This window comes from Podarcis raffonei, chromosome 3 (genome assembly GCF_027172205.1).
Source record: "Podarcis raffonei isolate rPodRaf1 chromosome 3, rPodRaf1.pri, whole genome shotgun sequence".
Classification (NCBI taxonomy): Eukaryota; Metazoa; Chordata; class Lepidosauria; order Squamata; family Lacertidae; genus Podarcis; species Podarcis raffonei.
In genome coordinates, this window is record NC_070604.1 from 55396982 (window position 1) to 55457929 (window position 60948).

At 40.9% G+C, this 60948-nt stretch overlaps 1 protein-coding gene across 1 annotated transcript; it reads right to left on the reverse strand.

Annotated features, from left to right (window-relative positions):
• Positions 1-16735: 16735 nt before the first annotated feature.
• Positions 16736-54182, reverse strand: FRK (fyn related Src family tyrosine kinase). The gene is made up of 8 exons (XM_053381719.1): positions 53308-54182; positions 37617-37738; positions 34734-34897; positions 32694-32862; positions 28367-28525; positions 22690-22871; positions 19052-19217; positions 16736-18630 (listed from the first exon to the last, which is right to left on the reverse strand). Exons 1-8 carry the CDS (start codon positions 53703-53705, stop codon positions 18416-18418), a joined length of 1575 nt encoding a protein of 524 aa, XP_053237694.1. The 5' UTR covers positions 53706-54182; the 3' UTR covers positions 16736-18415.
• Positions 54183-60948: the final 6766 nt, after the last annotated feature.

Below are 60948 nucleotides of genomic sequence, written 5' to 3' on the forward strand. Positions count from 1 at the left end.
ATTTCATTTGTTTTATTTAAAGATAGACATAGCACCCATCTCCATAGGTTCTTAAGAAAAGTTATTTTCTCTCTCTCTCCTAAAGTCAGCAAGTGAATACAAATACAAATAACAGATGGAGTGCTAATTCAACCTATTTGATTTGCAAAGTGAGGACCACCCTCAAGGTGTCAGATGTTGATATAAAGTTTTTTTAAAAGAACCCATCCTTGACAGCATCTTGAATTTCTATGTATTGCTGAGCAAAAAAGCATTCCACATTTGTTGTCTTCCAGCCCCATATAGCGCTTCTTGCAGACTTTCCAACTGTTCTAGTTTAACAGAGACAGTCCTTATTTTCTGGTATCTGTCTTTGATACGTTACTCTTCATTTTTTTGATCCATATGAAGAGATGCCCAGAGTGACTTTGAAAATTTGTATCAGTGTTGCCTGTGCACACTAGACTTGACATTCCCTGAAGGCCAAACTATATGCGATGGGCACTTCCATGAGTCTTCCTCACAAAATTGATCCCCCTGCTATTGATAAGAGGTGAGGAGGAAGAGGACGCAATATCTTTGTCTCCCAGCAGTATGTTTAATTAGGGCTTCTTGAAATCCCTCATGAAACATTAGCTCCACCCATGAACTACCATATTGGCCCCAATATAAGCTGCACTCGAATATAAGCCACACCTTTATAATTGGAGGGGGGGAGAGAGAAAAATACCTGGATATAAGCAGCTCCATTCCTCACTGCTCCTGGCTGCATACTGCGGGGAGCCATGTTGTGTTGCCAGTGGCCTTTCCCCTTCCTCACTGTCTCCCTTCCCAGCCTTGGGGGAGAGGACGGGGGGGCTATGCATGGGGCAGCCGCCATTTTGCTGTGCTCCTGGCACTGTTTGCCCCACGCTCCTGGCTGCATACCGTAAGGTCGTGAATATAAGCCGCATTTTAACTTTTCACAGTTGGAATTTGGGGGGAAAGTGAGGCTTATATTCAGGACAATATGGTAATTCAGGACCAGATCCAGGTTGGGTTGGGTGATTCCCATGCTGGCCTATGGTGGGTCAACCTGACTGAGGATCCCTGGATTGGGACCATGAGATGGATACGAGGGAGGGGGCTGTCCATAGCCCTATTGGAAATCCAGAGAAAAAAGGCATTTCCACTCATATAGAAAGCCTATGCATAATGATAGGTTCAGATGGCTGCCTTGCTAGATGCTGGAGGCTATCACAGGTGGGGTTTTCCACAAGTATGTTATACCCAGATGACTAGGTGAGGAGGGTTTGTAGTGACGCCCATCAATAACCAAAAGGCTGCTCTGAAAACAGCCCTGTACAGGGAAGTTTTTAATGTTTGATGTTTTATTGCATTTTTATATCAATTGGAGGGACTGGGGCAACCCAGTCAGATGGGCAGGGTACAAATAATAACATTAGTAGTAGTAGTAGTAGTAGTAGTAGTAGTAGTAGCAGTAGTCTGTTTTGCTTTGTAGCCCTGGCAGCTGTGGTACAGAAGCAGACAAATATTTGGGAACTAGCTGGCACCATCAAGTGCCTGTCAAAGAGCACTACAAGGCAAAGGCATTTTAACAATTTACTTTCAGGAAAGCCAGCTTTATGCATGAAACCATGTCTGTATTGTTAGAGGACAATGGCAAGCTTCATATTAAGGGTGCAATTATACCCACTTACCTGACATAAATCCCTATTGAATTCAATGCGGATTAATGATGAGTAGACATGCATAGGATTGGGCATGCATAAGAAGCTACGTATATAGCTTCTAATGCATGCACAATCCTATGCATGTCCTATATTTTGTCACGGATCTAAACCTATTCTCCATGTATTGTTCTGTGTGCAAAGAATACATGCACATTCGTCTGCTGGGGTGACTGGAGAAATGAAAGGATTTGTGGATGCATGTTTTTAGATTCTTTGTAACTAGAGGGCCAGGTTGCCTCAAGGGGTCATAGTGCCTTGTAACAGCTTTGGCTAGTAAGACATCTATGGCCATTTCTGGACCAGGACAGCCTCGTGGCTGTCATCTATGTGCTGGTAACCCCAGGCTGGGTTACTGCAATTCACTCCATGTGGGACTGACCCTGAGGTTGCTGCAGAAGCTCCAGCTGCAGCAAAACAAAGCAACTTGACTGCTCACTGTGGCAGGAGATCACAACCAAGTTAGAAGACTGCTGAAAGAATTGCACTGGCTGACAAGTAACTACCGAGCTAAGTTCAAGGTGCTACTTCTGGTATATAAAGTGCTATACAGCTTGGAACCAGGACAGCTAAAAGATTGTCTCATCCTTTATATACTCAATCTATCACTGCACTTTGCAGGATAGGACCTCCTGTAGATACCTACCCCCCCCCCCGAATATCTTTTCGCACAATGTAGGAAGTGGGCCTTTAGTGTGGTGGCACCTACCATGTGGAATTCCTTCCTGATAAATATTAAACAGGCACCACTACTGTTGTCTTTTCGGCACCTGCTGAAGATCTTCCCAGTCTGAATCTGCAATGAAATATTTTAAGACATTTGAAGATGTATTGATGGTTTTCTACATGCGTGTTTGCCACCCTTGGCTACTTTGTGAGGAAGGGAGAATATAAAATTTAATAATAATAGCAATACATATATAGTCAAATTTAGGGACTGTGAACAGGATGTGGTTGTATTGTGAATATATCAATAGAAAAATCACAGCATCTAAATCTATATGCCCTCTATATATTCTAATACAGAGTACCCTTTTATTTCGTTACTGTTTCTTCCTGATGAGGGCTCTGCCTATTCACACTTAAGCATCTAACAATGTGCCATTTCCCAGTCAGGACGGAGACGGGATCAGAAGGCAATCTATAAACGTCATGTCACTGTTGCATTGTCTTTACCCTTTTCCAACTTAAACATCCGAAATATTCATCCATCAAGACATGCAGGAAGCACAGAGAGAATTAATGGTGAGAAGAAAGTTTGTCATTGGCTTTGAGTCAAACATTGTTCCTATGGGGATCTTGTGATCCGGCCCCATAAATCAAAGCCACACACTTTGGAGTATGCAGTAATTGGAACACTAAGTGATTTGAAATGTTGGTAATTGGCATGTCATTGCTTAATGCGAGTCGAAGGGAATGCATAAATAGGAATAATCTGATATTATGCTATATAAATTTTACATTTGTGAGGCAACGAGGCTGCAATTACCTGAAATGCAATCCCCACCTGCCCCAATTACATACATTCCCATTGCTGGTGTTCCAGTTTCAAGGTTTCAGTCCAAATAAACTTTACTGCATGTAAATGTGCTAGGCCACCAACATTAGTACTGCTTCACCTTTCATACAGAGATGTGAGTTTTGATGGCTATTTAATTTTTATGTTCCTACAATGCAATCCTATACATGTCTACTCAGAGGCAGACCGGGGTTTGCTCTATGAATCCATCTTTGTTCCTGCTGGCTCAAGTATATTCAGTGGTTAGAAGTGTTCCTCCACCAACTAAGGATGATGAAGAAGAAGAGTTTGGATTTGATATCCCGCCTTTCACTCCCCTTCAGGAGTCTCAAAGCGGCTAACATTCTCCTTTCCCTTCCTCCCCCACAACAAACACTCTGTGAGGTGAGTGGGGCTGAGAGACTTCAAAGAAGTGTGACTGGCCCAAGGTCACCCAGCAGCTGCATGTGGAGGAGCGGAGACGCGAACCCGGTTCCCCAGATTATGAGACTACCGCTCTTAACCGCTCACCACACTGGTATAAAAGCTGTGGCTATTTCCGAACTGTGGTGGTGCAGCCAATGGCAGCCTCAAAATTGGATTGGCACAATGCACTCTATGTGGGGCTACATAGTTTGGTCCAGTTTGGCATGAGGCATTCACAGTATATAACACCTTTGCTGAAAGATCTGCACTATCTGCCAGTATGCTATGGGCACAAATCTAGAATTTTGTTCTTGGTATGCAAACCCTTAAATGACTTGGCACCAGCTTATGAGGGACCACCTTATGCTGTACAACACTAGCTGACCACCAAGATAATTAGGCAAGGCATTTTTAGTAACACTGTGCAATGTTTGCTGTGCTAGAACCCACAACATGGAATTTTGTGCAGCAGTGCTGACACTTCGGATTGCTATTAAACAGTCCCCATCAGTAAGAAGTTTTGGATGCCTGCTTTAAAAAATAAACATTCTTTCACTTTAATTTTCTTTGATGTGTTTGACTCAGCCATGTGTGATTTTCATATTACAAAGAGTTTATTGTTGGATATTGAATGTATGGTGATAGCCATTGATCGCTTCATCCTCCATAAATTTGTTGGATCCCCCTTTAAAACCATCCACGTAGGTGGCCATCGCTACAGCTCCTAGGAGCAAATCCCATAGTTTAACTATGTGCTGTGTGAAAAAGTACTTTCTTCTGAATCTCCCAACACTGAACTTCACTAGTTGACCCTCGGTTCTAGTATTATGATAAAGAAAGGAAACTTCTTCTTTATCTACTTTCTCCACATCTTGTATAATCTTGCTCTCCATTTTCCTAAACTGCGCTCTAGATAGTTCAGTGAAATATGTTCCAGGTAAATGTGTATGAGTAGTATACTTCTTGCATACCCCTCAACTGTCCCGGAAAACCGAGACATCCCATTTCTTGCATGTGGGAGTACAGCAGCCATTTTGGGTGCCATGATCTCCCACAGTCTTGCCCTGAACAAAGCACTTTTTGGGACCATGATCTTGTGCCGTCCCCCAGAACACACACTCTTGGGCGCTGTGCTCTCATGGGAAAGCATGGCCCTGGAAAAAAAATGCTTTTTCTCACATAGGTTATATAACTAGCCCAGGAATGCATCCCAGAAGACGGGCATCCCAGTTTCTGGCCTGGACATGTTGGAGCATATGCTTCTTGTATGATTGCAACTCTAATGCCCCAAATACTATGGCAGTGCCTCCTCAAAACACCAAATGTTCCTCCTGGCCCCTAAATGCCCCTCTTACAATCTAAGAGCTCTCTGTCTCTTGTCCAATCGTCTTTGAACCCTAAGCATAGCATCATCAGGCCCCCTAGTCTAATTTATCTTCTTCCTGTGCAAGAAAAGCACTTGCTTGTTCCCTCTGTTGTTGAATCTGAAGTGTTACCCTGTAAAGATGTGTCCCTGGCAACTGCTTGGAGTTGACTTGTGGCAATGCCAACCTTCCATGTCACAGAGAACCACGGGCTACACTGACTCATTCTCTTTGAGAGAAATAATATACAAATGTAGCACCGGGGAGAAAACAAGACTCTTAAGATTGGCTATGATTTATGTCATAAACATCCCAGCAATTACTTCTAAAAACAGGGAATGGGAAGACATCAAGAAGAAGGTTTCCTCTCAAGAGCACACCGACCTTGAGGAGGCAAATCAAACTTACCTGAATAAATATATAATCTTAGAAAACTAATATCTGCAGTAGATGAGATGTTATTTATGTGCTGCAAGGATGCAACATTGCTGAGGAAAGGTGACAGGGCCAGGAAGACAAGTAGGGATATACCATTCCCCCCTCATACACACACAGCATGTTTCTGTGTTACACCTTTTGCAGTCCCCTTTGAATAAAATGCATTATTATAGGGCCTGCTACAAAATATTACAGTGCAGCATACTCCTGTTCAAAGATTCAGCCTGCCAGCTGTGCCAACATCCAGGGACATGCCATGCTAGTTATCCCTTTTCTCATTTTTTCTTTTCTTCTCAACAATCTGCATTCCATGTCCAATGAACATGCTCAGTCCCATTTGGACTCTTTGAGGTGGGGAATATTTTTCTTTTCCCTAAAGGGTTTTGTTTGTTTTTGTACTTTTGCAAACCTTAGGGTTCCTCTCAGCTTGCTAATGCTTTCCTAGTTCGCTTGAGTGGTGTTGTTCTGGCTACATAAGGCTCCACATAGAGAATGAGGCTGTGTAAACACTCCTGTTTATTCAGTCATGCAAAATCTCTCTTTGGATTTTCTGTGCATATTATAAGATACAATTTACTGAGTAAGACTGAATTTTTGCAAGGCACAGCTATGGAACAATGAGGGAGGAAATCCCAGATCTGGGGGAATTAATCAGTACACAATTAGAACAATAATATGGGTCAAGCAAAAGCATGGCTGAGACCATAGATGTAGCAAACCATCGATAATAACTGATTTGTTATTAGCTTCTCAGTCTTTCCAAGGAATTCTACTAATACTTGTGGAAATCAGTGCAGGCACAGATCTAACACATGTTCTTACTTTCCCAATTTTTCTAGTCACAGATACACTAGATAGTTAAAAAATAAAATTAAAGTTTTGCAATGTCTGTTATATTATAGTCATATCAAGAAATTAAGAGCGCTGTAGTTTGGTGAAAGAGCATAAGAGTATATGCTGCTTCATACTTATTCAACTTCAATATCTATTTTATTGCTCGATCATTGAACAAAATGTTTTTCAGTATATGGGATCCACAAAATACAATCTACCCACATCTATCGGAATAATTATTTATTCCTGTCTATATCCAGGGGGAAAACAGTAGGAAGACAACTGAAGGTCAACTGACACATACTTTGTCACAACAGTTTTCAGATTCCTTTGTTTCAGGTGGTAGCAGAAATCCACTTTAAAACTTTCAGTTACACACAGTTCATTGGGGAGCAACTGTGGAGAGCATTTGGACCTGGGTTTTGCCATATGGAACAGAAATGCTTGATGGCAATTTAAAGACAGTGGCAGCTGTTGGCTCCGCATATGTTTAATTGATGCCCATAATGACAGTGTATGGTGCAAATCTAAGGTCAGAACTTGGCCCATTAGGAAGCAATGGATATGGCGAGGAAGAAGCTCAGTACATAAAGTTCTCCTTTGGCTTGCCAAGTAACAAATGGGCCTTTGTTTAGATTGCCCTTACCATTTCCAGTCACTTCATTCGTTTTGTTTAATGAAAGAGACTACCATTAGATGCATCAAAACTCCCTTCATTCCAGATCCCTACCTCTTGACAACTTGCTTATTCCCCAGCAAACAAGTCTGGCTTGGCAGGGAAGTGCTGCCAAATCGGCCTGATTGGTCGCCATCTTCATGAGTCTCACAACACAGCAGCTCCAGATGGAAGACACGGCAAACTGCTCCCTCCAGAGTTATTACCAATTCAGTTCTATCAATCAACCAGCAGCTGGGAATGAAGAACCATTCAGTGCTTTCGCCAACTCAGTCATGCCAACAATTCAGCACATTATGGCTTTTCCTATGTCTGTTCTCTTCTGGGAAAGAAAAAAAAGGACAAGCTTACTCATGGTTTCCCCATGAGATGCTACAACCCACTGTTTGCAAGCAGCAAGCCGGTCTCAGGATAGTGTTTCCTCATGCGTGCATGAGAACATGCTTTGATGCATCCAATAATGGCAGAACTCATTATAGACTTGCCTTCTTTTCTCATTACGGCTTGCTATCCCCAATAAGTAAGCTCTACATCAATTCAAGAATGAGGGTTGTGGTGTTTTGTTTTTTAACTGCATTCAGTTCCATTAAAATAAAACCTGTGTGTGTGTGTTTATAGCGGAATGGCAATGAAAATAAATATTAGAGTGTATATGGGAGAAAGCCATGCTGAATAAACGTGATTGCTCAAGTTTATTATGCAGTTGGCCTCAGTGCTGAGCTTGGCTTGCACTTTGCAATCCTGGTGTAAACCAAATTATTACTTCTGGAGGTAGAAGACATGGCAGGAAGGTGGTAAATCCATGAGCCAAGATAAAAATGGACAGTGAACAGGTGGAGCGCTCTGGCAATGTTCGGCTGGCACAGGGCTGTGAAACCAGCACAACATGCTGCCAGAGAAGCCCGCTGAATATTTCTCTCAACTATCACCTGCATATGCAGGCCAGCAGCCGCAGACACCAGTGGCCAGATAGATGAGTGGGAAGAAGAAGTGGCCTATTCTAGGGGTGGAGGGGGAAAAGAAGGAAGCTAGGTCCATTTTAAGAAATTAAAAGGTGTCAAGCCATATGTCAGACAATTCCCTGAGCTGATGGTTTTCATAGTGTCTAGAACTCTGAGAAGATATATGTGATGCTAGTCATGGGGTAAAAACGCAAAAAGGTAAAAAGGTAAAGGACGGTTAAGTCCAGTCAAAGGTGACTATGGGGTGCAACACGCATCTTGCTTACGGCCAAGGGAGCTGGCGTTTGTCCACAGACAGCTTTCTGGGTCATGCCTAAACTGCTTCTGGTGCAACAGAACATCGTGATGGAAGCCAGAGCGCAAGGAAACGCTGTTTAACTTTCTGCTGCAGCAATACCTATTTATCTACTTTCACTGGTGTGCTTTTGAACTGCTAGGTTGGCAGAAGCTGGGACAGAGCAACGGGAGCTCACTCCGTTATGTGATTTCAAACTGCCGACCTTCTGATCGGCAAGCCCAAGAGGCTCAGTGGTTTAGACCACAGAACCACCCGTCATGTAATTTTAGTTAACACCAAGGCTTTTTTCAACCGGAACTCACCAGAATTCAGTTCCAGCACCTCTCAGGTGGGTGCCATTGCCATTCTAAGAGAACAAGGGAGGTGTTCATGGTGAGTTCCGGCACCTCTTTTTCTAGAAAAATAGCACTGGAACACCAAGAGTAAAATATGCTTTTTCTCCTTGTGTTTTTTTTTTTTTTTGCAAATGATTCCTAAACTTGTGTGTTTGTGCATGTGCGTGTGTGTCCGCATGCGTGTGTGTGTGTGTGTACGCACACGTGTTTGCAGGTGGTTCTGTATCAGGGGACATTACATAGCTCAATAGAAGACTACAGATTTTATGCATTTTCATGTTCACCGTTTGATAACTTAGTATCACCAGTTAAAGTTATATTAAGCTCCAGAACAAAATTTCCTCAGTAGTTCGGTCAAATTATCAGTCCTGGGCATTCATTCTGATGGACACAAACAGCTTCAGAAGTACCATTCTCTCCCCCCCCCCCTTCTAATTGCAATGGACTGACATACCAACATGGTACAGTGGTACCTCGGGTTAAGAACTTAATTCGTTCTGGAGGTCCGTTCTGAACCTGAGGTACCACTTTAGCTAATGGGGCCTCCCACTGCCGCTGTGCCGCCACCACACGATTTCTGTCCTCATCCTGAAGCAAAGTTCTTAACCTGAGGTACTATTTCTGGGTTAGCGGAGTCTGTAACCTGAAGTGTCTGTAACCTGAAGCGTCTGTAACCCGAGGTCCCACTGTATTGGTAGTGGAAGTAGCTTTAATGGGCATGCTGCTAGCAATTATCTTGTGCACCCTACAGGTCCAGTGGAGCACACTAGGTAAAGACCACCACCCTTTCTAGCTCTCTGGACAGAAGCACGTATGATATCCCTCCTTTCTTTGTATTTTTGTAGGTCTTCCATCATTGTAGAATGAGCTGAAATTATAAAAAGCATAGTGAATTTTGATGTGGGAAATAGAACCAGTTTGCTATGATGAAGTTGAAGAGATCTATTAAGCCTTCAACTCCACGAGCCTCGACAGATAACAGATTTCATTGATACTGCTTGCCCGGTGAGAGTTTCTGCTCGACAGGAAGTCTGTCTTCAGACTGTCCAATGCAATATTTTAGTTCTAAAAAGCCCAAACATCATTAAATGGAAGGGCATCTGACATTGCCGTGAGGCTGCCCTCTTGAAAAATGTGATTATCCGGTCAGGGAATTGGGCAACCCTGCACTGTCTGTTGAGGTTAAAAAAAATAGTCCTAACTTTCCTTGCATCTGTTCTTTTCAACTGGCACTAGGGAAAACAAGGGCAGTTATAACTGAACCAAGTCTCTATATTTCCAGTCAGAAGTGTTTAATACTCTTCAGGATGTTTCAGTTCTGAACTAGGACAAACAGCTTGCCTTTCCGAAGGTGAGGCATGGATAATGGAATATAAACTCTGTCCCAATTTTGCAGCTCAGAGTTCCACTGAGCAAACCTCCTTTAATTTATGTACAAGATAGTATTTTGTGCATTAATGTTCGTGCATCCTTATTCAAAATTCAATAGGGTGTTTGTGTGGAAATAAGCAACGGGGTATGACTTTGTTTACAGCTGAACACATTTCTCTGCCCACAAAGCCCTGCTCTGTTCATTCATAAGCGTTCTCCCAAACCACCTGTCACTACTTGGAAATGTCATTTTAATGTTTTATGGGCAGACCATCCTGCCTGCTTCTAGAAATGGCAGAATCACTTGAATAATTTACAGCTGTGTGTTTCTGCTCTACTTTTTTCCAAGCCCCTTTAGGCTGCAATGGGGAAAGAGAGAAATTCAGATAGGATCCTGGTGATTTGTTTGCCCGCACACTTCTGTGCCTTTCTTCAAGTCCTCATCTAGAAAATGAACCCAAAAATTTTTTTTCCTTAAAAAAATGTTCCTAAAAAAGAATTGCAGGCTGTTAAAATCAAGCAGCAGTAGGCAAATTACATACTCTGGAAAAATCCTAATCTAGAGCAAGCAGACCGGCACACACTGTAAAAGACTAGATAACAGCTCAATAACATTGCAGAAATGTTTTGGTTAGAAAGTTTTCAAAATCAGAAGGTATAATCTATAACACTTTGAGGGAAGAAGCAATCTGAGGTCAGTTTATTATGGACTTGGTGTTGCAAGCATGTTTTTGCAGTCTCCACATCAAAAGACGGAGATCTGGATTAAATTGGGAAATAATATGGAACATTGTTTAGATGACAATAACACCTGGACTCTGGAAAAAAACAAAAATTTGTGTGCATGAACAGCACTGTGCTATGTTGAAGCTTCTGAGCTGCCACAGAGATTGTTCCTGCTACTCATTTTCAAAAAGCAGAGCAGACTCTGAGACCCCAGGTATATGGCAGGAGTTGGGAGTTGTCAGAATTACTCCTACTATTCCAGTTTTGTTTTCCTTTGATTAATATGCTGAACTAAATGTAGGAATGGTATTTTATTCTTGGTGTGACAAGCTGTCCAGGCAAAATGGATTCCCAGGATTACTGGGCTAGGCAACAGTGAGAAAACAACCTTTGTAATTTATGAACCTGAAAATTAGCCAGCTCCTTTCAGAAATGTCACCAGGTTGCCCTAGGATGTAAAAGGAGACCATAGATCATAGAATTGATAGGGAACATGAGGCTCATCTAGTCCAACACCCTGTGATGCAGGAGATGTTTCGGCTAGCAACCCAAATGTTTCTTAGTCTTCTTTTTCTGAATAGCAAACCTACCCTGAGCTCCTTTGGAAGGGTGGGCATGGTATGCATTTTGGAAATAAATCAACATGTCCCTTTCACTTTTGTGCTCAGACATTGCTTCTGTGCTCCGCCATGTTGTATGAGCATGTAATCTCCGAATATCAGCATGGGAAGCAATTGGTAACCTTTACTGATGAGTTTGAGATCATCATGTGGGAAAGAATCCCTCCCAGAGATTGGGAGTGGGTGAATGTATGGGGCAGAACATTTGAAGGGGTAGAGGGCTCCATCAGTGCTAGCCAGCATGGATAATATCAGGGACACGAGGATTTGTAGTCCAGCAACATCAGGGAGCACATGCATGTTCTATTCCAAGCAGTGGCCCAGAAACATTTTGGGTTTTTGTTTTCAAAGTGCATCTTGGGGGCAGTGGGACTACCAAGAATACTTTACCAAGCTTGGAATAGTCCATACATTGGCTTTTTAAAGCAAGGTAGAAAAGAAAATAACATTGCTTGACTGCCTTCTCCGAAGATCTCCAATATTCAACCCTCCCCATTTCAGAGTGAACAAGACCCAGTGGAGATGGAGAGTGGGGACTTTTGCCCAGTCCTAGCTGACTATTCCAGATGAAATCTCTTTCCTAAAGCTGTAATCCTAAACATACATACCAGGGAATAAACCATACTCAACATAGTGGAATTTAATTCCAAGCTAAATTCCATAGCATTTCACCATACATGAATCAAAATATTTTAGAATGGGAAGTGGATAACTTTTCTTAATTTATTAAAGAAAAAATTCACTAGAGAGTTGAAGAAAAAATTCCGGTACTTTTTCATGTTGGTTGAAATGCATTGATAATCAGGGCATATAACGATGCACCTTCATTCTGGGACAGCAGTTTAATTTTACTCATAAAATATAAAAGACAATAAAGTATGGAGGTCAGCAGTGCTTCGCTTTAGGAAATACTATCATTATGATTTAAATATCAGACATAAGTTAACTCAAAATCAATATTTGAAGCTTGTACTGTATTTAAATTACAGTGCTGAAAAGTACATTAAAAATTTAATGGTAAAAAAAGCCTGACACCTCTTATGAAACCAAAAAGGGATTCAGGAAATAAACAATGTATACCTTCCAAATACGTTGTTTTTTTTAATTTCAGCTGTGCCCTTTGGGTACATTCCATGATGCAACAGATTACTAAAGAATATGATTCTCATTTCCCATTTGTAAGAAAACTGGTATAAAATTCAGCAGCCCTGATTAGCCCAGCAACTTGAATGAGAATGTGCTTTCCCTTCTACATCAATAGATATATCCAGCAATTCCAGTGTGACTCAGCAGGGCTGGCCCTACCATTAGACAGAGTAAGGCAGCTGCCTCAGGTGGCAGATGCTGGTGGGCAGGAAGTGGTGGTGAGATGTTGGATGATAGAGGAATCTGTGCCAGATGGCTGCCCTGCACCTCCTAAGCGAGCCTGCTGGCCTCAGGTGTCATAAAGAATACTGCCCTGTGGTCTAATTGGCTTCTATATATGGAACTGGTGTCTTGTCCTTTGCCTCAGACAGCCCTGGGAATCAGGAGTACAAGGAAGCAGGTGCAGGTGAACATCCAAATGCAAGCTATGATATATTATAATGCTTTCCCATGCCAGCTTTTGTCCGAAATGATATCTCCCCCCCGTGCTTTTTTTTATTAAGGAAAAAAGGTGCTGGTACTCACCAGGAAATTGTTACAGTAAGTGACACACTTTTTTTAATGGGGGGGTTGCCAGTATTGTGTACCTTTAAGTAACCCTGGAAAAAAGTACTGTATCTCCCCCAAAGTGGGTCACAAATGATAAAATAAAATAGATTCATTTTTCTGATATTAATGTTACAAATAATACACAGGTGTGAGAGGTACAACAAAGTTAGCACTGCAAATCAAGCATTCTGTAGGTTTCCTTAGAGCACCCTTTCTCAACCTGTGGGTCCCCAGATGTTGTTGAACTACAACTTCCATCACTCTAGCTAGCAAGGCCAGAGCTCAGGGATGATGGGAGTTGTAGTCCAATAACATCTAGGGACCCACAGGTTGAGAACAGCTGCCTTAGAGTGTCATGATGTGTCACCAGGCTCAGGATTTGAGTGGCTGGCTGAGACAAACAAGGGGTGGGGGGTAGAAGAGACAAACAAGGGGTGGGGGTAGTGTTGGTTCAAGGGGGAAAAGGCATATAGAAAAAAGAATTCCCTGGATGCAGAGTTCCAATTTCCAAGCTTCGGTGAAATAACCCTAGCAGAAATTTTAAATCACGAAACATGCAGCAAAGTAAAGTGTGGAAATATAGGTTGTGCCCTTGTGGGTTCCAAAACTTTCCGCTTCCCTTAGTATAGAAAAATAATAATATGTCTGGTAAGTTAGAATGGTTTACTTACAAATTCTCCACAGGTCAGATTCATGTGCTTTTCCATACAGCATTCAGAAAAAGTTGCACAGGCAGTTAAACTTGGCTTCAAATATCTAAAGGACTGTCTTGTGGAAGATGGAGCAAGCTTGTGTTCTCTTGCTCTGGAGGAAGGGCTCTAAACCAATGGCTGCAAGTTACAAGAAAAGAGATTCCGACGAAACATCAGGAAGAACTATGGCAGGAGAGCTGTTCAACAATAGAATGGAATCTCTCAAAATGTGGTGGACTCTCCTTCCTTGGAGGTTTTTAAACAGAGGTTGGATGGCCATCTGTCATGAATGCTTTAGCTGAGATTCCTGCATTGAAAGGGTTGGACTAGATGACCCTTGAGGTCCCTTCCAACTCTACAATTCTCTGACTCCTTCATGTGTTAATTAGACTTAATCATGTTGGTGATATGAGGTTGGTTTTCCCACAGATTGGGAGTGGCTGAAATCAGGGAACAGTGGGTAATTCCCCTTCCCAGGATATAGCTGCCCCAGCTGGTGAAGCAGGACTCTCATTTCCCCTCTTGCCTTCCAGTGAAAGGAGCAGAGTAATGGAATATGGGGAGGGTATCAGCCGACTGCTAGGGGTGGAGGAACTAGAGTAAGAATGGGACGGAGTGCAATGCCCATCACTGGCAGCAGAGGCACATTCTTGAATGCCACAAGCACCTGCACACTTAACAGTCTCATAAGGCACGAGGAGGAAGAGGAGGAGGAGGAGGAGGAGGAGGAGGAGGAGGAGGAGGAGAAGGAGGAGGAGTTTGGATTTGATATCCTGCTTTATCACTACCGTAAGGAGTCTCAAAGCGGCTAACAAGTTCCTTTTCCCTTCCTCCCCCACAACAAACACTCTGTGAGGTGAGTGAAGCTGAAAGTCTTCAGAGAAGTGTGACTAGCCCAAGGTCACCCAACAGCTGCATGTGGAGGAGCGGGGACATGAACCCGGTTCACCAGATTACGAGTCCACTGCTCTTAACCACTACACCATGCCGGCTCTCTTGCAAGTAAGCTAGCCTTGCCCTGTCTTTAAAAGCTTGATGGGTTGTTGTGACAACTTGTTGGGACAACTCCATTGTTTCCTTGCAGTTCTTTTCTCCTTGCCCCGATCTTGAACTCCTTAAACTTGGGCTGCTGCTTTTAGCCTGGCTAGCATCACTCCTCCTGTCACCTGGTCTCAGCACAGCAGCTATGAGCAATAGCAACTTTCAAGTAAGAAACTCTTTTGGCATGGTCTGGATGGGAGCCAAGACAGAGAGTTTGGGAGCACAAGGAACACATGAAATGGGAGTAACAGCCTTGAATCTTCTAGTAAGCCCTTCTTGTGCTCCCTTGCAGTCGCCTCTGTTCTCTGTGTGCATGCAAGGCTGCTCCTCTTTCTGGATCTGTTATGTTGGTTTTTGTGTGGCAAAATTCCTCGATTTCCTGGATGGTTTTACAATGTGTTTGGTAGCTACTCACTTTCCTGAATGGATAATTTTGGTGGTGCAAACATAAAGTTTTCATGCTGTTCATGAAGTAGTAGTTACACCTTCTGCAGTTGCCAGGTTTGAAATTATAAGTGAGCAAACATATCAGTATGGTGCCTAAATGAACCAGGCCTGCTTGGATTGTTCAGTAATCTTTGAAGATGAACTGAGGCAGCAATCTGTACCTCCACCTGCTGGGGAGTTTCAGAATTGTTAATAGGACTTAAATAACACTTCAGGTTATGTTTACGTTTGTTTAAGGAATATGCCATGGGAAAGGCAAAATAAGTGATCCCTGCCATTGTTCAGGATTTTGAGCTACACTTTGCAGGGTCTGTTAAAATATATCCACATATTTGACTTCAGCCACCCCCATGGATACTGCTCAGTAACTGGGTATAGGCAAAACTATCATTTTCTGTGTCTCTCAGATTCTCCTTTTTCCAATCTTAAATGCTGTTCTCACACGAACAGTGATTTTTTACAGTCCTCGTCACCATTTCTTCAAATATACACATTTTTGTATGTAAATTTGCCCAATATACATACATTTTTGCAAGGCCATTTCCCCTGATTAATGCATTTATGTATGTTAACTTCACCAATATATGCATTTTTAAGCACACTTTACCCTCACTAATGCATTGCCCCAATTGTTTCAATGATCTGGGCACAGTCCCTTGAAATATAGTCATGATTCTCACACCAAAATGAGTGGGACAGAAATTACTTCTGACTAAATCCCATTCCATTGCTTTCAGTGCATTGCTTTTGCTAGATTGCACCTTAATGTTATTTCATATGTTATTTTCGTTCATCAAAACCTATACTATTATGTTTTTGTTGGACTATAAATTCAAAAGTCCCCACTTCTAAACCTCCCCTAGGAAGCAATTTCTAGTGCTGTGTTTTCTTGACCATGTGCTTCAAATATTGACCTTTACTGGCCAGATGACTCATCATCCTTAGATTAGTAGCCTCAATGTTATAAAGGAATGGTGCTCTTTTCTTACTTTTCCTTTTTTTTAACCAAAAGATTCTTTGCTGTTGTAAGGATAAAAACTTTCTAACATAAAGCATCATTTATCAGCTTTTGATATCTCAACAGTAGGTTAGAGAACGACAAGTGCCACGGGGGGGGGGGAGGATACAACATATTAAAAGAACTGTTGGTCATAGACATCTCCATGCCAAGACAAAGGGGTAGTGGGTTCTTATCTGAGAGATGTTGTTTGCAGATTATGCAGCCTTGACAGTACATTCTGAGGAAGCTCTACAGAGATTCATCAACTGTTTTGCCCAAGCCTGCATGGAATCCGGCCTCATCAGCCTGATGCAGACCAACATCCTGGGTCAGAGCATCACCAACACATCAGCACTGGTGACTACACTCTTGAAGTGGTACGCAATTTTGTCTACCTGGGCTCCACCATAACCAGCAACCTTTCCATCAATGCTGAGCTGGACAAGCGTATTGGCAAGGCAGCTACGGCAATGGCTCACCTCTCCAAAAGGGTATGGGAGAATGTGATGCTGAAGTCCAATACCAAGGTAAAGTTCTACCAGGCTTTCATGCTGAGCACACTGCTTTATGGAAGTGAGTCATAGGCAACTGACACCCACTAGGATGTCCTCTCCCAAGTCCACATTCCTAGCATCTTCCCATTCCTGTCTGGGCGACGTCTATGCTGTTTTGGTCGTGTACATACAAGAGAAGATTGCAGGACCCCCAGGGATGTGCTCTACAGGGAGCTGGCTTCAGGCACCAGGCCCATTGGCAGACCACATCTGTGTTATAAAGATGTCTGCAAACGTTGCATGAAGGCTGGCAACATCAACCCTGTTGTGTGAGGATCCCTTGGAGTCAACTGCAGCATATGCATATAGAAAACAATCCAGCCCAAAATAACACCCAAAGATGTAAACAATAAACAATTTTAAATTATTTCCTTTCTTTAAAAAGTAAGCACATCATACATACATACACACACAGAGAGAGACATTTTATAGGCAACCATTCTAAACAAATGGCATCCATGGCAGGACAAAACAGATGTCACTATCAGTATTGCACTCGAGCGCTACCATATTCCCACAAATACAGTCTATTTTATCCATAGCCACTGCATAAAATAGGAGCCTTGGATGAAGGGCCCAACCACTCAACACTGGTGCAAACACCAACAGATCTGTTGTATTGCTGGTGTCCACAGCAAGCCCAAACAGGGATAGCGTTCTATGGAGAAGATAAAAGCAAAATAATCAGTGGGTTCAATTGGACTTCTTCCATAGTATTTCAATGCACTGTTTGGAAGAAATGCAAAAATGAATGAATGAATGGAGCCCTAAAACAAATAAAGGATCTACTGCAGTGGCATATGCTGGGTTCACAAAAGCAATTCACAGGAAAACATTTATGATCTTTGGCTCATCAACGTACCGTAACGCAGACCTTCTTTCAAGAATCACTTTATTTCTGACAAATGTTTGTATTTTCTATGTACTATCAGTTTCCCCCCCTCTCAAGCAAACATACATTTATTCCATGTACAATGAAGACGCTCAAGGCAACATTACCAAAATTGTAGCCACGAGATGTTCAGAGGAGAAAAAGGAAAACATCTTGATGCACAGGTCCTGCTGTGCATAACAGCAATCACATTCCTTCATAATCACTGATTGATGGGATTTAGCAGATAAGCAGTGGAATCTGAAGAGTAACAAATAACCAATTCTATACATAAAAAGTGCAGTGTTTTATTGCCTATTGTGCAGAAGCTATCTGTTGATGATTTGTGTTATTGTTGCTTTTTGCCATCTCCTGTTTAAATAATAAATAGAAGAGAAACTTCATTGTACATCAAAAAGTTATTTTAAGAAATCCTGCCTTTCAGTTTGCTTAATCTATTAAGATAAGCTGATGCCATCAAGATCTTGGCGCATTGTCACAGGTTTTAATAAGAACTCATTCCTTACTATTCATCACCATTTTAACCTCTCCATTCATCTACTTTGAGGTTAGAATGCTCCCAAAGTTACTTTGGAAAAGCTGCAGAGATATAGCAGCTTTATATAGCTTGATGGCTTGGCAGCCTAACAACCGAATTGCTCTCATTGGCAATGGAAGAAACAGACTGTGGTGATGTTAGGCGTATATGTTGCACACACCTTGGTCCATTGTGTGTCTGTGTGTATGAATATATGTTCTACAATTTGACATTATAATGTAGAAGGAACATATTTGCTAAAGGAACACAGTTGGGGGGTGTCATCCTCACTTAAATGACCAGCAGCAAGATTGTGTCATTCATTTTATGAAAGCACTTGCATCTGCATAGGACGTAGAATCCATGTCATAATAATCTTCCAGTTTCCAATGCAACGTTTCAAAGGTGGGTCGTTCTTTGGGCTCAACATTCCAGCATTGCAGCATGATGTTATACAGCTCTTGGGGACAGTTTTCTGGTTGAGGGATTCTGTACCCTTGATCCAGTTTCTGGAGTACTTGAACGCCTGTCAAACCTAAAACAGAATGGTTTTCAATAATAACGAGGATGATGATGGTGATGATGAAACTAAAGCATGTATAAAGTGATAGTTCATACAGAGAATTCCCTGTGGTGATTCTACAAGCATCATCGATCTATAATGAATTCTCTTATAGGAGCCTCCACTTAATTCTTTTTAATCTCTGTGTGAACCTAGAATCAGCATCTTTAACTCCCTTCCTTCCTTCCTTCCTTCCTTCCTTCCTTCCTTCCTTCCTTCCTAGCAGATTAGCCTAGGTGCACAGCCAGTCGGCTAAGAAATCACAGAAAACTGAACTGGTTCCAGCTAAGCAAAATCATGGAAGACTGGATCCTTCAGTTCAGTGGGGCAGGGAGGGGACTAGAAAGACCCACCAAGAGTCTTTGCAATTACTGCTTTTGAACAGAGCACTCACCTGAATAAGGCATCTTTCCGTATGTAGTTATTTCAAACAGGAGTATTCCAAATGACCAGACATCAGATTTGATGCTAAACTTATTGGAGCGGATTGCTTCAGGAGCAGTCCATTTCACAGGCAGTTTTGTTTCATGTTTGGCTTCGTACACATTTTCATTTCCTAGCTATCATATGCAAACAACAACAACAACAATTTCAGAATATAAACAGTGAATTTATAGGATTAGATGGTTTCAACAGCTGCCTGTGTAGCAGGTAGGTACTTTCGGGGGGGGGGGGATGTTCTATATACATTTTATTTTGCATAGAAGACAAGGGAGCTTGAAATTTGAAATGGATTCAAACACATCCTTCAATTTCCTAATGAAAAGACACCCTTCAATTTCCCTATGCCTTTTTGTGATGCCTAAAAACTACAATTGAAGAACTTTCCCTCAAAGAAATCACCACTGCTGGTGTTAAGGTTGCGTAAGTCACAATATATTCCCACCCCCACATAACGAAAGGAGCAAGACTAACTGTACAGTTCCTCAGAAAAGGACACAGGGAAATGGGATGGGGTTGGAAGCAATCAAAATGGCACAAGAATGTGGGAGAAGGAATACTGGGGCAAAAATTGCAGCATTTAGCAGCCATACAGTGGTTTAAGTTCTAGGAACAGCCAAAAAAAATAGAGGGATTAAAAATATGCATGGATGGAGCTGTGCCCATCAAATGGGAGATGGAAAAGATCTTCAAGATAGAAAATAGGAATGAATGGAAGGATGGAGAATCTGGCAAACTGGTATATATGCTATAGGGGGACTAGGCCCACGACTGGCACTACTTGAGGTAAGTGAGGATGGTCAGTAAAAGCTTTTTTGGTCTTGGCTGCAATTTATATTTTTAAAAAACCTGTTGCTTGGATTCTAAGAAAACAGACTTTGAATGGGGGGGGGGAATAGCCAGCTGCAAGCAGGGGGAGGGGATGGATAACATTCTTTTCATGAACTTCAATAATAATAATAATAATAATAATATTTTATTTATACCCCACCCATCTGGCTAGGTTTCCTCAGACACTCTGGGGAAGTTAACCTATCTTAGGATTCAAGCTGAAACAACAGACTTACATGACCATATTGTCAGGCGAGCATTGTTTAATGTTTGGATTAGATATAAGGATCTATTGGAAAATAAAACCCCAAGGTGGTTGTCACCAATGGAGGCTAAGGCTCAGAAAAAACTTAACATGGAGGCCAAATGGCCAAAATATTGGGAAATTTTGGAGCAAGAAGGGGACAGACTGAAATTGCAGAGTTTTGAGAAATTAAAAGATAAAGTGCGAGATTGGCTTCATTATTATCAGATAATGGAGGTTTACAATTTGGATAAGAAAGTTGGTTTCCAGGTGGAAAAATCTAAATTGGAAACAGAATTGTTAGAACCCAAAACTAAGACTTTGTCAAAAATGTATAACTTGCTGCTGAAATGGAATACTCAGGATGAGACGGTTAAATCTGTAATGATTAAATGGGCACAAGACGTTGGACATAATATTATGTTTGCTGACTGAGAACAGTTGTGGACCACCGGGATTAAATTTACGGCATGTAATGCCTTAAGAGAGAATATTATGAAAATGATGTACAGGTGGTACATGACCCCAGTCAAGCTTGCAAAAATCTATCATTTGCCCGATAACAAATGTTGGAAATGTAAGGAAAATGAAGGCACATTCTTTCACCTTTGGTGGACGTGCCCTAGGATTAAGGCTTTCTGGGAAATGATATACAATGAGTTGAAAAAGGTATTTAAGTATACCTTCTTGAAGAAACCAGAGGCCTTTCTCCTGGGCATGGTCGGCCAAGTGGTGCCAAAGAAGGACAGAACGTTTTTTATGTATGCTACAACAGCAGCAAGAATACTCATCGCAAAGTATTGGAAGATGCAAGATTTATCCACTCTGGAAGAATGGCAGATGAAACTGATTGACTGTATGGGATTGGCAGAAATGACTGGCAGAATCCGTGACCAGGGAGAAGAGTCGGCAGAAGAAGATTGGAAAAAATTTAAGGACTATTTACAGAAATATTGTAAAATTAAGGATTGTTGAATGATGCTGGATTGAAATTGAGTGGTTTCTAGCTGTAATGATATAAAGGAATATGAAAAAAAGGGATTGGATAGAAAATAAGGTGTTTATAAGCTGCAATGCTTTAAGTTAAGGATTTGCTGAACAAATAATTTGAAATGGAATACAAGAAGGGGAGGTATGAGGAGGTCAGAGAAATATGTTATGGAAAAGTATGTATTATGAACTATATGGTTTTTTTTAAACTTTTTTGTTTGTTTTTTGTTTGCATAAAAATTGGAAACTTTAATAAATATCTCTTTAAAAAAAACAGACTTACATGGACACCATGATCCCCCCCATCCCTTCCAGCTACCTGCGCACTTTCCAAACCAATTCCAGAAGGTGATGGGGAGTCCCCACTGTGGAACCATGCATGCAGAGTGCTGGATACAACCCAATAAACAGCATTTTCCTTCTTTTAAAAAGCTGTTGTCTCCTTTTTAGGGCTCCATGGAGAGTACAGGTTATAAACCTCATATTAATTATCGCAAAATTGTTCATTCATTGTTAACCACAATGTCAAAAATCAATGGGATTTTAAAGATGTGCCTTGCCAGCCAGAGCTAGGGAGACAGAATTTTTCATCCATTCATTCCTCAGCCTTGTTTTGCCAAGCATACATGCAATATTGAAACGCCCATCATTAATTGGGGCCTACCACTGAGAATCCTGAATTTGGCAATGACAGCAGCACAAGCCTCCCGCTGGCACCAGAGGCACAGGACTCATGTCTGGCCTTCCGTGAGAAGACAAGGCGACAGCGAGAGCTAATGCATTCAGGAACCTTTGTTTTGTGATTAATTGCTGGCACCAAAGGGCCATTGACTTTGATAATCATCACTTAAACAGTTCCAGGACTAAAAATACAGACTGTGAGAGATTTAAATTAATATATTGGTTCAGAGTGGCACCGATTAATTTAGGCAAAGTAAGCTGACAGGCATTGGAGAATAAATGGAGAATTGTTTACTTGTAATTGAGGTTTTCAGAGGTTAGTCTGTTTCCTTCCTGAGACCCATTTTCTAAGACTTTTATTGCTTGAGAGTTGGGAAAACATTAGGATGCTTCTCAATTTTTAAATGAAGACTGCAGGTGCTGCTGCAAACAGCATGTCTTTATTTCATTTTCTTGATCTCCAGGACCAATTTTTTTAAAAAACACAGAGCAAAGGAAGAGTATACTTATCCCTAGATTTAAAAAAAGAAAAGAACTCCCATGTTACTGCTATTATCATTTCATTCACAGGCTGCTCTTCATTAAAATAAAAAAAATCACAGAGTGATTCACAAGTAATAATATAAGATATACAGTGACAAACAAATAATATAAAACAACAACACCCCCCCCAAAAAAACTATCACTTAAACACAAAACAACATTAAGATAATACATTCAAATAGACCGTTCAACAAATCAGGGGTTCTCAAAGACCTACTTCAAATTAACAGCATCATGACTAACCACAGAGCAGGATAAAGAAGTGTGACTGAAGTAAATTGTGAAATTGTACTACAGCCTACCTTGAAAACTCGTGCAAGTCCAAAATCTGCCACTTTGTAAACATTGTGATCACCGACAAGGACATTTCTGGCTGCCAAGTCACGGTGAATGTAGTTCTGAGATTCAAGGTAAGCCATTCCTGAGGCAACCTGAGCAGCCATGTCCACCTGTTGTGGCAAACGGATCCTGGCTCCTGCATCATCTGTGAATAAATTGTAAGCTGATTATGCATGCACATATGTATATACAGATTATGCATATACAAGGCCTGAGACAGCTAGTCAGCAGGGACGACAATGTGATTTCGGAAAACAAAGTCAAGGATTGTATTAGTGCTACTTTGAAAAGCTTTTCAACACTTTCCCCCATTATCCATCAAATACAGAGAAAAGATTTGCATTCTAAAATTAGCACAGGAGAGAGATGACGACAGTGAAATTCTCATGGATGTGATGCTGGGCTTTTATTGTATTTACCCTACTTTTGTTTTAGATTTAATATGTATATCTCACTTTTCTACTGCAATTACAATGCAGTATATACAGTATAATATTGGCTATACAGAATCCAAAAGTTCATATGGAATATAATAACATCAGGAGCAAGTATGTTCCACCTGCTGTTCCTCATGCCATCCTCAATGAAACATAGGCTCCAGGACTCTGACCCAGATCCCCCCAGATACTATCCTTCCCCTGGTATGTGCCCAAAGGCAGCCACTCAAGGCCCTAGTCCCACACATTTAGAGTCTCCCTTGCCACATCTGTCAAACAAAGAAAAAATAATAATTCCCTAGAATGCCAATTTTCTATCATTTCTCTCTGGCAGGCACAAGTAGCGCACTGCAAGACCAAATGAGGAAACTGACAACCTTAACATCGCTTGTGGAAACCACAAGCCTTGTCCCAATGAAATAAATAACACTCGCTTGTGAATAAGCATGGATAGGACTGTGCTGCTCAACAACTGTTAAGATTTATCTTCAAGTCTAGATGAAACATTACAAACACCGTATTATGTAAGGCAGGGTCTCCATAGTGAACAGAAACCTGCATAGGCTCTCCTTGACAACCATTACCTAATTGAGAGTATTTGTCCTATTGTAACAAGAACCTGCAATATCATTGTGTCTTTCTTATGGCAATTTTATTTCACCTTGAAATGCAACTTACTATTTGCTATACATTCTGCACACTGCAGAAGCAACTTTTCCTCTGTAGCTTTTCCATCAATAACTGTTTGCACATCCACAAAGTAGTGATGTTTCATGTATTTACTTTCTGCCCAGCCTACAGATCTCATGAGAAAATTGTCTGCTTCATAGTATTGCTTATGTGATTTAAAGGTTTGGGCTTTTAAATGGGCTCTCAGGATGTGCACGCACTGCTGTGACATTACTCGTCTCTGAGCATGAAAGTTAGATTTCCCTGAAAGTCATACAACGGGATGGCAATTTAGTAGGGCAGCATTTTACTTCCATTATCACATGGATCCACATGTGGAGCCTTACAGTAAATGAAAAGTTCATCTTCATGAGAAAATACTTTGTCTGGAAATTCTTGAGTTTCTTCAGTATACATGTGACAAAATTGGAATGGGGGCAATGGAATACAATTGCCCCACAGATTCAAAAAGTGTCACCAGTGTGGTGTAGTGGTTAAGAGCGGTAGTCTCGTAATCTGGTGAACCGGGTTCGCGTCTCCGCTCCTCCACATGCAGCTGCTGGGTGACCTTGGGCTAGTCACACTTCTCTGAAGTCTCTCAGCCCCACTCACCCCACAGAGTGTTTGTTGTGGGGGAGGAAGGGAAAGGAGATAGTTAGCCGCTTTGAGACTCCTTTGGGTAGTGATAAAGCTGGATATCAAATCCAAACTACTACTCCTCCTCCTCCTCCGCTGCTGCTGCTGCTGCTGCTGCTGCTGCTGCTGCTTCTTCTTCTTCTTCTTCTTCTTCTTCTTCTTCTTCTTCTTCTTCTTCTTCTTCTTCTTCTTCTTCACCTGGTTCAAGTTGGTCCCGGAAATTTCGGTCTGGTTTGAAATGCTGCAAGCCCCATTCCCACTTGCTAGCTTCCCTCTCTGGCTAGGTATGTCCACATCCCCAAGCAACTCCTTCCATTACTTGCATTTAAGAAGGGAGAAGAAATAACCAGAACTTACTTCACAAAGAAAAGTACATGAAGCTATGCTTCTGGCCATTTGCAGAAGTATAATTTCTTGCCGAGCATTATAGTACAGAACCTGAATCAGAACTAGGTCCCAAGGAGCATAACATGTGGAGTTTTTTTATCTGCTTCTCAGCTCAGTTCAGAAGGCACAGAAAGCTGCAGATGCTACTAGCATGTCTAGGAGCATCATTACTAGTTAAGGACAGGTCCCCCAAGGCCTCTCCTTTGTCCATGTGGCTACCCCTGAATTTTAGAGAACCAGGCTTCTAAAATGGTTGCAGGGCCTCCATAAACTCAGAAGGCTTTCCACTTTGCACAGTCACCCTCCACATGTTGGAGGGCAATGGAAACAATTGGTTTTTTTGGGGGGGGGATTGAGCTTGCACACTCATCTCTGCTGCCACCCCATGCATTTTCTCTACACGTGAACTTTAAGTCCTAAAAGGCAATGTTTTATAGAGACTACTATTTATGTCTAATCCAAATGCTGAAAGAACAGCGTCAGAATTGCTCCTGAGCACATCTATTCACGGGCTATTTGTCTTAGTTTTTATCTTTTGTTTGTACAATGACTCTCCTGTAATTTTCAAGGCAACCACACGTCTCTGTTCTTATGAAGACAACACACCTCTCTGACAGGACAGACAAGCGTAGAAGACCTTGATATCTAAAATATGAGCTGACAAGGCCCAAGCATGCTTAAAAGTTACATGCTTTGATTTGGAAGCCTTCATACCTAATCACAGGTGTGTAGGGGCTAGTTATGCTATCTCGGTGACAAGGAAAGAACACACCGTAATACAGATACTTTCACAGCACTGTTTGACAAACAGTTCAAACAATAGGACTCATGAGGGTGTACCATCCAAAACCTTTTAAACACAGCATGAAGAAAAGGCTTCACTCTCATCACCTCTTTCCATGTGATGACTCTTTCCATGTGATGAAAACAACTTTTTCCACAAATGCACGTTCAAGTGATAGGCAGAAGTATCGTGCAAGCAGTGATGTGAGAACTGGACTCAAGACCAGGAAGATCTGGGTTCAAATCCCTGCTTAATTCTTAGAATTTCTTCATCTAAACTACCTTAGGGGTGTTGTGGGGATAGAATATATATAAACAGAAATACAGAAATGTGGATAAGAAATAAAATGAAAAGTCCAAATCGGTCATTAGACTTGCCTTTGAAAACTACCCCACAGATCATTTCCTGTTAATCTATTTTAAATCTGCTACATGTTAAGGAAAAGTAGTCAATTAATCAGTACTAAAACCTGCATGCATTTTACAGACCATCTGTGATGGTATAGCAATGTACCGGAAAGAAAAAGCAAACAAGGTGGGTGCAATATCATCCTCACAACACGTTCCAGCAATCTCAGTGAAGTTATGCTGCTTGCAAAAGAAATAAGAGCAGTTCTTGCTTACAGAGGTAAGCTTTGGGGGTGTAGAGCTCCAGCGCCATTCAGCAGTGTAGTTTGGGCTCACATCTGTAGGCTCCTGAACCTAATGCAATATTCAAAATCCACCCCTGTATTTGTAAGCTACACTCCTCAGATGCAGGGATTAAGTAAGACTCAAGCAGCTTGGGTTCAAAGGGCAGTGCAGATGGCCAAGGGATGGATCTTGCGAAGATGGAACAAGACCAGCTACAGAGCACTTGTCTTTGACCCCTGCAGCCAATGAAAGAGTGACCCAAATGAAAGCAGAACATCTGGAGAAGCTTAGAGGTTTCTGACAGGGTTCTTTGGTGATTGAGAAGGAATGTGGAACATCTGTTTACCTGGCAGCAGCTAATGTAGAATTTTGGCAACAAAATGTGTGTGTGTGTGTGTGTGTGTGTGTGTGTGTGTGTAAAGGGACCCCTGACCATTAGGTCCAGTCGTGGCCAACTTGAGAGTTGCGGCGCTCATCTCGCTTTACTGGCCTAGGGAGCCGGCGTACAGCTTCCAGGTCATGTGGTCAGCATGACTAAGCCGCTTCTGGCAAACCAGAGCAGCACACGGAAACGCCATTTACCTTCCCGCTGGTACCTATTTATCTACTTGCACTTTGACATGCTTTCGAACTGCTAGGTTGGCAGGAGCAGGGACCGAGCAACAGGAGCTCACCCTGTCGTGGGGATTCGAACCACCGACCTTCTGATCGGCAAGTCCTAGGCTCTGTGGTTTAACCCACAGCGCCACCTGCGTCCATATATATATATAATGATTTTGCTTTTCTGTTCTCTCTTTCACTCTTCTCTTTTAACACTATTTGGTTTTTAAAAATATTTTTTATTAAGTTTTTCGTTTAACATCTCAAAATAAACATTTACATAGTACCATATATTCCATGACTTCTCTTCTTCCCCTTCCCTGGTTCATTTTGTTTACCTACTATGCTTGCATATTTTACAATGTCCATTTTTGTCAGTTTTCCAATTTTACATCACTCAATTAGTTATTAAACTGTTGAATCTACGGTATCTAAATGCTACCAGCGTTTTCAAATGTGTAGTTATTTTCCATACATTCAGCAAAAAATTCCATTCCTTTTTAAATAGATACTTTTCCTGCTCTCTTAGTCTTAGTTAAACCTGCTAGTTCTGCACATTCTGTTGGCTTAAGTTGCCAACGTTACTCAGGACCTCTCTCACTTTCCATTTTGGGGCTAACAGAATGCAAACTGCCATTGTTGCATACATAAATAGGGTTCTCTAACACTTGGCAACTTCTGACTGCACCATTCCTAACAAAAATGCTTCCGGTCTTTTTGGGAAGGTTGTTTTAAACATTTTTTTCATCTCATTATAAATCATTTCCCAGTATCAATAATAATAATAATAATAGTAATAATAATAGTAATAATTTATACCCAGCCGATCTGGCTGGGTTTCCCCAGCCACTCTGGGCGTCTTCCAACAAAATATTAAAATACAATAGTCCTTCAGATATTAAAAGCTTCCTAAACAGGGATGCCTTCAGATGTCTTCTAAAAGTCTGGTAGTTGTTTTTTCCTTTGACATCTGGTAGGAGGGTGTTCCACACGACGGGGGCCACCACCGAGAAGGCCCTCCGCCCAGTTCCCTGTAACCTCATTTATTGCAGTGAGGGAACCGCCAGAAGGCCCTTGGCGCTGGACCTCAGTGTCCGGGCTGAACAATGGGGGTGGAGACGCTCCTTCAGGTATACTGGACCGAGGCCGTAATCTTTTCACATGCCCAACACATATGAAAAAATATTCCCTCCAAAAAGGGATGGCTGGGTAAGAGAAAGGGACAATTTGATTTATTCAAAATGTTTTGGAATAAAAGTTCTTTTATTGTTTCAAATGTAAGAACTGTGAAGAAGAAAAAATAAATTTACAAATGTAAATAGTCTCTCTAAACATAGAAAAAGACCACCTGGCCATTTTGTGGATTCCCCACCAATCTCTACAGCCAGTCAGAGTTTATTGAGCTGCTCATCTCTTTTCCGTCCCTTTTTTATTAGCGCATTTGCTATACTACAAGCAGTACACAGTATTGCTAAATGAAATGTTTCCTACTCACTCTGGAGGTATTCTAGCAGACTTCCATGTCTCATCAGTTCTGTAATAATATAAATTGGATCCTCTAAAGTGCAAACAGCATAGAGCTGTATGAGCTTTGGGTGTCTCAGATTCTTCATTATCTGTGCTTCCCTGAGGAAGTCTTTTGGATCCATTGAACCTGAAATGAGAACAGCAACAAAAGAAAATTAGCCCCTGTTATTAAGGGCCATCCTTGTCTGCCCCGCAGTCTTGTGTAAATGACGAGCGCTGCTGCCTTTCGCTTTGCAAAGTACGATGTACATCAGTGCAAATTCAAGTAAGGAATTCATGCAAGTGAAATGACAAAGGAGAACACAGGTTTTGTAATTTTCCCTGGCTTTAATACAAAAATAATAACTCTAATAACTGTAGATAGCGGGTTATTTTGCCCATCATAAAGGCTATTGGTCATTTTATGACTGAAATGGTAGTCACAATGTTTTATTGGTTTAACTGCTGCTCCCGGATACTAGAAATGTAACCATGATTAGAAACAGTGCAATAATTTCCAACATCTTAAGTTGCCTGCATCAGATCAATCCCTCTAGGTGCAAACCCAAGCAATAATGATTCGCCTCTTCCAAGCTACATTGTTGAAGCGCATTATACCTTGGAATAGAGCATGTTTATTACTTAGAATTATTGACCTTATCAGCAAAGGGGCAAAACACAAGGTTCTGATGCACCTATCATGCAGTAAACTTGCCAGACGGAGTTAAGACTTGAAAAGGACTTATAAAAGTAGTGCAGCTATAGAAGGGAAAATGCAATACTATACTAAATTCAATGCTGGCAGTCAATAGAAAATAAAAGTGCCAATTGGCCTTCATGCAAATTTACGGTGCAACCACACTCAGAAAACTGTACACTTCTTGTCCCCACCCCTCAAAAAGACTATTGTAAAGCAGAAAAAGGCAATCAAAATGGTCAGGGGGCTAGAAAAATGCCATTATGGGGAAATGTTGTAACATTTGGGGCTTTACAGCTCAGTAGGAAAAGGTGATTAAGGGAGGGGACATGATGGAGGTACGGTATATAAAATGATGGGAAAGTGTGGAGAAGGTTGGTAGGGAGAAATTGTTTCCTCCCTTCTGCATCCTACTAGAACTTAAAGGTAAAGGGTAAAGGGACCCCTGACCATTAGGTCCAGTCGTGACCGACTCTGGGGTTGCGGCACTCATCTTGCTTTATTGGCCGAGGGAGCCGGCGTACAGCTTCCGGGTCATGTGGCCAGCATGACTAAGCTGCTTCTGGAGAACCAGAGCAGCGCACGGAAACGCAGTTTACCTTCCCGCCGGAGCGGTACCTATTTATCTACTTGCACTTTGACGTGCTTTCGAACTGCTAGGTTGGCAGGAGCAGGGACCGAGCAACGGGAGCTCACCCCGTTGCGGGGATTCGAACTGCCGACCTCCTGATCGGCAAGCCCTAGGCTCTGTGGTTTAACCCACAGTGCCACCCGCGTCCCACTAGAACTTGGGATCAGCCAATAAAAGTGAATCGAGATTCAGCACAGACAAAAGGAATTAGTTCTTCACACAGCACAGTTAATTAAACTGGGAAATTTGCTACACAATACAGTGAGCACCAATCACTTGGACAGCTTTAAAAGGGGATTAAACAGATACAGATATTCATGGCAACTAGTTGTGATGGCACCATTGGCTCCAGTGTCAGAGGCAGTCTAAATACCAGTTAATGGGTAACACAAGAGGGAGTGTGTTGCTCTGGTCATGTCTCTACCTAAATATCCATTGGACAGTCAGTATGGAATCCAGCCTATCCTCGCAAGGCTTTATTTTGTCTGAAACCCACCCACCCCTTTCTTACAGGAGCTTCTGGAAAATTAAAGGGCTTCTGGAAAATATTCAACAGCAATTGCATCCAGCAGCAGAGCTGGTGCCAACGTACATATAAATAGCTGTTACAACATGATGGGTGAACCTGTCTTACAAATGCATCTGGCAGCATTTTTTTTGGGGGGGGGGGAATACAAACCCAACATGGATGTATTAATAAAATATCTTAATGCTTCATGGGACTGCATTGCTTTTATGAAGATTGCTGCCAGTTTAATTAGGAATCTTGTGCCTCTCTCTGTGAGGTTAATTGAAGCCCTTTCTAAAATGTAGAGGCTGCAGACTAATCATTTAGACTTTTAATCCAGCATTTGCAGGATCAAAGATCAATTTTTAACCAATCTTGGGTAGGGAGGATGGTTTGGAGTAAATGCAGTTTTATCTTATGAAACTCTTTAATTGTACAACATTGCAACCATCAGTGTTCCTAGAAATAATTTCCCTATGCTATCTTTTATTAAATGGATAAATTGTTTCCTCTCCTACTTCACAATAATTATTTTATTATTACACTTCTATAATAGACCAACACTGTGTACAATAAAGGGCATATATTTCAACAAGTCTTTGACGGGTGCCTTTCCAATCATCTGCCAACATGAAAATAAATTTTAAAAAATATTTATGATAAGTTGTAAATAAAGTGCTCTAAGTGCTTTAAAGACATGAATTAAAACAGATGCTTTTCCCAGGCCTGTTAATACAATCAATTTTTAAAAGACAACACGTGATATACATCTGATATTACTTTCAAATGCCCCATGTACTGTATATTGCCAGGAGAATTTAAGTAAATCTTGTCAGTATTCAGGTGATTTTTTTTCAAAGGACAGTGGCTATTTGCTTTTCTCTTTAATAAAAACTAAAGTGAAATCCTGTGGCCACTAGCTTCAGTTGCACCATCGCTCTGCCCAAAATGTCATGTCACTAATCACATTTTAGCACTGCAAATAGATCTAAGAGAATTTATGATTGAGAGGAATTGGAAACTATAATGGGCTCCACACAGCCAGATACCCCTCTCTACTTACCATCCAGGCAAACAAGAAGCATTATCAGAGTTCAATGACACATTCCAGCATAAGCAATTCTGGAGGGTGCAAAAGCTGTACCAGTGAAGGGTTTGGTTTGGAGAGAGTGGTTTGGGGAGAGTTGTGGGGGCCACACTGAGAAGTCCACAGGCCTGATATTTCCCACCCCTGCTCTAGGCCAATATAATCATGATGTTGCAGCTATGTGTTGATTGGTTCCTTATCTGCATGGGGAACAACATCAGTGCACAATGTCATGATTGATGGGTGGCGTGTTTAGGGATGCCACTAGAAATGGCTACATTAGCATTTGTTTCTCCATTTCCACCTTTTTGGAATGTTTTTTACTAGGTTTTTGAGAATAAGTAAATACATAAGCAGAAGATGTTGTCTGTTGAATAGGGAATGCAGATACAATTGCACAACACTATTATACTGAATTCCTAAAATCATTATCTGTTGACACTGATGCTATGTAAGTGCAAATGATCACAGCTGCCTTATACCAGTATTAGTCCTAGTAAATGCCACATGGTGTTTGCAAGCTTCTCTCATTTATCCTTAGGTGTCGTATATTGTTACTTCGTAACTGGGAAAGTGGCTTGCTTTAGGCTATTCAGTGCATAGCTAAATAACTGGCAAAACTGAAAATTGTGACAAATGAAGCAACTATATTCCCCAAATGTATGATCATCAAATAGATGAGCAGCCCTGAAAAGAGTCCAAATGAGCCCTCGCCCACCAGGTTCAGAGAAATCCCCTAACCTTGATCAAAAAAAGGATTGCAGTGGGTATTTTTCCAAACCTCATATTGCATCACAAACTTTCACTCCCCTAAGTTTAAAAAGGCACTCACAACACAAGCAAGAAGGGAAAATTGTTGCTTGGATAGAGAACTGAAAAAGCCCCTCTGGCTTTGCAAAAGCTCATGCACATATCTAAGAAGGCACTTCAGACTGATACCCTTGTACATAAGAGCTTTAAAAAGAATGGAGGAAATAGACTGATGGAAATTAATCTTAAGAGTAAATAGCTGCGATTCTGGGTGCATTTTCAAGAACATAAAGAAAAAGAACCATTATATGCTTTAAAATAATATCTGCCATGAGCAGAAGATGAACCAGTTTTATTTTCATCATCTACTCCTACGGTGAATCTATTTGTCCTTCGTTCTTCATTGTGTAAGATCTTTTGCACCAAAAACAAAATAAAAATTGCTAGAAGAATAATCAAATTCAATGTTTGAATGAGCAGGAAATGCAGTATACACCATGAAGGCTACAAATAGCATTTTCAGTTTGTTTGTCAGTGCTCTCAACCACCCATACATTGAAGTAAATCTTGATGAAATCAAGACTATATTTAGATTTTATGCAGATTTTGAGGGTGAAATAGTCAGAGGTATTCTTCAACATACCTGGTTTTAGCGTCTTAATTGCCACCGGTGTGGTATTGTTCCATAATCCTTCCCAGACCTCGCCAAACTGGCCAGAACCTAGTCTTTTTAAGAGCTGTAAGGAATTTCGGTCTATCTCCCACTGATCCACAGTTTGGTATGACAAATCATAGGTTGCTGGAACTTCTGTCTGCATTGGAATAAAAATAGCACACATAAATTATGTGCTTTCCTTTTTAAAAAAAACAAACCCAAAACAACTGTATCTATGCAAGTATACCGATTTAAGAGGGTGTCTGCTAAACAGAATGCAGGGGGCAGTAAACCAAAGAGAACTTCCACAAGGAGCCAGGTGCTTCTTTATATGGCACTTCCTCCCATGAAAACAGGAAGGTCCGGTCTTAATGATGAAGCAGAGGGAAACTATTGCTTTGGACAGCAGACCCTAAAGGCTAGAGCTACTTCCATTTTCTATGTTATTTTTATTTTTTTAAAAACAGGGGAGCATCATTTCGTCACTTTCAAAGATATCAAGAGCTGGTACCTTTTCCTAGTTCCACAATGGTCCCCTGCAGTGTGAACTGGCAGAAACAGGCAGTGACGGATGGACTGTCACTGTTTACCGTTGGGTTCTTCAGATTACCACAGAAGCCACGGCATCATCCCTTCTCCTGTGCGACCACACTGGCGATATGCCAGTACTGGCCCATTTTCTGAGGACTTATGTTATTGTAGGGAGTGGCACAGACCTGCACACTCTGGGAGCTTTTTACATTATATGTTGACAGGAAAGGGTAGGGTCCATTCTGCTGTGTCTCCCATTCCCCCGATATAATGCATGGATCCAAATGCATAGCTGTCCCATCAAAAATAAAAAAGGTCAACTTGTGTAGCAGAATCAATACAGTCCACAGAAATCAGGGGGTAGTTGCCCAAGTTACAGTTACAAGACTTTTATTATTAATTAACACTGTTTCAAAATTAACATTATTTGAAAATGTTTCTTTCACTTACATGCAATCTGTACTGCTTTAGGAGATAGGACCTTTTTTCAAGGATAAGCAAAAGCTGTGCAATCATAGGCAACACTGTTGTATGTTCCATCTTAGTTTGACTTATTTCTTTACTTTTTAAAAATAAATTTTCATTCCGCTTTTTAGAAGGATCTCCTCACAAAGCAGCAAGCAGAGCATAGAGCAACAATGCAAAGGGCAATTTTAAACTTTCAGTTATAAAACAGCCCCAAACCTTAACATTTGCCAACACATAAAAGCTACAGTCTGCCCAGCGCAGCTGTTAGACACAGTATAAACAGCATAAAACAACATTGCCACATTAGCAGCCCACTTAAAATGGCTCCATAACAGTGGCAGAGAACAGATGTCCTTCAGATGCTGCTTGAAAATCTGGTGGGTGGGGAGAGGCTTGCCTGATCTCGCTTGGAAGCCAATTCACAGTTGTGGGGCCACTGCCAAGGAAGCCCTTTCCCCATGCCCACCAAATGGATGGCTCTCATAGATGGGCACATAGCAGGGTCTCTGATGTGAATCAGAGTTGTGTTTTTTTGTCTAAGGGGGATTTGCTTTTGGTTGTGGTCTCTTCAACTTTGTAGACAGATTGGAATGGGTTCAGAGGAGGACAATGTTGATACTTCTTTTAGAATCTGAAAGATTATTATATCCCTAGATTAAAAAGAGATAGAGAGAACCAGACAAGCTTTTAGAATAACAAAATATTGCCTGTAGGAATCTGATGGGGTTCTGAGTTCTTGTTTTTCACAGCTAGAGTTATGAGGGTGGCGATTCCATCTCAATATAAGTTTATACTGTGACTTCATAAGTAACATGCTGGCATGTTCTTCCCCAGGCCATACAATTATTTCTCAAACATTGCATGGCTCTCTTGTTTTCATTATCATTGATATGCCATCCCATATCACAGTGCAGTTATGCATGATTTCTTAAACTATTATCATGGCTGGGAGGAGGGTTAAGTACTTATCAATTCAATCATCAAAAGTTCACTCCATTTTGAAAGGAAAATGTCCTGAGTTAGCTCTACCTTTACACATGGCCTCCCAAGCTTTACGCACAGCCCGTCGCTGGAACGACTGTAGTATCTGACAAAAGCATTCAAGGTTGGGAAAGTTTTCCTTTTCGTCACAAAAAAGCCGCCATTGTCCAGACGTCGGATTCGGTAGTGCTTCACAACCTTCCCATCCCGTACTAGAAAAATAAAAACGAAGGAACAGAGGAAAAACTGCCTTATTCCAAGTCAGGATGTTGAGCCATTTAGTTCAGTGTTGTCCATTCTGACTGGTAGATGCTCTCCAGCATCCAAGCAGGGAACATTTCCCAACTCCACCCACAGGTGCCAGAGATGGAACCTGAAGTCTTCTGGAAGCAAAGCAGATCCCCTGCCACTGAGCTACGACCCTTCCCCTAAGGAAGGCATTGTGAATTGCCTAAGACTTGCATAAGAACAACACACATCATAATATAATATAGTCAAGTATCCAGTCAGGAAACTTGCCTCCTAAATGGGTCTCCAGTGACCCAGTCTTATGAGCTTTTGCCCTGAATGGTGTGTTATGTAATGACAGGGGAATAATAATAATAATAATAATAATAATACAACACATATATTTCTAGTGGATGCAACTGAGAACCCCCCACCAAAGTTAAACTCTGTTTTAAAGGTTTGTTTTCCCTCTGCCAGGCATGGGCTACCTCAGCTGGAAATAGCCATGCTCTTGAATGAAGCTTGAAATAAGGATAACTTGCCCCTGAATAAATTTACATTGACTTCTTATAGTTTTGCTCGCTCTGTAAGACCTTTATATCCCTATTTATGTACCATCATGTATTACTTGCATATGGTACCATATGGTGCCTTAATAAAATGATACAAAATATTTTATATGCATACTAATCTCGGAGACACAAGTGTGTATATTCTTGTCTGATAAGGAAAATGTCATGATTCTGTCATTATAGAATGGCAAGCTGACCATTACTGCACATTATACTTCCAATCGGAGTTCTTTTTAGACACCTCTGGGGTACAGTAGCCCTATTTATAACACAAAGAGGACTCGTAGATTGAAATATTAAATCAATTTTTAAAAAAACTTTATGTGTTGTGGCTTTATGCTCACCCAAGCTCCCAAATGCCAGGAGGTCATAGCTGTTAAACACCATGCACTATTTAGGCAATGTACATAATGTATGGCATCATATGCCATGTTTAGTTCCAACTTCATCGTAACCTCGGACCTTGATGACTGTCAGTAGCAGAATGGCAGGTGTGTACACACTATATCTTTGAAGCACATTCAAAGAATTCTGGGCCCTGTGGTCTGTGAAGGATTGCTGGGAATTTTCATTCTATGAGGCATAAACTACATTGCCCAGAACTCACTGAGAGACAAAATGGGCTTCAAATGTATCTTATAGGTACAGGCTGTACATATAGATGGAGTCTATGTGATTGGAGCTCTCATTCCACATTACATGTGCCCAACTGGCAGCCCATACTATTTGCATACACTTGGCAGGCATCTTTAGGGGTCTTCATGTAAACTGAGTTTTTAATCACCAGCAATTGTATATTAAATGAATATTTAGCCCTATCTTCCTTAGGCAGTCAAGCTTTATCAAGCTTGCAGTTATCTCAAATTACCATTAGAGGGTGTATAGGTGTCATACGGAGTATATTACTTTAGATTCTCCCCCAAGTCTTTAGTCATGTACTGTAATTCATATGCTTTTATGGAACTATTATACAGATAATCTGAATGAAGATCAAATTTGAAGGTTACATATGTTAGGGGTCTTTTTCCATATGCATGGTGGGGCTAGAGGGTGCATGAGGAGAAGTGGAAGAACTGATGAGAGTCATTCTGCATAGGGCTTACCCTCAACTGTTACCTGCAGTTGAGCAAAGATAGCAGCTTCACCTTTCCATCTACTGAAGTCGACTAGACTAGCATTTCAAACTTATTTCAATTCTGGCAACAGGAGAGTGTCTTCTGCCACATTTGAGTCCACAAACTAACTGTAGGGCTTCAGGATGAGCCACCTGACACACACAGCTCTGCCCTAGGACATAGTCAGGTAGCTGCTGCTATGATTCCCCAGCATCTGCTGTCTGAAGCGGTCATCTCATTCTGCCTATTGGTAGGGCTGGTCCTGATTCTGCTACAGAATTGTATCTACTTTCAGACACCACCACAGTCGGCAAACTGAGGAACCACTGTTGCTACTTTATGGCAAGTGTGATATTAAAGGGAGATGCAAAGACTACCAAAAAATGTATTATTCACTGAGTTTGTTAATTTTGGATCAGAAAATGCTATTTCCCCCAGCTTCAGAGTATCAAACTCAGAGTATGATGGCTTCAAATAAGTTTCAAATGCTAGTTGACTTCAGTACATGGAATAATAATAATAATAATAATAATTATTATTATTATTATTATTATTATTATTATTATTATTATTATACCACACCCATCTGGATGGGTTTCCCAAGCCACTCTGGGCGGCTTACAGCACATAAAAAAATTAAAACATTATACATTAAAAAATTCCCGATGGAAAGCTGAAGCTGCCATCTTATCCTCAACTGCAGGTAACAAGATGTTTTGGGTGAGCCCTATGCAGTGGTGCTTACTTAAGAGCCGGTAAGTATAAGCTTGCACTGTTAGTTCACATATTCAATTATAAACAAACCTTTCCCCCCAATTTAAAATATTTTTAAAAAGTTATTAAGTTCTAGCAGTTATTGCCAGTTCATGTACCTTTGTGAAAGAAATAATCATGGAGATTTTTCATGAACAAACCCAGGAGAAATAAGGTCAAGACTGTGTGTGTGTGTGTGTGTGTGTGTGTGTGTGTGTACACACACACCAGAAGAAAGAAGGAAGAGAAAATAGTAATCATACCTGAAAGGGAGAATTCACCAGTTTGACTTTCACTGTTTCTGATCAGGAAAGCTCCATCCTGATTTTCAGGATATAGTAGCCGTTTTTCAGCATCCACTCGTTTAATACCACCAAAAAACCACCTAAAACAGAAAGAAAGCCATAGAACTAGTTAATGGCCAAAGTTATGTTTGTGTTGGGCACTTGAAGAGCAGCTGGAAACAAAACAAATGGCATTATTGCAAAGGTTACTCTTTATGCATTTGTTTTTTATCCTGCCCTTCTTCAGAAGTGGAGCCCAGAGTACCTTTATAATAGAAAACAACCATTGCAATAAAAACAGTACTTAAAATGACCTATTTAGAATCTGTTAACAAAGCTCATCAGTAACAAGCACCATTAATAAATTTAGAGAGGGGTTTTAGAGTTCAAGGATACTGAAGTTATGAAGCTGCTATTAACCATAAATGTAATTGAGGAACGCTGGGTAATGCATTAATTTTCATCAGTAGTGGTCAGCAGGGTGATGGCACTTTGCCTGACTCCCATCACCAGTGTCACTACCTCTTACTTACAGGGATAGGGGCAAGGCCAGCGTGGTGAAAACACAGTGGCAGAGCCAATGCCACAGTCCCAGTGGTGCATTTGCCCCATGGGCAAGTTAAGCTACAGTGACATCAGTGATGGGAGATCAGGTAAATGGATACAGTTTTAATTCTATTAATGTTTCAGTATTTTTAATGATTTCTTTTTCTATGTTTTTAGCGATTCTTATTTTTATCTGTAAGGTGCCTTGAGTTATTATTATTTATCAGCAGCAGCAGCAGTAGTAGTAGGTAAAGGCTACTGCCTCACTGCTGATTTTCATCTGTGTATGTGGTATTTGATTTAAAAGATTTACAAAGTAGCAAAACCAAACAAATCACAAAACAGATTAAAACAAACGTTTGACTACATTTTTAGACAGTACAAAATATTGCTATTGACCTAAGAACAATATTGACCTAAGAACAAAGCTTTACTCCAAATTATATACCTATCACTCTTACATTTCTTTTTATTTCTTTAGTCAATAATATGTAATTCAATAATATGTAAAGAATAAGTAACCTATCACTCTTGATAAATGGTACACAATTTAAGGTTTGAATAGTAAAGGTGAGAAGAAGCAAGTTGTGGTTAACTATACAAAATTTTAAAAGAGAGAAAATGTAAGTGGCTGGGAGACATTAAATTTTACATATTCACTTCATGGCCTTATATGCACACACACCATTACTCAAGTTTCTCTCTCTCTCTCTCTCTCTCTCTCTCTCTCTCTCTCTCTCACACACACACACACACACACACACACACACACACTTGAGAAGGTTTAGAAGTTCCTCCATCTTTCACCTATTTCAGAGCACAGAGAGTGATACAAAGAAAAACAGATTTGTCAGTCCCCAAACAACTTTTGAATTGCTGGTACATCCAGTCCTCACATTGTCTGTTTTGTGATGGAGAGAACCAGCCCAAAGAGGTAAGAGAAACAAGCAGGACATGGTGGTGGACCAGGATTGTAGCTTATCTGCCTCTTTCTTTGCTGATGGGACAGATGACTATTATTGTATGGCCTCAGTAAGGGAGAAAGGCCATACCCCCAAATGGTATTGGGGTGGCGCTGTGGGTAAAAGCCTCAGCGCCTAGGGCTTGCCGATTGAAAGGTTGGCGGTTCGAATCCCTGTGGCAGGGTGCGCTCCCGCTGCTCGGTCCCAGCGCCTGCCAACCTAGCAGTTCGAAAGCACCCCCGGGTGCAAGTAGATAAATAGGGACCGCTTACTGGCGGGAAGGTAAACGGCGTTTCCGTGTGCTGTGCTGGCTCGCCAGATGCAGCTTTGTCACTCTGGCCACGTGACCCGGAAGTGTCTCCGGACAGCGCTGGCCCCCGGCCTCTTGAGTGAGATGGGCGCACAACCCCAGAGTCTGTCAAGACTGGCCCGTACGGGCAGGGGTACCTTTACCTTACAATCTCTGCTGAGTGATAGCAAAATTGGAACCAGGGTTTGTGTTCTTTTAAAATGAGGCCCAGTGGAGACTAGTGTCGTTAAGAAATTTGATTTATTCTACACGTTTACAACCTGAGTTTTGCAGGAGGGAGTGCTGAACATTACACCCCAACATTTTTCCTGTGATGACATCACACCCCTGTCATCCTGCAACTGCCCCCTCCATGCCGGCATGGCTGATGGTTCCTATTATCAGACAAACCAAGCCATTAAGCATTTTTTATGTCTTCAACCACCCATGCCAGTTTCACATGGGTTTTTTCATAAATCCATTCTGTCTAGACAGGGTTGGGGCAGTGCAGCAGCGAGGTTGGGACTGTGCAGCTTAGGAATGACTGGAAATTCGAACAGAAACTAGAGTGCCAATTGTCGATGTTTGCCAATTTGTCCCACGTCTAGAACGGAAATCAGTCCAGTGAATACAACTAATATACACTGTTGCTGCTTTCAGTCTGCAAACAATGTGCAATTAATGCCCTTTCCCCCATTTGCCTTGTGTTTCCATGGCGTTGAAATGAATGGTGTGAAATGTGTCCAGGGCGGCTGTCTACCAGCTCCATCTGGTGCACAGGCTGAGACCCTACCTTCCCGCGGACTGTCTTGCCAGAGTGGTGCATGCTCTAGTTATCTCCCGCTTGGACTACTGCAATGTGCTCTACATGGGGATACCTTTGAAGGTGACCCAGAAACTGCAATTAATCCAGAATGTGGCAGCTAGACTGGTGACTGGGAGTGGCCGCCGGGACCACATAACACCAGTCCTGAGAGATCTGCATTGGCTCCCTGTTATGTTCTGAGTATATTTCACTCCCAGTATGTTTCCGAGCACAATTCAAAGTGTTGGTGCTGACCTTTAAAGCCCTAAACGGCCTCGGTCCTGTATACCTGAAGGAGCGTCTCCACCCCCATTGTTCAGCCCGGACACTGAGATCCAGCGCCGAGGGCCTTCTGGTGGTTCCCTCACTGCGAAAAGTGATGTTACAGGGAACCAGACAGAGGGCCTTCTCAGTAGTGGTGCCCGCCCTGTGGAACACCCTCCCATGAGATGTCAAGGAAATAAGCAGCTATCCTATTTTTAAAAGACATCTGAAGGCAGCCCTGTTTAGGGAAGTTTTTCATATTTAATGCTGCATTGTTTTTAACACTCGATTGGGAGCCGCCCAGAGTGGCTGGGGAAACTCAGCCAGGGTATAAATAATTAATAATAATAATAATAATAATAATAATAATAATAATAATAATAAAAAATAATAAATTATTATTATAATTCAGTAATTGATTACACAGTTAAATACAAAAAAATCTGCCACAAAAGACAGTGAGTTGTTGTTTTTGTTGGAAGCCAAACTGGAATGGAAATAGTGCTGTGTGTGATAAATACAGGTCAGAATGGAAACCATTGCCTTCTTACGCCCCTGGTAAAGCAAAGCCAATCCAACATTCCCATATCTGCACCTGCACAGCTCCAGCTTTGCTACCACCTTTCCCTTCCTCAGATACATCCAGGCAAGCAGCAGCAACATCAGCACAGCTCCACCCCGTACCCAACTAAAGTATTGTCCTTGCCATAAACCAGAAAAAGCACAATCATGGAAAATATGAGTTGTTGCAGCGACTGCACACTCGCTGTATTATGCCAACACGTCCGGTACCAGAAGTAGGCATCACAAGCCATTGATGAAGGTCAAGCTATCAAGGACACTTGGGATGAAGGTCCTTGAGCTTGAAAGGGGGGAATGAGGCATCTGATCAAGGCCTGTATTTTAAAATGAGCTTAAAGATATATTTGCAAATGTTTGTATGTTTCATGCCAGGCAGAAATCAGCTGGCTAAGTACTTTGGCAGTTGTTTATCTTCCTGCTCTGCTGAACAAGGGCCCCCTTGATTTATAGCAGTAGCAGGAGACAAGTTTCTCAAAGTTGTAAAAGGGAATTACAGGCTGGGAGCAAAGGTTATACTGACCCTACATATTACAGAATACAATCAAGCTGCAAAAACACTAATTAAGAGTTGGTAAATAGTAAGATTTATTGTTTAACAGAAAATAATACCATGTGCCTCCCATCAGACTCTAGCCATATTTTCCTAAGAGTTAAAGGGCAAGAGCTAATGGGAAAAGCAGCTGGTTGGGAAAGGAGGGGTGTAAACTGAAGAGGCTGCTTTTGAAGCTGTTTTTACTGAGTTCCTTTTTACTTTGAAAAGGCCTTTTCTTCTAAAAAGCTATCTATGTTATGTATGAGATTTGTTGGCTTAATGTAATTATGCAAAGGATTTAGAAAGTAAGAAATGTTAGATTCTTATGTTAGATTCTTATTTCATTGATGGTGTGTGAGAATGTGAACCCAAGATCTCTGTTTAGATAGAATTTAATACCATGAGCCATCTGTTTTAGCCATTTGTTTTGGAATGCAGGGGCAACAGGGGCAAAAGGTGATCTGGTAATTAAGGTGCCTTGTCGAGGCAAATGTAAGATATATGGCTACTTGTCTGCCATTTATGGATAGAAGGAAATATAGCTCTTTGTCTCCCATAAAAGGTAATAGGAAATGGGTGTATCTTTTATGATTGGTTCTAGCAAACAGCCAATAGGAATTTCAACCAGGCTGATTGGACAGAGGCAGCCAAAGGAGGAGCAAGGGGGCTGGGCTGAGGAAATATAAGTGCTGGCCATCAGGGCTGGAGTGGGCAGAGCTTTGGTAACCATATACCACTCTGTCTATCATTTATTTGTCCGACAAATAAATTATTATTTTAATTTCTCTATTGCTGCGTTGAATATTTCATTCCAGCTAAGCGTTAACCACAAGCAGGGTGCTACACCATGGCGTTATTCTGGCACTGCAGGTGGATAGGCAGGTGAAACTCATGAGAGTTTCCCATGTAAAGGTCAAAAGTGGATCGACAAATTTAAACTATATAGCAGGAAGTAAAGTGGATTCCAAAAGGAAGCCTTTGAAACAACAGTGACTTATTTATTTTAACAAGCATTCGACTATGAGTAACATTTCTAGAAGGAATGAGGAAATAATAACGGGCTCAGTCAGAAGAATGTTGGCTTCAGTATAAGGGCATGTCCAGCCTTCTTAGCAAATAGGAAATAGTTTTACATGATTCACTCACAGTTTTCAGCTTCCCACCTCTCATGACATTGATTTATAGATCCAGTTTCTATTAGTACACGCAAAACTATAATCTACAAAACACCTCATTGTTTTCTCCATAATATTGCAGAGTTGACAGTTTATAATAGTAATGTCATTTTCACCACTCTTTTAAGAGAAATGGAACAGTGAAGATGAAAGAGGTGCTAGAATAAAGAAGTGCTAGAGTTCTCATTGCAGTGGAGAGATGCCTATCTGCCTATGACATCCAGAGAGCAGGACTATCAGCGTGTTCTTAGAAACTGCTTCATACAACTGGTATCCACAGGTACTGAGCAACTAAAAAGTATCTATTTTTCCAATGAGAATGTGAGAGTAACAAGGCAATACATCAAACAGGATGCTGTAATGTGATGATCCAGGATGATATGAGGGCACAAAAACTATGACTATGTACACATTTATCAACTTGATGATAATGTTCAGCCCGGACACTGAGGTCCAGCGCCAAGGGCCTTCTGGCAGTTCCCTCACTGCAAGAAGCGAGGTTACAGGGAACCAGGCAGAGGGTCTTCTCATTAGTGGCACCCACCCTGTGGAATGCCCTCCCTTCAGATGTCAAGGAAATAAACAACTATCTGACTTTTAGAAGACATCTGAAGGCAGCCCTGTTTAGGGAAGTTTTTAATGTTTGATGTTTTATCACTTTTTTATTATTATTATTCATATTCTGTTGGGAGCTGCCCAGAGTGGCTGGGGAAACCTAGCCAGATGGGCAGGGTATAAATAATAAATTAGTAGTAGTAGTAGTATTGCTAATTTCCCCCTGTGGAGTTTCAAGTGGCTTTCATTCATCACTGTACACACAAAAGAGGAGGTTGAGATGCACATTTTGGTGTGCTGTGCTTGAAAAAGTGTTTTTCTGGGGGGCTGCAATCTTGTGTGGGTCACGTGACTCATATGGCAGTGTGAACCTGAAGGGTGGCGTCCCAGATTTGCATCCCATTTTACAGGAATGAAGATGAAACTGTGTAGCCCTTCACAGGGTCAATGGCATCCCTACACAAATGCTTCCCAAATGTAAACGAAAATTGTGAGTGCCAAAAACATAATCGCAATGCAGAGAAGGAGAAGGGAGTTGTTAGTATTTTTATCTTAGCCCTAATTGGAAATCAGTTTCGAAGGGCTTGACACATATTTGGAGAAGGCGCAAACAGGAATCTAAAGCTACTATCTTAACTGCATTTATAACAGAACCGTTGTTTGCCTAGCACAGGGAACATTTTTGTCAGCTAATGGTAGGGTTGCCTTCGCACAGATAAAATGTAATTGCACGGCTAAAATTGGATCACCAAAGCGTACACAAAGTAAAAAAAAAGTGGGGAGGGGGAGTTTTCATTACAGCTTTCCTTTTATCTTTTAATACCAGGAAAAGAGATCATTTATAAGTCAAGTGGCTGAAATGGAGGCAGAGAGAGACGGAGAGAGACCCTTTGTATATCAAAGCTTAGAAGCTGGCACACCAGTCAAAACTCTTTGAACAGGAATCCAGAAATCAAGAATTGCTTGTGGTGATATGGCTTTTGTTTTGTTTTTAGTTGAGTGTATTGTTCTGACTCACATCACAGCTCTTTCTTGATTGTTTCGGCTGAATATTTAACTGGTGAAACAGGGTGGTTTGCCTTTTTAATGGGAAGCTGCACTAATTAAAATGTGACTGGATATCAGTATCTAGGAACCGGCAGTATTTTTTATGTGGTATGCTTAGTAGCTGCTAGCAGAAGGGACACAGGCCAAGGATGTCTACACTTATTCATTGCTCTATTTAGGGCACCTCCTCACTACCATCATATATAGCAGGACTCCAAACGGAAGAACTTGCCTCCACAGTTTTACAGGGTGATGTAGCACAGGGCTTTTAGTGCTGCCACTTCAAATGGCTGTATCCTCAACTCAGACCTAAGAGAAAGTGAAACTGATACACAGATGGCATTATAGCCCCCCCCCCCCACTTGCATTGATCAATAATCTTCTGTCCTCAACTTGTTGGAGGGGCTGCAGGATAGTTGGAAAATTATTTCATCCATTGTGGGAATGCCCAAAGTGAAATAATTTTCCGATAAAATCCTTAGGATTATTGTCTCGACCGCCATCATTCCTGATACCGCACTGCTGTTGTTAAACATACCAGAGTGAATAGTCAGTTCCTGGATAGAGAAGTGGTCCAAGGCAGGACATTAAACCCAAACCTTCACACCAACCCATATCCAAAAGTTCATATTGACTAGATTCAGGGACTGAGTTCAAGAGTCCAGGGTGGAAATGAAAAATGGATTCTCCAGAATCCCTAGATTTGATTGTTCCTCATTTTAGGGATGATTCCATATGCAGGTAATTAGGGGGGAAAACATTTTAATGTGAACACATTTATGGAATGACATTGTAATCCTTCCCCTTTTTTCTTATCTTGTGCCATTAATTGTGCCAATATACGGTACCTTTGCACTATCCTAACTTATCACCTCTATTTGCAGGTAATTTACGCCCTTCCATTTCGTTGTGAACTTTGTTCATCTATTTCCTGTAGTGTCATCACTGATAAAAAAAGCATGAACTATAGGAATCAGTCCTTAGTCTGATTTAAGCAAAACGTTAAAAAAACCCACTAAGCAATGCCACTTGATTTTTTTCAGGTATTTTATGAAAACTTCTGCCACTTAGTATTACCAGAGGAAAGACAAAAGCCTGAAGTAGGGACCCACTAAAGAAGAGGTGTGTTTTTTTAAGAATGCAAACAGATCACACACTATTTTGATCACTTAATCCTCATAATCAAAACCCATTTTTGATCTGCAGAAAACCAGTCCTTCAAGTTTTCAGGGACAGCTATGTTGGGCTGCATAATTTATTGTTCTTTGTACATAATCTAGTTGATATGTAAGGTTATGAATCATGCTTGTTGGTCCAATCCATGCAGCTGAATAACAATTATTGTAACAACAAATAAGAGGTTTCTGTGCATTTAAAGCATGACATCTAGAGACTATTAATCACTACCACCCACTTAAGCTTCTTAATAAAGGAGAGTTATTTTTGGTCGCAATGTAGGTGAAGACAGAAAACAGAAGGAAGAGTATGGGAAGGGAAACAGCATATCCACAAAGAGGCAATGCTAGTCATTGAGAAAAGCAGTGGCTTCAATATTTCCATATTTCATCTCACTTCTTCCATCTGAAAAAAAATATTTCCCCTTAAAATACCAGTTCAAGCCTGGGGCTAGAATGTAGAACAGAGATCTGAGGAAACAGGTTCTATCTTGGAAAGCAGTGGTGGGCAACAGGGTGTTTTTGGAGATGTTTTTCTCTCTCAAGCACCTCATAGAATGTTGGAAAGCTTAGGCCAGAGGTCCTGGGGCAACTTCTTCTTTCAGAGGGCCATGTCATGGGCACATCAGTGCTCACCCATCGCCAGTTACACAGAGATCCTCGTTCATAGCTTTACTTCAATCTTTACTCCAAATGGTACATGCTTTGAAGCTTGAATTCCTTCACAAAAGTTGCCCAGCATATCACATTATATCAACCTGAATTCATAAGTTGAATTCAGACAATCACTTTCTGAATGCCCCGCTTGCAATCGTTGGCATAATCAGGTTTAACATATTGCATTCTTTCAAAGAGTAATTTCTTGTGCAATTTCATCTGATTTAAAAGCTCTCATGCTACAATGGGAGTAAGCGCCATGAAACCCATTCAGACTTACTTCTGAGTAGACATACATAGGATTGTGTTATCATGCTCCTAAAGTCAATATGCAGCTGATTTCTTTTTATTTCTTTAAATCCTTGTTTACAAGGCAGGGCAAAGTACATTTGGATATATGACAGATATTGCCTCCAGTTGAAGATAGGAGCTGACATTTATTGCTACTAAATTATACAAATGTCACTCTTTTTTCTTTTCTTTTTGTCATTACTGTGTAATCTATAGGGACATACATATGCATGATACACATCCATATACCAAAAAAAATCATCAATATTGATTTATAACAAACTAAATGCATGATTATTGTGAATTGCTGTACGTGCTTTGTTGTACCAATAATCAAGAAACATATGTGAATTTTAATTTAAAACGTTACACTTTTTCTTTATCTTTCAAAACCTGTTCTTTTGTGCACTTTAGTTTTCCATTCTGCAGTGGTGGGAAACTCCCAGTCCATCTAGTGCTTAGCATAGATAATTTTAGCAGCAATTAGCATAACAATCTCCAGTGCCTATCAATTATTTTATATGTCACTGTAATAACAGAAGATCAAGGGGTATTTTACAGTCAAGCAATCTTTTTATTGCCTTGTTAATATTAAACCACAAAGCCTTAGATGTGGAAAATGCCACATTTGGTTAAAAAACATTCTTGATTCTCTTTCTGATGTTAGAGCATAGCAGGTCCTTGAACTACCTGTAATTCTTTATAGGTTTCAGACCCGTTTAGTCATAACTAGATCTTAGGTCACATACAATCTAAGAAGTTGACACTGTTTCCAGACATTCTCATAAACATCAAGATTTAAGACTATCTTACATATTGGATCCAAGTTATCCCCATTTTTTCACAACCTCTATTTCTCAGTGCAACTTCAACAATATTTGGGGTGGTATTTAACTCAGTTTTACTCAGAGTATATTCCATGAAATTAATGAACATTAAGTTAAGTTCATTAATTTCTTTGGTCTACCGTGAGCAAAACCTATCTGAACATTTTTAATACTCGATTTTTCTGAAGTCACCAGGAAAAAGCACACAAGTCAATTCTTTAAGCTGGCATAGTCTTTCTTTTAATTCCCGCATTTAATTTCCTATCTCCAGATATTCAAACTAGAGTGGCCCACACAGGGAATCTTTGAATGACCAGAATATTAGCACGCTTCCGTGGAAAGAAGCACTTGACTTACACTGTTGACACACAGCTGTAAAGGATTTATTTGCAGGACAGTGAAAACAAGTTCAATGTTTATCCAGTCTAAACATTTTTATATAATGCATACAATTAACATGACAGAATTTCACTCACTTGGAGCAAAGTTGTTTCTTTCCTTGGAACAGCTGTTTCACTCTGCTATCTCTAAATCATGGTGCATCCCTACCTGGGTTATTTTCATATCCAGCTCCACCACTAAGAGGTTTACTGCTTCCCAAAATAACTCTGCCCTTTCTCCTCTGCAGCCCTTATGCCTTGATCTGCCTCCTTTACTTCCTTCAAATCCCTCCTCAAAACTTTCCTTTTCTGTAATGCCGATATTCTGCTGTAAAATATCGTGCGCACACCATACGTTTAAAGCATGATTTTCCCCAAAGAATCTTGGGAACCGTAGTTTACCCTTCACAGAGCTACAATTCCCAGCATCTTTGACAAACGAAATTTCCCAGGATTATTTGGGATGGGGTATAACGTGCTTTAAATGTGCGGTGTGTCTGCACCCTAGATCATTGTGTTACTTACACAGATGTCAGCCCTACTGAGATAAATGAGGCTTACTTCCAGGTACATGCTTGTAGGATTTTGCCACCTTAATTCTCAGTGCACATGCCCTCTGCTTCCTTCTCATTGACATGTAACATTCAACTGATACTTAAACTCATATTTCAGTGAATGTTGGCTGAAACAGTGAAAGAGGCCTTTATTAAAAAGCAAGCCTGAAGGGATACTATGTTTTTTGTGGCCAGTTTAGAAAACAAAAGTGGGGTTGTTTTCAATCACAGCCCTCCCTCCATGGTTTAGGTTATTAAAATTAACAGTACAGCTGGCTAACATTTGTTGTCCATAATACATTGGCAGAAGGACATTTTCGTGTTTAGGCAAAACAATTGGCACTAAAAGAGCAAGGACAGGTGATCAGTTGGTTTCCATGGTTCCTGTTTGCAGTGCTGAATATAATCGAAAGCAAGGCATAGACAAGCAACAGAAGCAGAGAGAGCATATTCTCAAAAGTTTAAATTGTGTGACTAGTACTACTCGTTAAAATTAAAACTTGGTGATTCAAGGCATGTTAGGATACTTAAGGCAACCATTCCAAATAGTTAATTTATATCATAAAACTACATGTATTGATAGAGCTAGAAACTACTATACTGTAGTTTGAGTCATTAAAAAGAAAATCATATTGCTCAGAAATAAGTTCTCTAGATGTTTTCATTATAAAGCTGAAAATATTGGCCAAATCATTTTAAGCATTTGCCAAAGAGATACAGAGAAAGAGAACTGGAGAGGAAAGAAGCTTACTGGCAGAACAACAAATCTTTCTATATAGCACCATAGGGTCAAACTTTAAAAACCTAATCAGAATTTCCTTCTGTAAACTGTCTTTTGCCCGCAAGGGGATGCAGCTCGGAGGAGGTGATATTGATAAGTTGGGTTAGAAAGAAACCTTCAAGGAAAACAGTCACACAAGTGCTATGTGTAGTTTGTGAAAGTCATTCACCACCTATCAATTGTGTTTTTAAAGCTGCATACCATATGTGAATAAAGTGGTGAGCTCAAAAATGCAAGGCCCTCTCTCGCACCCAAAAGGTCACCCATAAATGAGCATTTTCCCCCTAAATAATGAAGTAATCATCTGCTCACACTCAAATTGGTATCAAGCATTGCAGGAATACCCAGCAATACATACCTGGCGTGTTTCTGGCAGCACCAAGAACACCCTAGCATGCTACTGAGACCAACAGGATGTTGTCTGCATGAAGAGCACAGTTACCTTAGATGCTCTTTGACTTCAAAGTTAACAAGCCTATTATATACCTCATACTCATGTTTAAAGGTATGAATTTAAGAGACTGAAATGTGCTTCATACCTTATACTAGTGATGGGAGTTGGATATTGGGGGACCACAGATTCCCTATCAGCTCCATCTAAAATAGCCAATAGTGAGTGATAATGGGATCTGTATTCCAGCAACATCTAGAGGGCCACAGGTTCCCCATCCCTGCCTTACATTTTCCCTAAGTTTCTCATCTAGGAAAGTGTACAGAACTAATATGTAGATCAAGCCTACACAACTTGTGATTCGCACGCAACCCCTTTGAGGTCACATTGCACACGAAGGGAGCACTTTGCAGGAATGGACTGGCCTTATGATACACATGGAAATTTGAGCACATTGCTAATGCTTCTCTGCCTACATCTCTGGCAAGTCCTCTTTGGTCTCCAGGTCAAAATATCCAGCACCAAATCCCACTCCTTGGTAACAGGTCAGATGCCTAGTCAACTCCCCACTCAGGTAAGCAATGGGAAAAAATACTTGCTGCAAAGCATAGCTTCTGCAGCTGTTTCCCATCTCTCCCTGCCTTTGCCATATGTGAGCAATGTGTCTTTTCTAGGCTGTATTGCTCTCTAGCACCCTTCACACCCAGCACTGTGTAGCAGAACCCCCAATTTCCACATGCAGTCAAACCTTCTGTTGGCAAGGCCCAGTACTCCACTCCCAGCCACCACCGTTCCTGGCCAAACACTTTTGCCTCGCAGAATTGCAGCTTGGATGCACGGAGCAGAACAAGCTGTCACAACACACTGAGAGGGACAATAGCATTCAGTGCCAACCAGCTATTATGCCAGATTAAAATTTTTGAAAGCCTGTTCATTTTTCCTTTGCAGAACTAAAGAAAAAAGAAAAAAGTATAGAGATCCCCAGCCCACTAATTGCCAACATTCAGCTGTCCATTTACCTGCATCTTTCTGCAGCACACAAAAGAAGCAGATTTATTAGGGCGAAGGGGACCAGAGGCCACTCTGATAAAGTGGGCTCTGGTCCATGGAAGCATGTTTTACTCGCAGCACAATGCTGTGTGTATCTTGTAATTTCCTGTAAATTCAAAGTGTCTTAATTCAAAGATTCTGGATATAGGACTGTTGTCTAGGGCTGCAATCCTATGTACCCATTTTCTTGGGAGTAGCCCAATTTCACTGCTTATCCTCTTAGCCCTTAAAATGCCCCACAACTCAGCTGCTGTACAAAGAAAGTGGCGGTTAATTTTTCTAAGTATTTTTTAGTTCCTTATTCAATTTACTAGTTCAAATGACCTTTGTGCCAATTTAATCTGGAGTAGGATTCACCAAAGGTTTGCAGCCTCTATGACATAACTTCTTCCTCTTTTCTCCTGAGCCTGTGTCTTAGATTGCAAAGCTGAGAGCTGGACCCCATGGTAGTTAACTGCTTTTGTGCAGCACCCAATATATTTTACCCAAACATACGGCAACGTAACATGTGCCCAAACAGAGAGCAGACATGTGTCAGTGCCATGGAACTACATCTGCTTGCTATTTCCCCCAAAGCCACTTTCAGCACATACCTCTGAGTTCTACTGCGAATGTAAGTTGAATTAAGGAAGCTACTGCAGCATTTATTTTTCATGCAAATATAAATCACACACTGTCTTTGGTGTAATGTAAACAAGCTGCAATAAAGCTACAATTAAATCTCTCCAGTGTAATAATATACAGTGGTGTGTTTATAGTTTTCTTAACTACAGCAACAATCCTCATATTTTATAGGTCTAAAATAGATAGGCTTAGTGGCTAAGGTTGACAGTTATCATTTTAATTCTTTTAATAGCAACCCTATATTAAGATAAAATTCTTGAATCCGCACACTGATGAGTTCTCCCCAGATGTTTCCAAGTATGCTGACTTATAGAGAATCCTGCACCTGCTCTGCTGTTGCAATCTGCAGCACAGGGATAGACAATGGGGTGCCCTCCAGATGTTGTTGGACTACAACTCCCATCATCCCTGAAACACTGGCCATGGTTGTTGGGGGTTGATGGAAGTCAGAGTCCACCATATATTGAGGCTGTCCCTGCTCTAGCACATAAAACCTCTTAAAGTGAACTCCATGTTATTTATGAAGGGTGATACTCAAGAAGTATAGAAGAAGGCTATTTTTTTGTCAATTTGCTGTTCTCGCTACACCCACCCCCTTATGCTGTTTCAAACCTCTGGAGATTTTTGGATGGGGCTGCAAGGATGGAGGGTGAATATGCAAAATATCACTCCCCTCCTCCTCTTGCCTGCTGACTAGAAGCTTCCACTGGCTCAAAGGGCTTTCTGTCATAAGAAGAACAGCATTGCATACAATCCTATGAACTCCTATCAATTTGCTTGCACCACTTCACAATTTCAGCAGTGCTGTGATGGTTTGTAAGTCATGAAAAACCATGGCTTAGTATTTTATTATTATTTATTTTAAATAGTGTTATATTTCTTACTGCTAAGAAAATCTTGAAGCAGGTCACAACACGAAAACATCCATTAAAACTATTTCAAAATGCAGCTATCAGAATATCAAGAAATATACGGCTGTAGAATCCAGTATTGATGATCAGGAAACGTCTAAGCAAAGAGATGTGTTTTCAGTAAACATTGGAAGCATGCTACTGTTGATGCTGCCCAAATAATGGGGGTGGGAGAAGCTTCTACAGCACCACCACAGAAAAGGCCCATTTATATGTTTTTGCTAGATGACAATCTGCAGATTGTTGTGTGGCCAACAGGCCTCCTCTGAATATCTTAATCAATCTTACAGAGAGTGAAGGTGGTCCTTCAGGTAAACTGGCCCTGAGTTGCTTAGGATTTTATATGTTAATAAGAAAAGCTTAAGCATTGTTTGGTAGGCAATAGGCTTTCATTATTGTGATGGGAACAAGTCACAGAGAACTTCCAGCTCACACGATTCCACCGTACTGGTGTGGCCGTGTAGAGATCAAAAGTTTCACTTCTGCTTTTGACAAGTTGCAGTTTAGCAATGTAACCAAATCCTAAACTGTGGTTATTCTTAACTGGTTAATTGAACAAAACAACTTTGTATCCCATCATTTGAAGTTGGCTTGTTTTGAATAAACCATAATAAATATTAATTGCAGTTTATCAGGTTTGGATGAAATGACAACCTATGGTTAATTTTTTTAAAAAGGAAGTGAACAGCTCAAATTTCCACCTCACAGTCTTGCCAGAGGTGGATCTGGGAGTATGTAACCCCAAGACTTGTTGAAGCTCATTCCCATCACAATAAATCATGGTTTATTATCACATCTGACCTAGGTCACTATTTTGCTCTGTTGCTTTAATTAAAAGATATTACTAAATTACCACTTTCAGATTGTCATTATTTCACAGGTGGGATGCAACTGCATATTGGCAAAATCAGGTTGTACACTTAAAGTGGATTTGGCACTTTTGCTCAACAAACATGCTGCTTTTTTAAAAAAAGGATTTTGTGGCAATGAAAGTGATGGGAAAATGCACTAGGAAGTGTGGGATAACCATTGCTTGATAGGATGTTGCCTGCAATCTCCATGCATACAAATCAGAATGAATGTTCAATAAACAGGTCATCTGGAAGCAACCTATGTTGCTTTGTTATGTCTATATGACAGAAACTATTCTTACTCCAGATTTCCTTGTTACCTGAAGTTGCTGTCATTTCCCACCCCCACCCCCGCAGCTCTCTGTCTAGCTATTGCTATATGTCAGCTGTACCATGTAACAATATACATTTCAGAACTTACGGTTCAGCTTCAATGCTCTGGTCAGGAGCCACATAGTTGGCAGGGATGTAACCTTGCCGCTTCTGTCCATGCTTAGCAGACCCGTTCTCCACGAGCAGCTTCGCAAACCACCAGCTCCCTTGAGATTTATCCAGCACTTCAAGCTTATCTCCAGTTCGGAAGCTCAGGTCTTCCTCTGTACGGGCTTGGTAATCAAACAGGGCCACATATTTGCAAGTCTGCTTTGATGGATGAAGAGGCGGTGGGTCTGGGATGTGTATACAGATGGTGTTCGACGAGTCTGGCGTCACAGTCGAATTGGTGGTAGTTGGGTTAGACTTATCCTCAGTCCCACAATTGAAAAGCCAAGGCATATAGGGCTCCAGACAAGCACAATATTTCCAACAGCAGTTCCCCATTCTGTCCCCTTCTTGCTTGCGGCCTGTATTCCTTCAGTCCCCTTCTTCCTATCCTGAAGCATTCAAGATCCCTTCACACCCATTTTTTACATTCAGCGTCATTTTAAAAATTGTCCCAGGACTCCTTCCTCTAGTACAAAAGGCAAACGATCTCACTGGACGTGTCCTCTTCTCTGCTTCTCCCCCTCCAAGTCTTCTTCACCATAAGAGTTTCCTCCTTGCCTTCCAGCTCCACGCTCAGGACTGAAATCTGAGCACTGAAGTGCAATTGTTCATGTCAGGGGAATTTTTTCACTTCCTCTTCTGATCGGTCAGAAAGACCTGAATTGTCACGTTGGGGCCAAAAAATCTTGTAGCAACAGAACAGGTAAACAGAAACAGTAGAGAAAGCTTCCAGCTGAACTTCCCTGAACTTCCCTCCTCGTTCCCTTTATTCTCTTTAAATGTACTCTGGCAGTAGGGAGGCTCTGCACACATTGTAGCTCCTGGTAATGAATAACCAACCTAACTTGCCTTGTTGCTTTAATATGCTGAGTTGCTTGTGGACAAACTATTTTTTGTATGCACTTCCTGGTTTGCTCTTTTTCCCTTCTGTCTTGGTCACTGGGTGTGTGTTGCTGTCCCTCATACACCACTCTCTCCTTGATGACAGTGCTTCATCTGATGATCATTTTATTGCACAATGAATTTGCACTTTTTTATTTCATATTCACAAAGAATCCAGAAATCTTTCCCAGATGGCCAGGCCACATTGAGGAATGCCTTCCCCACCTCCCTCATTCTTAACATTCAGGAAGAAATTTAAAACATTCCTGATTACGTGGCAATGGGTGGAAGATACCATCCACAGCCACCTTGAAATTATCAGACATTCTTAATTTTTAATTAATTCTTAATTTTTTTAACTGTTCTGGATGTTTGAAAATTTGCTTTTATAATTGTATTGTTTTAGGTGTTGGCACCCTGGGCTCCATTGGGAGGAAAGTTGGGATATAAATTTAATTAATAAGTAAAATAAGGGCCCATCTGTGTTGCAACCTCAGAACCAATAATATTAAATAAATACTGCAATAAATAATAAAATGCTGTCATACTTTGTTCATCTTCTTCTTCCTACAGCGTTGTTATAAGAATAAAATGGTGCGAGAGCACCATGAAGAAAAAGAGGGATATACATGTTACAAATAATAAAATTCTTTAGATCTGAAGAAAACAAATCTAATTTTTTGAGGACGGGGAGTGTCCACAAAATTCTAGAATATCCAGACCTAACGCTTGATTTATTTAGCAGTACTTGCAGCTAAGTGGTGATGCATTGGCTTATGTTTTCATTTTAGTCATCTAACTCTGAATTTAAGAACCAAGCAGTGATTTGCTGACTTGGGTTAGCAACCCTGAAGGGAAGTAGAGTGGTTCACCCAGTCTATCTGCATTTTATACATAACCAATCACCACAGCAAAGCAATATCCTCAATAGTAATTTAGTCACATTTCTCAGATAAACATAGAGTATGCAGTAATGCGTACACAGTCTGCCTCCACTGCCCTCCCACAATGCAGAGCTATCATGCAGTTTCTTGAGAAACTCGTTTGATGCATTTCCCCTCAAACCAGCTTCAATCCACAAGGAAAACATATGCCACTTTGCAGTTAAGCTGAGGTGTGTGCATTTGAGACAGCCATTGCACATGCACAGACGATAGCTTCATGAACAGACGTTGAAGAGCAACTGCAGGGTCAATTCTATGATCTGTGATTCTATGTCATCTCCCACCTTCAACCACAAATCCGCAGACCACAGGAATGAAGTCCACATTCCACAGTTTGGGATCCCCTGGGCTAGCTAATAACAGTAGATTGCTCATCCATGGCCTATCTTATATCAACAGGAGTCGTATATTGTAGAAACTGTAGAAATAACAGGAATGACGCTTAAAGAGGCTTTTTAATGTTGTGTGTCAAACTCATCTAGGAACAGTCTCCCAGCAAATTAATTCAGGTTATTTGCTTCCCTGAGTGGTGCCAAGTTTGAGGGAAACTTATGCTTGGGGATAAAATTGTGAAGGGATATAATTTCAACTTTGCTGCTGACACCTTTATGGCCCTTCGGCAATTTAATGTTGTCCAGTTTTGTGTGTGTGTGTGTGTGTCCATCCTGAGATTCTGTGGAATGAATGGCAGTCTGAAGTACAATCTATCAGTATTTTGCTTTATTAAAAATTATATAATCATAGCATGGGGAAGGATATTTGAAGCAGGCAGCAAAATGTCTGAGCCTATATAAGATTTCCAGAGAGCATTAGCTTGAATTTCTCTGCCCTGATTGCTAGCTGAAGGGTTCCACTTTTCACGGATAGAAGAATTAGTTTTCCAGACATCAAGGAACATTATTGGTAGAAATGCAGCCACTCATTAGTTACTAAAGGTAATGCTCTCTTCACAGTAATGAGGGAGTAGCAACTCCTAGCAATTCACCCTCCCATTCCAAATTAAAGAAACTCTGTATCATCTTTTGTTCTTGCCTGCTTAGCCTCTTTGAACTCATTTCTAGTACTCTTATTAACATCATGACCAAATATGATAAGCCCTCCTTTCTGGGGCTTGTACTGTAAATAAATATACTGAGATTAATGGCAGTGCTCACTAGCAATACAGTTTGCTTGAAAATAATATACATTGATAAAATGCCAGGATTTAATCTATATTCAGGAGACTGTTCCAGTGCCAATATACACGGATGGTAAGCTCTGATCCAATGAGCAAACACATTTTATATCCCTTCCTTTATACAAATTATTTGATTGCCAATGCAAAAAAGAAGCTCTAATTCTAACTTTTTTTTCCAGCGCTAAAAGTTGTTCACTTATCTTTCTCTTAATCAAACCCAGACCATTCATAGGAACGCATTAGACAGAATAACAATAGGTTGGGTGGAGTTTTCAAGAACAGTGTGGTAAGGCTAAAATGGGCTGCAATTCCACAAATGTTTTGCAACATTTGCCACACACTTGCTTCCCCGAAAGGTCTGGCTTTCAGAAGGTAATAATGTGTCAAAAGTGTGTATAGTGTAAATACAGGGTGTATACAATAACATATAGAACTTCTTGAATAATTCTGCACATATCCATAATGACATTTTCATAAGCAGTGGGATTACCACTACGATATGTGACTATGTCTTTTCTCTCCAAAATAAAAGTCAAAGTGTCTAAAAATAAATTTCAGTAAACTGAAAATAAGTAAAACTAAAATAAAGTGTAGATGGGGCCTTAGTTGGATACAATCTATAAAAACCTGGCAGCACAAAAATTCCACAAACTAACGAACTTACCTCCCTCAGCACAGTGACATTGAAATGCACTCATCAGCCTCCAAACCTGCCAAAAATGAGGTCCCCACTAGACAGTCCTTGATGCACCTAAGTCAGTTGGGGAATCTAAAGCAGGGCCACCAATGTTGTTCAGAGCATTGAGAGGAGATGGTTCTAAACAGTGCTTTTTTTTCTAGAAAAAGTGGTGCCGGAACTCACCATGAACATCTCCCTCTTTTGCTTAGAATGGCAATGCTGCCCACTTGAGGCCTGGAACCCACCTGAGAGGTTCTGGAACTGAGTTCCTGTGAGTTCCCTCTGAAAAAGCCCTGGTTCTAAATGTACCCAGTCCTTTAAAAAACCATCAAGGCTTCAAAAGCACCAACCAACACTTTGAATTGTGCTCACAAATAGTTGCCTGTGAAAGCTGGAAAGGACCAGAGAAATATGTTGTGTCCTGCCATCCAGTTGATGTTTCTGATTATTTTCAAGGACAGCACCATAGGAAACACAAATTCTTGAAGCATGTTCAGGGTCAGTCACATGGAATGGTGCCTCAGTTTGTGAAAGAGGTTGACCTAGCAATAGCTGCTGCTAAATTCCTTAATAAAAATTGGTGCAGAAGCTGGTTTAACTTAGCAGTGGCAAACGTCAAGTACTGTGGAATCCTGCAATTTTTCCAAGTCAGACCATTGGTCCATCGATCTCAGTATCTTCAACACTTAACTAGGAGTGGCTCCCCAGGATTTCAGACAGGTTTTTTTCCCTCAGTTGCACCTGAAGTTGCTGACAGTTGAACCTGGAACTCTTTGCATGCAAAACCTGTCCTCTGCCATTGAGTTACAACCAATTCCCAGTGTGGTCTTTGGTCAGTAACTTAGCATATTTGAAGGAGAAGGAAATTTAGGCAGGCAGCACAGGAAGAAGGGCCATTTGTCTTGGCAAAGGATTCTGGAGGCATAGTTTTAGCAATCTAGGGAATGTGGAGTTGTGAGCGACAGGTAGGTGTGCTCACAACTCGAGAAGGAGTGAGTTGACACTGGAGGATAGTGTTAGTACCAAAACAGTTTGTCCTCCAATCCTGATATGACCTCATGTGTGCATGTTTATTAATAGGTTTTCATCATTACTTTTAAGCCAAGGTTGAAAATGTGTAGGTTCCGCTTAAGCATAAGTGCTGTGTGGATGCGAATTGACTGCTGCGGTTAACAGGATAACAATTGTACAGAAATGTTTAAACTGCTAATGGTTCAACTGCTCAGTGTCCCTGCACTGTGCCTCCTGCTGTTAGCATTTTATAAGAATACCAACTTCTAGGAATAATAGCGTTTTAAAGTTGCTTTAAATGCACAGCTTGTAGTCTATTGATGTACATCATTTACACAGAATGTTTTCTGTTGTTAGTGCCATTTTCCCTGATAAAAGCCTGCTGCTACCTCTAATTCCATTAAATCCTGTTCCATTTAACTTACTATCAGCTTAGGCCTTGTTTACTTACACAAAATAATTGTAATGATTAAACACAGCTGTAAAAGATGCGTTTCTCAGCCAAGTAAAGGACAATAATTCCATAAACAAATTAGGAGTTATTTTAACATAGGAAAGACCTTGACTGCAATATTATTTTATGTTTTCTCTTTACTATTTTATTATTTATTTTTACTGGGTAATTAAATCGCAGACTATAGCCGGAACAGTTGGTTTCAGGAATACAGAACACCTATTATTTGCACATTAATTGGCACCATGCTTTACAATTGTGTTTTGGAAAGTAACAACTAAATGCCTCCCCATGCTACATGTAGGAAATTGCTATTACTTTTTGAAATATCCGTGTATGTGTAGCTCAAAGTACTCATTAATATTAGGTTTACTTAAACAAAATGTTATTCAGGAGACCTATGCACATTTGCTAAATGAATTATGGTCTGCACTACAAATCACTTAAGCTACTGTATTTGCACATGCAAATCAAACCAATTTGCTTAAATCTGCCTGAATCAAATCTGCCTGAATCAAAGCATTGCATCTTAAGCTAGTTGTTTTTGTGTGAAATTTTTTTAGGGGGAGGGGGCATTTAATTTGCATCTTAAAGTATACATTTTACCAAAAAAAAGTATTTTGTAAAGAAAAATAATTAGCAGGAAACAGCCTGCATAGTTCAGTTGGTTAGAGCTGGTGCTATTAATGTCAAGGTTGCAGGTTTGAACCCCATATGGGACAGCTGCATATTCCTGCATTGCAAGGGGTGGACTAGATTATACTTAGGGTCCTTTCCAACTCTACAATTCTATGATATCAGAAACAAAATGCCAACTTTTTCAGAGAACACAAACTTTGGTATTCCCTGCCCCATGGAACTTGGCACATCAGACTGCAAACCCATATGTATTTCCAAGGGCTACTATATACTTGGTGCCCCTGCTATAGGGTGTATGGGCATATATGCACATCTATAACACCCAAATTGGAGGCTACAGAAATGGTGTGTCTGCTAAAACATATGCCTGGGTAAATACCTGTATTCAGGACATACAGTAATACCCAAATATAGTCATGTTGTTTCTGTGCTTTCTTAGTTCTGTACATTGCCATTGTGTCCTCACTGAGAAATGGACATCTAGTAATGAATCCCAGTGGTATAGGGTTGGAACTCAGAGACCATCAACTTGCATGAAGTCCAGACAAGACAGAAGAACACAGAGAAACTGGACACTTGGTAGGAAAATCTAGAAGTGCATGCTAATCTAGATGTTCACATGGAAAACATCTTCTGGAGAGCCATACATATAAGGCCAATTAGACCATTGCCCATTTCTAGGCAGGCCTGGCCAATAAATGAGAGTATTAGTAGCTATAGCTATGCTTGAATCTGGAACGTGAATACCATTGTTTCTGCCCTTGCTCAATGTAGCTCTGAGTGCCTTCCCATGTACGACAATAATACATATCAAAAGGCCACTGGTTCTAAATCAAGTCATTTTTAATACAGTGGTACCTCAGGTTACAGACACTTCAGGTTACATACGTTTCAGGTTACAGACTCTGCTAACCCAGAAATAGTACCTCAGGTTAAGAACTTTGCTTCAGGATGAGAACAGAAATTGTGCGGCGGCGGCCCCATTAGCTAAAGTGGTGCTTCAGGTTAAGAACAGTTTCAGGTTAAGAACAGACCTCCGGAACGAATTAAGTACGTAACTAGAGGTACCGCTGTACTCCGCTAAGTTCTACTCCCCTGATGTTTTGTGGAAACTTCTGTGCATTGAAACATTTTTATGCCATCTTAATTCTACAGATCTAAAGAATGGGATGCCTCTTATTCTATAGCTGAATAATGAAACTTTCTGCACCACTCTCCTGACCCAACAAGGGGGAGGGGAGAGAAATAATATACCTGGCATTAGATGCATAAAAATAAATAACAGCCATAGAAATCAAGGAGACTACTGCGTACCCTATGAGCTACAGCATTAGTCCCCAATGGAAAATCACAGTAATGTCCTCTATTTTTAAACAGTTGCACTAGTCAGCTAAGTGCATGTAGGCTGGGAGATGACAGCTGGGAAGGAAATCACTATGCCCACCATAAGCACTTATATGCTGGAACAGAAAATCTTATGGCTGGGCTGTTAGCTTTTAGTTTCCTATATGCCATAAAGGAAAGCTCTTTTTATTATACAAGGAAATATTCTGGCCTGTTTTTTTACTGGAACACTTATTTGATTGTGTTATCATTGTTTTCTGGGTTGTTATCTTAATTGTTGCATATTTTGATCCCACTTCATGCAGAACTTGTCATGGTTAAAGGTTAAAAGTGTGAGCCACAGGCTAGGAAATCTCCAGTTCTGATTCAGCTAGATTTCAGTCAAGTGTCAACTACCTTTCAGAGTGAGGCTCCATGCCTGGAGAGCCCAATGTAATTTTGTAAAAAGC

Excerpts from the sequence above, each read along its gene's own strand:
- FRK (XM_053381719.1), bottom strand. The coding sequence starts at position 53,705 with ATGGGGAACTGCTGTTGGAAATATTGTGCTTGTCTGGAGCCCTATATG. Across the intron at positions 22,872-28,366 it reads TCTGCTAGAATACCTCCAGA|ATGATGCAGGAGCCAGGATC; the intron begins GTGAGTAGGAAA and ends ATTTATTCACAG. Across the intron at positions 19,218-22,689 it reads GACTTGCACGAGTTTTCAAG|CTAGGAAATGAAAATGTGTA; the intron begins GTAGGCTGTAGT and ends TGCATATGATAG.